Source organism: Rhipicephalus sanguineus, chromosome 4 (genome assembly GCF_013339695.2).
Source record: "Rhipicephalus sanguineus isolate Rsan-2018 chromosome 4, BIME_Rsan_1.4, whole genome shotgun sequence".
NCBI lineage: Eukaryota > Metazoa > Arthropoda > Arachnida > Ixodida > Ixodidae > Rhipicephalus > Rhipicephalus sanguineus.
The window spans coordinates 84,544,076-84,616,164 of record NC_051179.1 but is presented as its reverse complement, the minus strand read 5'-3'; the positions used below and the strand labels follow the sequence as shown (position 1 = coordinate 84,616,164).

Below are 72,089 nucleotides of genomic sequence, written 5' to 3'. Positions count from 1 at the left end.
TTTGCTTTTATTGCGATAGCAATTAAATGGACAGTCTCGGCTGGTTTTTGCCGTGGCCGTCGCCGCCGCCGCAGTCTAGCTGCGTATATCTATAAGTATATATATATATATATATATATATATATATATATATATATATATATATATATATAAAGTCCCAAAGAAATATAATTCCGAAAAAACCTTTCGAAGCGCGGAATCGAACCAGCGCCTTCTCAATCCGCAGCGCGTGGCTCTAACCACTATGCCACAGAGCGCAGGTCGTCCAGGTGGCTAACGGCGAGCGTTATATACACACCCTTTACCGCAGTACTCAGAGACGGCAGGCGCTTATAAGCATTTCTCCATTACGAGCGAGATGGCGCTAGGAGCGCAACGGGCGCACTTAAAGCCGTCCGCCAGCTCGCCCCGCTCCTGCGAACGCCGTTTCTATTCGCCCAACATGGCGTGGTCGCATTCGTGCGCTTATCCGAGGAAAGAAAGGGGCGGGTGGGGGGGGGGGGAGCGGGGGGTTGTCTGTCTTGTGCTTTCCCCGTGATGTCCGCGCTGAAGTCACAGAGCGTACGAAGGTCACTTCGCTCGCTGCAGCGCCGCGTTTGCGAATGGAGCCCGCTGTTCAAACAGAGATAAGGAACAACTGTGACAGTTCGCGCTCTTCCTGTGCGTACCTGTTCGTTCGTTTCGTGCGTCCTGCTTTATGTGTGAGCAGTGCACTTCAAGTGTCGAGCTGTGACACATGATAGTTCGCACTCGTCCTGTGTGTGTTCTTTTCGTGCGTCCTTTGCGCTTCAGCGACGCGCTGGGAATTTCGAGCTGTTTTCCGTTCTTCGCGTTACACTCCAATTTGTTGCTATCGCATTCATTGCTTCGCCGTTGCGACGAAACTGTGACTTTTTTTTTGTCTTCATAAGACGATCGCCTTACATGACAAACGAACGGGCACATCATGGAGCACATCGTTTTCCTTTCTTACTAGTAAAGAAATGCCACGGCCGCTTGAGAAATCATTCGGAGTACCATAGCTGCACTATGGGAGAGCTCTACGCAGACGTCCCTCAAATGGCACTTAGCAGGAGTTAAGGACTGCGCCAGTGGAGCCGAGGCTTCATCGGAATAACGCGCAATCGTGATGTTGCAAAGCGACCATCGGAGCTCTGGTTCGCCACTCATAAATTTCTCCATATTCATACAGTGATGTTGCTGTAATGAACGACGATCAGCCATGGAGAGTTCAAGCTCCTACACCACGTACTTTTTATTTTATATGAAGTGTGGCACATCTCAAGCAGTTTTCGGAGCACTTTTTGGAGCAGCAATAATAATATTTCAGAGCAGGAAACTGCGTTTTAAAGCAGCTAGTAAACGAAATTCATGCGAAATCTCATTTGGGAGTTGTCTAAGTGATGCTAAACGTTGTTTTACTGGTCGAATGGGCAGGAAGCAAGAAGCCATGACAGCGTGTGCCATAGCCTGGAGCATTTTATCTGTTTTCCTGTGAACGCCTTAGCCGCCATTTCCTGTTCTGACGAGCATGTCGGCGGTCGGAAAGACTGCCGCTCCGATGGGAGGCGTAATGGCGTAAGCGCCTCCAGCTTGCCCCGGCCATGCCCCGGCCAGACCAACGTTACTAGACCAGGTTCAGTTTACAAACGGCGCCGCGTCGCGCGGAACCGCCACCGATTCCGCTTCGACTGGCGCTGCAGTCGCATCGGGATCCCGCGCTAGGGTGGCCCGCGCTGCCTGCGCTGCGCAGTTAGCTGCAGTTAGCTCGAGTAAAGTGGTATGATGTTCTCTGGTAGTACTCCTTGTAGTCTCCGTTGGAACTGCTTGCGGCGGTTAACCTCCCGCATTCTTTCTTCTGTTGCCGTGTATTCGGAACTTTGCCAGTGCTACGTAGCGGATGTGTTTACATGAGTGCTAATTGGATGAAGTGTTGTGTGTGCATCTAAGCCAAGGAGGTTACTCCTTGATCTAAGCCGACCAAGTAATGCCGACGTGTTGTGTGCCCGGTTGTACGAGCGGGTACCGGATCGACACAAGCCGGTTGGTCCGCCACTTCTTTTCCGCTCCTAGCTCTCTGCACGTATTTTAAAGTTTTATTGACTAACTCGCATGCATTTCTATGCAAAGTTTCTACGACAACACAAAGACACGAGTGTGCAAGTTAAAGTTACCAGAAAGCGTGCAAAGCGCTTGTAAGTACCGCCCGAAGCAATGATATCTGGGGTTTTACGAGCTAACACCACGGTATCATTATGAGGCACGCTGCAGTGGAGGGCTCGGAAATTTCGACCATTTGGTGTCCTTTAACGTGCATTGACATCGCCAGTACACGGGCCTCTAGGATTTCGCCTCCGTCAAAATGCGTCCGCCGCGGCCGGGATCGAACTCGCGGCCTTGAGGTTAGCAGCCGAGCTCCGAAACCGCTATACCACTGCGGTGGACATATGTACCGGCCAGTACTTGAGATTTATGCACAGTGAACTTGAGTTTACTTAAAAGTGGGAGGACAACCAGTGCATTTATCCTTTATTTCGTCGTAGTATGAGTAGACAGAAGTGATATACACCTAAGTAAACTGATGAATGAAAGCCCTGTTGCTTTGTTACTTTCTAATCTATGCTGAATTGCTAGTGAGTACAGTGGCCACAATTTGCCCGCCGATTTAGCATGAAGCAGCATTTACGTTGAAAGGGGGGTGCTCACGAGCACGGAAGCCACGGCCGTTAGTTGCGACGCGCGTGGGTTTCTGTGCGAATTGTTTGTATATAAATAGAAATGCAAAATGTTTTGTTCGAATGACGCGCGTTATAACCTTAGACTGATTGCAAAAAAGCAGGGCATGCGGGAAAGTAGCGAATAAGGTTACTAAATGGTAGCGAAACCACGCATGTAACTCGAAACGCCTGATGTTCCGGGAGCTTTGGACTCGAGACTAAAGCATGCCGCGCTCACATGTTTTGAAGCAAGCACAGAAAACACCAGTGGCTAAGATATGTTATAAGGTCGAAGTCTGGGTCAGTTGGTACATGACGCTGGGGCAAAAACTAGTCAAGAAGACGCCGGACAAGCGATAAAAGTGACACACACAACGACTGGATATGTTAAGATAAGCTAAGATATGTTGCTGCGGTGTATTTGAGGTTTTCCACACAGTTAAATGTAGATAAACGTGCACATTGGGCGCCTGAGCACAGCCTTGCGAGCCGCGAGGATGGATCTCGATGGAACGCTCGCGCCACCTGTCGGCCAAACAGAAAACGGAGACACAAGCGAAGCACGGCACCGGCGGAGAGTTTGTAAACTGAACCTAGGTCTAGTAACGTTGGGCCAGACCGCGGCCTGAAGGGCCGTAACTGAAGGCGCCCTCGGCGTAACGTCGACAGCCCGTCGTAATTAAAGCAGCCAATGGCAGCCGTGCGGATCGCTGCCCCCTTCGCGCCAGCAGCCGTGATCCTCCTCCCATCGGCCCCCGTCGAAGACGCCGGCCTTGATATAAAATTTCGTGATGTACCGTTACATGGAAGCGAGCGCTGAGGAGCGTGTGCCGTTTTAAATGCGAATGCATTTCTTAGTCGGGGGTTGTCCTGCGTCCCTGGCCGGCGTGCGTACAGGTGTTATCTCTCCGCGCGCGTTCCTTCTCGCCCCTAGCAACAGCTGCGCCGCGCCTAGCAACCGGAGCAGGTGGTGAGCGGAGGAGGGTAAGGGAGAGGAGGAGCGCGCGGGCGTGTGATGGCGCTCGCATCGCGGAGCAGCGGAGGGTAAGGGAGAGGAGGAGTGTACCCGGTGAGGGCGCTCGCATCGCGGAGCTCGCTCGGCGGAGAGAGAGCTCGGGCGCTCCTCCTCTCCGCGCTCGGACCTATATATATCATGCAGGGAGCGCGCGCTTTGGTGTCTTGATAGCGATGGAAATCCATGAAGTCGAATCTCTCGCGGCAGCGATACCACTAGGACGAAGTGTAACACAGTGCAACTCGAGCATTACGCCTCTACGTGCACACTCTCGTCTCTATTCATTAATTAATCGCACACTCATCGGGTGCACCCAAATGCATTCGCATTTCCTCACGATCCCCTTCGGGGAGGTGCGGCTTTTTTTTTCCTTCGTACTTCTTCCATCGTCGCTCGAGGCAAAACCCCCACACCACGCAGCGCTCGTGGGGCACATGTTAAAGTCCTCCCATGCAGTAGCGTCGCAGTGACGCGTCCCGTTGATAGCGCCCATAGCGCCACGAAAGGAGAGGCGGCATCTCAAAACAACGCGCCTTTTTGTGAGCCAGCGTGACAGCTTACATAGGGGGCGATCGGAGATCTGTTCGTTCCGCTTGTTCGTTTCCTGGGGAAGAACAAGCGCGCTGATTGGCTGAAGCGGGAGATGCCACTCAAGGCCGGGGGGTGTCGCCATTTCTTTTTTTTTTTGCTTGATCTTTTCTTTTTTGGTGACGTCATATCGCGGCATAACGAGTGGGGTGATCGGAGATCTCGGTTCTGCGCCGTTCGTTCTGTACCCATTCTGGCGGCGTACGCGATTGGCCGAAGCCGGAAAAAACCACGTCTCTGAGGGGCGTAGCCATTTTTCTTTTTGCTTGATCTTTTATTTTTTGGTGACGTCATACCACGTCATAACGAGCATGTCGTCTGCTACAAACGAACGGAGCGCGATACCGTTCGCACGCGTTCTCTCGAGCGAACAAACGGCTTCGCACGGCATGATGCGGCGATTGAGGCTGCCGCAACAGCTGATTTTGAGAAAATGGCGCTTGCGACGTGTGCTTCTCTTGCGGATGGAGGTGCGAGATGCGTTTGAAGACATGAGCGAGTGCGGCGTCGCTTTCTGTTCTCGAAACGAACAGTGCGAACAAAATGAACGGGCCTGCCACTGGGCTGTGGTCTTACGCGCAGGGACTTCTTAGTTCAAAAGCGCTACCAGCTACTGCCACGTGTCGTCCCGGTCCTCACTCGTGAACGACGGCCCCAGTGGGCACGACGGCGTAGCTATCTGTGGGTGCTCCTTTATAAAAGCCAGCAGAAGCTCCTTTTGACGATTCGACACCCTGGAGCCAAGCCAGACATTCCGGTGGGACGACATCTTGAAAAACTGCACCAAACGCTACTTTTCTCTTTTTTTTTTCGCGTGCGCGACTTCACATAGCCAGCACGTTAGAAAAACTAACACCAATAAATATCAGCACTCAAACCTATTGCTGTTTCAGAAACTGTTTGAGCTTGAAAAGAGAGAGAGAGAGAATTTATTTACATAAAGGCAGAGAGGTCGGCCTGAGCTATAGTTTGCTCTGGCCTGCTACTCTACACTGGGGAGGCGGGACAGGGGAGCGAAAGAGTGATGAATGACGATGGTAAGGTAGGGAGATGAGAATATAGTTCGTGACGCTGGGGCAAATCTAAAGACGTGCATCCAGTCCAGTGGCTTGTAAGAAGCCTACGACTGCATCGATGACCACACTTGTGCTGCTGACGTCAGGCCAAGGACCTAACACAACCTCATCGGTTAAAGGCCTACTATGATACTGCCCAATCGATGAGATTGGGCAGTATCATAAAGAAAAACAATATCTTTTCGTATAGCAACTGTATTAGAAGGCGAGAAACACTTCGTTTTGAAATATACGGTCCCCTTGCCGAGGACAAACGATGCGCGTCTACTTCCGGAAAGCTCGCCGCTCACCGCTTGACGATTGGCTGTCCTCTTCCTCTCGGCGGAAGAGAGCTGCGGACCGCCCACTTTTGTGACGTAACACCGCCAGAACGAACGCGGAACGAACAGAGATCTCCGATCCCCCCCCATAGTAATCCTGAGAGATGCAAGACGCCGCTCCACGGATAAAAACACAACTGAACAAAAAATTAACTCCTTTGACTTCCTTTGTGAGGCGCCACCTAAAGGGTACTCTCCCCCAAGAACGCAAAGCAGGCGCGAACGCTAACTGACGGAGGCGAGTAGGAAAGGACCAGAGGAGAAGGTGGTGCGGTGAACAGTCGGATCGGGCGCATATGGCTAGCATTGAAAAAAAATAGAGGAGGCGCTGATTACGCGCCACAACTAGACGAACGGCTAAGTTTAGGTGGCCAGCCGATACAGAGCCACACTAAGAACTTCTAGAAGAGATACTTCTTGATCTGCTTCTACACCATGTTGGTCAGCAACTAGAATGCTTAGCAGGGCAAAAACCTCCGCTTAAATCACCCTCGTGTCCCCTCATTCTCTTAATGGGGGGAAGAGAGACCTCTACTTGGGTCCAGTCATGCGTGTTTCATTGGTACCGACTCCGCCCTAAATATACATTGGCCATACCCCTTTTTAATTAAGAGAGGGTTATCAACTGAGCGAGAGTGACAACCTGTTGCGGTTCTCTCATACGGCTTGTCCACCAGCAGTTTTGCCCGTGAGAATGGGCAGTTTTTTTGGCTCTCGGCAGGTGCGTCTTGCAGTCTACAGCTTGTTCGGGGTATATCGTGGCGTCCCATGACCCTGCCGACACCGCCGTAGGTACAAAGGATAAAACGTGGGTGACGAACGGTCGAAGAAAAACACCCCATTCACTACTCCCCGGCTCTAAAGGCCAGTCTTTTCATGAGCAAGCGCTTCCGCCGGTCAGCGGGGTAGTGCGGCGTCCGTTAGTTGGTCGTGACACCGGGTCGCAAAAATGGCAGTCTGTGACGCCTACTAAAGGCTATAGAAACAACCTAGAGGCAATCTAGAACCTGCATACCCTTACAAAAAAACTTACAGCCCATCTGCAGAAATTCTACAGACCACGAGTCACCCCTGGTTCGGAATGCGGAAAGAAAAGTGAAAGACTTTCTGTCACCCCTTGTCACCTCCCAGTAGGCAATTGGAACACCCTTTCTGCAGAAAGTCCGCAGAGCATTTGTAGCCGCCAGGATGCAGCATGCCGGCAGAATGTCACCAGAGCGTCTGCAGAATTTCTGCAGCATTTCTGCAGAATCTGTGCGGAGCTTTGTCGTGGATGAAACAGCATATCCACGGAGTGAATGATGATGAGTGGGCGAAGCTGCGTAGGTTCATCGGTAAACCGTGAATCTTCCGTGAATTCTGCCCAGTACATCATCACCGACGTGAGATCGGGCGCGTTTATACTAAAGGTTCGATGAGTTATGACGACTTGCAGCTCACTTTAATTTTAGATGTATGCTGTGAATTTTCATTGTTTAGAAAACCATTGCTTTAGAAAACATGTGGCGTCTTTCGTTAAGCAGCTGGCGTCTTTTCGCTTTGCTTTAGAAACATCTGGCGTTCTTTCGTTTTGCTTTTACAAAACATCTGGCGTCTTTCGTTGGTTTATTTCATCAATCAACGGCGTTTTGAACAAAATTTTTATTGTTTAATCACGCACAGGAGAAATCTCACCAGGCACTACCTTGGAGGTAAACAACGGCTGCTAATGGGAATGAGAGACAGAAGAAGTCGGCTTTTAGCTAACACTTACACTTCTACTTCTACTAACGTTTCCTACTGGAACATGCCAATGGCTGCTAATGGGGAATGAGAGACAGAAGAATTCGGCTTTTAGTGAACGCGCACGCTGCGAATTTTTTATTGTTCAACAACGCACAGGAAAAATCTCCCACCGGCACCACCTTGGAGGTCAAAGCGTAAGACTTGTTACGCACTACTACTACGACTACGACTACGAGGGACGAACGGGTGCCGCCTTAAGGAGCTTCGCCCCTAAAAAATAAATAAGAGCTACCCTTTGCGTTAGCACCAGGAGTCAAGTAACATGCAGCATCCAGGGTTATAATACCGTACATACACCCACCAACACACCACCACAGCGTACACGCAACAACAGCAAAGTAAACACCGCACACTCGCGCTTCACAAACTAACACCGACCACCCGGTATATATAGCCATGGTATCTTGACCTGCCATTCAGTGCCGGTGGGAAAATTCCTACGCTTCAAATTTTTAAATTTACACGTTCACAGAATGCATGTAAATTTATGCTGAATGTTAGGTAGCCATAAAACACACAGATCTGTTAATCTACACCCGCCAAATGTGCAACGCTATTTTAATTAGGGCATTCCAATTACCAGCTGGCAGGCTGTCGCATGGTGCTGCAGAAAAGCTGCAGCCTTTCTGCAGAAATTCTACAGACCATGGACAACCCAGGTGCAGAGCACGTGAATACAAGTGACAGACTTTCTGTCACCCCCTATCAGTGTGTGACTGAAAGGTGAAATCCATTTAATCATTATTATCAAATGTATCATGGTCCAGAATATATAGATACATACGTATATATTATATACATCCACACGCACGCACTCTGGGCGCTCATTACCAGAAAAGGCTGCTTGCCGTCTGCTAGGGGTCTGCAGAAAATCTGCAGACTAGGTCTATATGGGGGGTGACTGCATGGTGGGTGACTGAAAAGTGAAATCCATTTAATTATTTTTATCAAATGTGTCATGGTCCAGAATATGTAGATACATACACATATATTATATACATCCGCACGCACGCACTCTGGGCGCTCATTATCAGAAAAGTCTGCTCGGGGTCTGCAGAAAATCTGCAGACTAGGTCTATATGGGGATGACTGGTGGGTGACTGGTGGGTGACTGAAAGGTGAAATTCATTTAATTATTATTATGAAGTGTGTCATGGTCCAGAATGTATAGATACATACATATATATTATATACATGCACGCGCACACACTCTGGGCGCACATTATCAGATTATCAGAAAAATCTGCTTGGGGTCTGCAGAAAATCTGCAGACCAGGTCTGCAGAAAGGTCAAGTCGACAGGGAGGTGACTGGGTGACTGGGTGGTGACTTATAGGTGACAGACAGGTGAAACCAATTTTTTGTAAGGGTAACCTAGCTAAGGGCTAGAAACAACCTAGAAGCAACCAGATTAGTCTTCAGAATCGTACACTTTCTCTGTTTCAAGCCTTGCGCGGCTCGGTGCAAGCGTCGCCATTTTTTTTTAAATATGGCTGAATAGTGAAGAGCACAATGTTACAGTAACATAGTTGTTCCAAGAAGCAGCGAAAATAAAACACTTGAACACTTTGAGCGTTTCTATCTATCTATCTATCTATCTATCTATCTATCTATCTATCTATCTATCTATCTATCTATCTATCTATCTATCTATCTATCTATCTATCTATCTATCTATCTATCTATCTATCTATCTATCTATCGCTTAATTTTATTGTTTTCCTGGTTTCTGGAGTAGTCTTATATGAACAAGCGGTCGTACCATACGCATCAAGGGAAGCTTCGGTGAACTGTCAAATGGATCATTCATACAAAAATTTATAGGGTAAGGCAAGGCGTACAGCCGCCGTCCTATCACTTAGACGCTGACATTCAATTAGCCCACAACAGTGGCGGTGACGGCAAGGCATGCCACTGCGTTTCTTGAACACCCTGCAAGCTTTCGTCTGCTGGGCGATTTCCGTAAATTAGAAGGCTGGGGTGACAGATATACCGACTCATTTAGTGCCCAGCAGCGAGATATAATGTAAACTACTACCGATAATACTTCAGCACATTTAGGAGTGGAGCTGTTTAAGCCAAGGAGGTTGGTTTGAGCTTTTCCTCCCGCCGTTTCGCCTGGAAACTAAGCTGCGCCTACTGCGCAGATGTAGATGTAGATGTAGATGTAGATCCTGTACTGCTGGCTCACACCCGCTCAGGGACCTACTGCGTACAAAGCAGTAACTCGGCCGGAGCGCGCTCTCTTCGTCCTCATCATCTCAGGATTGACTATAAATACAATTTCCTCTTGGTGACGTGCACTCGAGAAATGAGTATAGTTATAGTGCATTTCTCTGTACCGCCTAGTAATTTCGCGGGTAATAAGGCCTGCGGCCAGCACATCCATTGAGGTTGACGCGATGGATGTGCGATATAGGCAATTCTTTGATGCGAGTGCCTTGTGAAGAAAACAACAGAGAAGCACACAACATATAAATGGGTTAGAAAGCAGAGAGAGGAGAACAGAGTGTGAGAACACCTTGCTAATTAGAATTATGCTAATTATGGTATTGCTAATTAGAACCTTCATAATTAGGACTGTTCTTATGAACACCATGTAATTAGGCCAATGTGAATTGAGAGCTTTCTAATAATCCAGGTCGGCCGCAAGCTCCGCTGTTAGTTCAGCCTTCAAACACTAGTGCAAGCTGACCATACTTTTTTAAATGGGGAGCATTTTTTAGCGAACCTAAGGCACTTTGAGCGTTTCTATCTATCTATCTATCTATCTATCTATCTATCTATCTATCTATCTATCTATCTATCTATCTATCTATCTATCTATCTATCTATCTATCTATCTATCTATCTATCTATCTATCTATCTATCTATCTATCTATCTATCTATCTATCTATCTATCTATCTATCTATCTATCTATCTATCTATCTATCTATCCGCCTACGTCTGGGTACTCTCGTGATAGCCTCCTTACCTTTGTGTAGACCATTAAGAGGGTTTGACGAATATTATATGACTGTCTGGCCATGGCACGAATAACGCGAAAATCCTGTTGCGTACGTCGTCAAACCTTTCCCTCCAGACACGTGTGGCAGGGGCGTAGCCTAGGGGGGGTTGGGGGGGGGGTGTTCAACATTCCCCCACCACCGAAAAAAAATTTCTGGCTACGCCCCTGACGTGTTACACATACCATTTTACCAGGGGCCGCGGTATACGGGTATGGGCCACAGGTGATTGACAATTTATATCTAGCCAGGGACGGCGAGAATAGATATTGGCATTTTAAATGCGAGAGCGTCAAGAAAAACCGGCATCGGGAGCATTGACCCGACGAATGCAAAGAATAAAAATTATGATTCCAGCAGGAATCGGACCCAAGCATACTGCGTAGCAGTCAGTTATTCTACCACAGAGCCATGCCAGGTCTAGAAACGGCTTTGGAATAAGCCCTGTGCGGGCGCAATGTCGGTGCAACGTCGTGATTGAAGTGTTGGCTATTTAATTTTATAACAAAGCAATAAACACTATATCTGCAGTACAGGCGTCATGTCAGGTTAACTTCAATTATGGTTCCAATGTTGGCTCCGATTTTAGAGAAGGATAATAAAGATTGCGTTTGCATTCATATGATTCAGCAAGCTATATTCAAGCGTTGCTCGACCTCGGAGGAATACGTTAACGAAAGTTACATATGATATTTACATCATCGCACCGTAAAGTGCACTTTGTTTCGATAATACTAACGTATGTGCTCTAACGCGACTGCTGACGTTACGTCAGACCATAAGTTACCCTTTAAACGCCAGTGTTGTCGATGTGTCTGGTAAGCTCACGACATGCACACAACTACTACAGTTACAAAAACGCGTCGATCCACCTTGTAACGCTTGGCTCAAAGCCAAAAATGCAACGTAGAACGACTCGCTGACTCCTCGCATGAAAGCGCTTCCCACTAGGCGTGGGATCTGATATTTTTTTTTAATAAACAGTCTACACGTATGTTCCATGCGTGTCATTACCGCATAACCGCCATTGGAAGCGTGAATAGACAGGTACAATGTGCAGGTATTTAAATGCAACGTTCTCTCGCATTGCTCTTGGGCGACCCAGCAGGCCCGCGAGGCGGCGGAGAGGCAAGACCTCGACGTCCCCACGTGGGAGGCCTAGGCCCAGCCAAACAAATTGCTGGTTTTCAATAAAAGTTTATTCCTCCTCGCATTGCTCACGATACCAGCTTGTGTTATTGCGAGAGCTATTCTAGCGCCTACTCGCAGGCGAGAAAGTCGAAAGTTGTGTATCCATAACCTAAGGAAGTTGCGGCAGAGGTTTATTTGGTCAGCTCGGGAAACTGATACGCACCCTGGAGCTTGGTTCAAACTGGGAAATCTGCCGTCTACAGCGAACGGAATTCTCCTGTCTCCGAAATTCTGCATCGCTCACGCTGCCTCTCAACCACGGCGCCGAAACGCGACACAGCGTCATCTGCCGTATAAAGCGCTAACCCAGATATCCCGGATGTTTCCGCGGCTGCGTTGGCTACAGCAGCTGCAGTGTACCACGGCGCCCCGCTCACGTAGAGTTCGCGTGTGCTCCTGCAAGAGCAGAGGCATCGTACGTCTAGGCCTACTGGCAAGAGGCTTTCTCGCGATGCATGACGAGTAGAAAGAAGCATTCACCGAAGAAGGAACGACGCCGGCGGCGGCTGTGGGTTCGTCCTGCTCTGCAAGAACACCAGAAGCTTGGTCAGAGCCAGAAACTGCTAAGCCTTCTCCGAGGTCACGACGCGGACTATAACAGAGAGTAAGTCAGTTGAGATAAAGTGATAGTCGTGACAACAATTTTTTGCTTCACGTGGCACCTTTCGAAAAGAGCCAGTTGCTTACGAACAAGTCCGATGTCGCGACGGACTTCGACGACAGCAATATTACAAGCGCGTCACAATTGTCCGTCATTTTTCGAAGTACTGGCACGCGCTCAGATTGTTCTACGGCGAGGGAATCCGGCAGCAGCTGCAGCAAAAATAGGTCCTGCACCGACTGGCGCGCAAAGGGCTGTTTCGGCGTATCTCGTCGCCGCCGAGCTGGTTTCCGCGCCGCTCTAGCCGCCGAATGTCTCATTGTGAAGACCGCTTGAAAACGGTAGTTTGTATTTCAGAGTTCTGGCAATTACTTCAGAAAAAAGAACGCGTGACTTTCAGTATATGCTGAGATCAGTATATGCTCTGTATATATGGTCTCTCTTTTTTTCAATTTTTGTATTTTTTCAACTGTATTTAAGTTATTTATTTATTTATTTATTTATTCAATACTGCGGACTCGTGGTCCATGCAGGGTGGTTATTACAAATACAAATACAAAAGAAGTAGCAATGACACAACAATAATAAAGGGTGAAGAACGTTATTTTGCAGTTGGATCACATGTATCAGTAAGGCAGTTCCATTCACTAATGGTTCTCGGAAAATATGAAAACTTAAATAGGTCAGTGCGAGCAAAATGGGGCTAGGGCGTTTGGGTGTTGGTGTTGAGTGGGCCTGCTAGTTAAGGGCGTCAAATACGGGGATGGATCTAGAGCTAGTTTTTTGTTCCAAAGTTGATAAAGAAATTCTAATCTAGCGTTTTGTCTTCGTGCCTCTAACAAGGGAATGTCATTGGTTTGCATTAAATCTGAGGGTGAGTCCAACGGGGAAAATTTGTTAAATATAAATCTAACAGCCTTTCTTTGAATACGTTCGAGAGAGTTAATATTACGCTTAGTGTAAGGGTCCCATACTATGCACGCGTACTCTAGTTTTGGTCGCACAAGGGCAGTGTAGCAGAGCAGTTTAACATTTGTGGGAGCAGCAGTTTTAAGTTTATGTTTAAGGAGACATAGTTTGCGAAAGGCAGATGAACAAATATCATCAATATGGAGATTCCACGATAAGTTAGAAGTAAGTGTCACGCCGAGGTACTTGTAGAAGCTTACTTGTTGAAGTGGTGAAGACCCCAATATATAAGTATGGGTGATTCCACATAAGATCGAACAAACGATGGCTGGTCGACCTCTCACATTTATTTCAAAATTTTATATATTATTACCTGATGAGTGGAAAGAAGAGATCCGCAATTTGTTTTGCCGCCAAAAATTTTTTCGAACCACAGGAAATCAATAATGACGAAGAGGTGGAGTGCAGCGCTCATCCGCTCTGCTGTTTTGGCCAACTTTCGTTATGAATTGCACAAAATATATTAAAGTTAGGTAGCTGAAATTTATTTACCTAAATATATGCATGTTTTTGCTTCTGCTCAGGTATTTTTAGTTTTTATATGTAGTGTAGATGTTTTTATAAAAAACCTCAAAAATCGCCCAATCGGCAAAATTTTCTTTACTTTGAAGGTCTTTATCTCAAAAAAGCCTTGTAGCAGAGCGAGAAAAATTCTGCATTAAGTTCTTCGCATGCTTATCTACCAAACTGCCAAATCTTGTATTTATATAGCTTTTCAGTAAAGAGATATGATCGGGCTAAGTTCAAGAAAACACCGAACAATGGAAACTTCTGACGACAATTAAAAAAAAAACCCATTTTTTAAATTTCTTAAACTTTGTCCACTTATTCTCCTCCATATCAGCTTTCACAGTCATTAAAGACATGTTGCATAATGTCGTTGCACTAATAGTTACGGCCTCTCCAATGATACCCTTAGGCAAGGATGGGCAATTCCGACTTCTTGCCCAGCAAGTGTATAAAATGCAGGCAGGATTGAATTTCTTTTTATTAAAAGGCCAGCAGGTACATAAAAAGGTGTCGCCTGTACTGAAGACATTAATTTTGAAAATATGTGGTCACTGCAGCGGCCACGAGCGCGGGGCTACCGATCAGGCGCGCGTGCACCCGAGATGCTCGTTGTAAGAGACGGCGCAGTGAGAGCTCGTTCGTCCTCAGACCGATTGAGTTCGAAACAGCAACACCTCTCGGGTGACTTGAACGCACGTGCACCGGTAGTCGCAGTGATCTGGTTAATTGCGTCGATTTCTTTTTCAGGGGGCATAAGAATGTCATCGTTAAACTGTGCGTTCCGTGAAGATCTTTCATTGCAGTGGTAGCAAAAGCACGCGTAGCACAAGTAGTCCGTCTCACTGACAGTCACTGATCTTTCGGGCGTTAAACGTTCCTTCAAAGCATTTATGTGTAGGTCGGTAACTCTGCGAAATTTTGGCTTCTTTGCAATAATTAAAGGAGTACTGACACGATTTTGAGACATCGCAAAAGGGACATTTCTTGCTTCGTTAGTATGCAGTGTCCACGCTGTCCACACACTGGAGTCGGAGAACACGTATAAAATATTTTAATTTGACTTTGAAGTTTTTGTCGCTGAGCATGTGCAAGCCAGCCACACAGCAAGGACATTATCCCGACAAGTCAAGACAGTTCCTCCGAGTTCGCGAGTTCTGCGTCCTGCATGCAGCCTAAATCGTAGAAATCACTGTCAGGGTCACTGGACGACAATTCACTCATCGTTGTCTATTGCACCACGAGCAGATGACGGATTTCCCGCTAGTACGTCACGAATTTCGGTATCTCCGTGACGTCACACTGCTATGAAACGACACTGAGAAGCCACCCCCTCGATATCGAAACCGAAAGTGTCTTTTTAAGGTGTCGCTAAATAAAATATATAGGATGCATTCCCAGGCACCACAATAGTCGTTTTAGGTTTCTCGACACCAGTATTTTTATTTAGAGCAACAATCCGAAATTTTTTAAAATTCATGTCAGTACTCCTTTAAGCTTCTTGTGCTTCCAAAGGTAGTCTCCACAATAGACTCATTCAGAGCTATACTTTCTCGTCATGAGACGCACAGGAGGAGTAGAGTAAGAGCAAAGCACAAGAACTATCCGCGCCGAATGAAGTGTGAACAGCGCACCGCACGCGCGGCCAGTTCACGCAGTCTGCTGCCGACATCTAATATAGACAAGCGCATCCGGTTACCGATAGTTTTGCTTTTCTTTCCTTTGACAATCCATATTTTGCTTTGCTACTGGAGCACCAAGTTCATGCTTTCCACTGATCGCAACTGGCGCAGCGCAGTTTCTGTGGCAGCAGCGTCCGTGAAGCGAGCGCTCATAGCTCCCTTATAGAGTTTTCATCTTGCTTCCATCTCCGCCGTGTTATCAGCGCCTAGCTGAAATGCGAACAGAGGGCGGATGGAATAGCGAAGCTCCAGTGCACGTGCGTTCAAGTCACCCGAGAGGTGTTGCTGTTTCGAACTCAAACGGTCTGAGGACGCGAGAACGAGCTCTCACTGGGCCGTCTCTTACAACGAGCACCTCGGGTGCGCGCGCGCCTACTCGGTAGCTCCGCGCTCGTGGCCGCTGCAGTGACCAAATAATTTCAAAATTAACGTCTTCAGTGCCGGCGACCCCTTTTTAGGTACCTGCTGACCTTTTAATAAAAAGAAATTAAATCCTGCCTGCATTTTATACACTTGCTGGGCAAGAAGTCGGAATTGCCCATCCTTGCCTAATGGTCTCATTGGAGGGGCCGTAACTATTAGTGCAACGAGATTATGCAACATGTTTTTAATGATTATGAAAGCTGATGTGGAGGAGAATAAGTGGACAAAGTTTAAGAAATTTAAAAAATGGGGTTTTTTTTTTAATTCTCGTGAGAAGTTTTCATTGTTTGGTGTTTTCTTAAACTTAGCGCGATCATATCTCTTTACTGAAAAGTTATATAAATACAAGATTTGGCAGTTTGGTAGATACGCATGCGAAGAACGTAATGCGGAATTTTTGTACCTCTGCTACAAGGCTTTTTTGAGATAAAGACCTTCAAAGTAAAGAAAATTTTGCCGACTGGGTCATTTTTGAGGTTTTTTATAAAAACATCTACACTACACATAAAAACTAAAAATACCTGGGCAGAAGCAAAAACATGCATATATTTAGGTAAATAAATTTCAGCTACCTAACTTTAATATATTTTGTGCAATTCATAACGAAAGTTGGCCAAAACACCAAAGCGGATGAGCGCTCCACTCCACCTTTTCGTCATTATTGATTTCTTGTGGTTCGAAAAAATTTTTGGCGGCAAAACAAATTGCGGATCTCTTCTTTCCACTCATCAGGCAATAATATATAAAATTTTAAAATAAATTTGAGAGGTCGACCAGCCATCGTTTGTTCGATCTTACGTGGAATCACCCGTATATGATATTTGATTTTTTTTACGAGTTACTGGAAGGCATACACATTTGCTCGGGTTAAGACACATTCCCCATTCATTACACCATTCATTTATATTGCACAGGCTACTGTTCAGGTCGTTGTAATCGTCATTGGAAGTGATTTCTTTAAACAAAACACAATCATCTGCAAACAATCTTATTTCTACACTAGGGTGGATAACATCAACAATATCATTGATGTACAATAGAAAAAGCAAAGGGCCTAACACACTGCCCTGTGGTACGCCAGATGTGACGGGAAGACAGTCTGAATGTTGACCCCCCACATCAACGTACTGTTAGCGGTTATTTAGATATGCGGAAATCCATGAAACATATATTTCTGGTATACCTATTGTTCTAAGTTTAAAAATCAGTTTATTATGAGGAACTTTATCGAAAGCTTTACAGAAGTCTAAGAAGAGCATATCTATCCTACCGTGCCTATCGAGGGTAAATGCAAGAGAATGAAACAATGAGACGAGATGAGTTACGGTTGATAGTCCTTTCCGAAAGCCATGTTGATGTTTGGTCAATATTGAGCGCTCTTCGAGGAAGGTAGTTATACTAGTAGCTATGATGTGTTCGATGAGTTTGCAACATTGCGAAGTTAGGGAAATAGGGCGGTAATTTCCTAGTGCTAAGCGGTCTCCCTTTTTAAAGATTGGCACCATTCGGGCTGTCCTCCAGTCACTGGGCAGTTGTGAAGATAACAAAGAAGAGCGAAAAATAATAACCAAAAATTTTGCAACAGATAAAGCATATCGTCGTAGGAATACGTTCGGTATGTTATCAGGACCACACGATGCTTTGGCCTTCAAATTTAGCAACATAGATACGACACCAGGATAAGAAATAAAAAGTGCGTCGGCATAAGGAAATGCTCTCGCGTTACATGCACAATTGAATTCGGAAGTGTTGAACACACTTTGGAAATATTGATTGAAATGCCGGGCAATGTCCCTCTGATCCGTCACGTTGGTTCCCTCGACTGATATTTGCGATACTGGTTTTTTCTTTTCGCTGATAAAATTCCAGAATTTACTGGGGTCGCTTGCAATAAAGTTAGGTAACGAAGTTTTAAAGTAGTATTCTCTCGAGCTGTGCACAGCTTGAGCGAGGCTGTTTTGCGCATCACATACCAAATTAGCCGGTGCGTGTCTTTTTTTCAGTCGCTTAACTTTCCGCTTCATCTGAATAATGCTGCGAGTTATCCAAGGTGTTTGCCTGTTAACTTTTTTACTCTTAGATGGCACAAACTTATCTAAGCAAAAACAACACATTTCTTTGAATCGAGTCCAGAGAACGCTGACATCTGAATCGTCAAAATCGGTAAGGCATGTTTCCGTATGTTGAATTATGTCTGCATCGTTAGCCCTGGAAAAGTCTTTAAAGTAGCGAAGTGACGGATGTTTACGGCTTGTTACTGGAACTAATGAAAATGAAACGCACACAAAGCTATGATCAGAGAGACCTTGCCCTACCTCTACAGCATATTCAGAGAAATTGCGGTTTAGAAACACAAGATCTAATATTGAGGCGGAATCGCCCTGTACGCGGGTAGGTACGTGAACAACTTGCAACAGGTCATGCATAAGCATAATATCAAATACAATGTTAATATGCTTTGAAGCGTTAATACCGGCATCAAGGCGCTCCCAGTCTACTCCAGGTAGGTTCAGGTCGCCAATCAATAAGACCTTTTTGCTCTCAAATTTAGCCATGTAATTTTTCACTGTGCTAAGGTATTCTGGAGTGACATCCGGCGGTCTGTAAAGCCCAATTACAACAAAACTATGACCCCAGCATGCAGCCCTAATACATAGGCATTCTATGTCATCAAGCTCGTCTAATAAAACAGCATCGATACAATTTTTTACCAATATAGCTACCCCTCCTCCCCTTGTGCGTCTGTCTTTACGAAAAACAGTGTACGATGGGGGAAAAACGTCATCATCGGGCAAATACTCATGCAGCCATGTCTCGGTAACAACCGTGATGTGTGGATCGTGTTGTAACAGAAGTACTTGAAACGCTTCAGTTTTGTTCACAATACTTCGGGTATTAATATTTAGAAGCCTTAACTGCTTGCTACATGACTGTGGGGTAGGTTATGTGTGTGTATTGGAAGAATGACGGTCTTCTGCCTTCACTCTCCTGTCTTGTAGTTCATCCCAATGAAATGTTTCTTTATCAACTTAAGCCTGTCATGAACTAAGAATACTTTTTTTCCTTGCTGCTTTTCGCTCTTAGCACTATCCCACAGTAACTTCCGCTTCTTGAGCGTCGACTGTGAATAATCGTTCTGAATAGACACTTTTGATCCCTTAAGCTTTTTGGCATTTTCTAATAGTACTTTCTTTTCATTGAAATTTTGAACGTGCAGGATGATGGGCCTTTTACCGGTTTGTTTGCCTAGTCGGTGAATGCGTCCGATGGAATCACATTTCACACCAAGCTTTTCTGTAAATATTTCCTTCACAACTTTTTCCTTCAGGGTTGCATCGGTTTCATTAGGGCATTCGGGAATCCCGTGAATAATCAAGTTTGACCGTCTACCACGGTCTTCATGTCGGTGAGCTTTCTATTTTGGAAGTTTACAATGCGTTCCAGTGACTTCCACCTTTTCCACCTTTTCCACCTTTTCACTGTTTACAGGAATACTCCGTTCCTGGGAATCCTTTTGTGCTGAAATGAAATCTTGTACCATATTTCTTAATTCAATAAACTGTTTCTTCAATTCTAGCACCTCATCATGAATTTTAGTTTGGCCGTTTATCACTTCTTCATAAAGTTCTTTCTGTGTGGGGCCAGGGTTTGTATCCACATCACCGCATAAGATCAAACGACAAGCAAGAAAACACTCATATGCTATATTCCGACAACGCCGGGGGCACGGCAGAACCACGATACAACTACAATCACTGCGAAACGAGCTCACGCTGTAACTAACCTGCACAAGGCAGTTCAACCCACTCCTGCATGGGCACTAGAAGGGCCTGCAGTATTGTGAAATAAAATAAATAAATAAAGATTATTGCAGTACGCATTGTCAAATGACATTACAAGATCGGTCATGTGCCACATTTTTTTATTATTGTGCTAGCGTTGTCTTTCCGTTCAATTAACACTGCCGTTGTCGTAACCAAAAAAAAAATTACATTGACCGTAAAGCGCAGATTGATAACACAGGGATACCTCTGAAATATTGTTTAGATGGAACAATTGCTTCAATAGCAATCGACTGCCAGCCACAGTTCGAGAAGCCGCAAGACTATTTACGCCAACTGTACTTTCACATGAATCACGAAAAGTTGTTGGGATGCTTCGCTTTCATGAACGCATTAGAAAAAAATTACACCATTTTCCGCTAAAGGGGACAATGAGGCGATGCGAAGCCGGAGCACTTGCACGATCGCGTTCCGTTCCCGTTCTTTGGGCATGCTACCGACCTCGCGTCGTGGAACGCGAAGAGGAACGCTACGCGCGTCTTGTCTTCCCTCTAGCCTGGCCGTTAATTCTCACAGGGCGAGCGGGGAACGCGGGCGGCAGGCGTGCGAGAGGGGGGCAGCGTAGGGGAGGAGAGAGAGGGGGAGGGAACGCGCACGCGCTGGTGCTCATCGCGGCCTTGCGCAGGAGAGAATTTCGGCATGTATAGCCCGCGTTTCAGAGGAAGAGTGGAGAGGGAAAGTGGAGAGGGGGAAATGGGAGAGGAGGAGGGGTGAGGGGGAAGGAATGTGGAGAGGGTAGAGGAGAGGGTATGCGCATGCGCAGTAAGGGTGGTCACGCTGCACACCACCACCACCACCGGATTGAACTCTGCCATAAGATACTTCGCATCTAAAAAAAAAAAGAGTTGACTTTGACTAGCTTGCACTCTGCTTTGACGTAACCGCCAACAATGCTGTCGGCACGTCTGTAGAGCCAGAATGTATAGGCGTTATGTATGAATCGTATGGTTTTCACAAGCAAAAACTGTAGTCGTACGACTGAAAAAAGGAACCCCTTCGCAATTGTTCAAAAGAACCACCCCAATCGCTCTCGCATATATTAAATCATTCTTTCGAACATTTATTATTTATTGCGGTGGCTTTACACCTTAGTCATCGCTTGTCGAGGATTTCAACAGAAGCGCACATGGTTTATACGAACCTTTAAAAACGCGAGTTTAGTATGAAAAAAAAAAGAGAGGATGTTATAAGAATGCCACGAAATCAACTGTCACTCGAAAATTGAAAAATTTATGAGACGCACTACCGTTTGTGACTGAACGCATACTCCTCTCAAATAACGTAATTGCTCTCAACACCACTGTTGCCAGAGTTTCAGCAATAATTTTTCTCGTGTGACAACAGGAACACAAACTGTCACAATAAGCTGTTTTAGAATAGCGTACGCAATGATGGCGTTTGTTGCGTACGCCCGCTATTTCCGTCACTTAACGGGGAACCGCAAGAGAATAGCGTGCGGCGCATGCTATCTTGGCGTACGCTATTCTAAAACTACCTATTAGCTGATACATGGTTCCGGTCAAGCGAATCTTGCTGCTTGTTTTTTTTTTTTTCACATAACTATGTAGACGAGAATAGTGTGCAAAGCCTGATGCCGCCAACGATGCATTGAAAATTTGTCAAATAGCTTTAAATACAGCAGAGTAAATATGTACAACAAGAATGGCGCGACGTCTTCCTGCCCCACACGACGAAAGCACGCGCCCCGTACAAACTAACTTGGTGCTACGCCGGCAGAACAGGATTTCCAGACACGCCGTGTAAGTCTATGCCGGAGCTATAGCGCTGAAATCCCAAGCGCTCGTTGCACGTGGCACGACAAAGGTGGGATTATTACATGCGCAAGTTCACACCTCTAATATATGATTGTTCTCAATGTCTGCCTCAAGCTTACTTTCATGTGATCTAAGATCGCGTAATACTGTCGGTGATTGAACTGAAATGCTAAAAACACGAAAGTCCTGTCAACGATGAGCCGATTACACCGATCCTTCGATGTTCAGTAATGAGGCGCCTGATGGCGCGATGCCGGACCGGTGCTGTTGAGGGCCTTGACCGTTGGCGACAGGTAGAAGATGTACTGGCCAGTCGTGTTCATCGAGATGATCAGCGTGGAGAGCAGAGCCGTCTTCATGATCAAGCCTGCCAACACCTGCGCATCAAGGTTTCGCCGTCAAAATCTGGCCTTTTGTGAGGTTGCAATGCGAAGCAGTACAAGGGACAGGGAAACAACGAGGGCGAGCGCTTGCGTGTCCCTTGTCCTGCGAAGCAGGACAAGGGACACGCAACAGTACTAAACAGTACTAAATAACCAACTTAACAGTATACAGTACTAAACTAACATAACAGCACTAAAAACCAACTAGCCCAAACCACCTGTTTGAGACGAGTTTAATAGAAAAAGCGATCTGTCAATGTGGTGGCCTAAAAAAATTATGAAGCCCTTTCCCTTATCTGGAAAATCCGGGCAAGCGAAGCTTCGCGTGTGCGTGCTGTCATGACCTACTATTTTGCTTTCTCTATTTATTTATTTCTTCCGTTCTTTGTCTTTTTTTCTCCTTCTTTCTTTCTTTCTATCCCCAGCGGAAGCAAAACTGCTCCGATTGGTCGCCGGCGTGGCGTGAGGGCGCGCCTACGCATTTGGCATCGTGCCTAATGACTCACGTTCTGGCGCCAGCGCCAGAACGTGAGCACTCGCGTTCATATCCAGGCAACAGTGAAGTGCGGCAACGCGAAATGACAGGTGACGTCGATAAAAGATCAGATTGCCATATCAAAAACGGCTGATAGTGGATAAGCCTACGATCCAGAAAGCGTCACTTATCGGAAAACGGTGCATACCAATACGGATGTAACCGGCGCACCTTCAAGGGCCGCATTTCTCAATGCGTTCCGGCGCCGTGTTTTTCGCGCGCGACAACTTCGCCAGCGAAATCTGTAACTGATAACAAGCTTCGCTTGAATAAGTTACACAGAGAGAGCCTTAAGTGAAGCGTATCTTTAAATAATTGAATTTATTGAAGTCTACATTATTCATAAGTGGTGAAGAAAGGAGGCCTCGGCGCACAGCCGATGCGTCGTCGACATGACTTATCCTCGAAGCCGCGAGGCCGCGAGGCCTTGTTCCAGCGAGAAAACCTGTAGCTGGGTCCCTAGGGCCCAGCTACAGCGCCGATAAAAATGTATAGGGGTCGAAATGATGTCGAAACGCCGCGGTGTCGCTGGATCATCAGCTATTAATCAGTACATTGGCAAAAAATCACAGCATATCCACGGAGTGAATGATGATGAGAGGGCGAATCTGCGGAGGTTCATCGGTAAACCGTGAATCTTCCGTGAATTCTGCCCAGTACATAATCACCGACGTGAGATCGGGCGCGTTTATACTAAAGGTTCGATGAGAGTTATGACGACTTGCAGCTCACTTTAATTTTACATGTACGCTGTGAATTTTCATTGTTTAGAAAACCATTGCTTTAGAAACATCTGGCGTCTTTCGTTAAGCAGCTGGCGTCTTTTCGTTTTGCTTTAGAAACATCTGGCGTCTTTTCGTTTTGCTTTTAGAAAACATCTGGCGTCTTTCGTTGGTTTATTTCATCAATCAACGGCGTTTTGAACAAAATTTTTATTGTTTAATCACGCACAGGAGAAATCTCACCAGGCACTACCTTGGAGGTAAACAATGGCTGCTAATGGGAATGAGAGACAGAAGTCGGCTTTTAGCTAACACTTACACTTCTACTTCTACTAACGTTTCCTACTGGAACATGCCAATGGCTACTAATGGGGAATGAGAGACAGAAGAATTCGGCTTTTAGTTAACGCGCACGCTGCGAATGTTTTATTGTTCAACAACGCACAGGAGAAATCTCCCACCGGCACCACCTTCGAGGTCAAGATCTTGTACTAGCGTTACGACTGGTTACGCACTACGAGGGACGAACGGGTGCCGCTTTAAGGAGCTTCGCCCCTAAAAAAGATTACACCATTTCCCGCTAAAGGGGACCATGAGGCGATGCGAAGCCGGAGCACTTGCACGATAGCGTTCCGTTCGCGTTCTTTGGGCATGCTACCGACCTCGCGTCGTGGAACGCGAAGAGAAACGCTACGCGCGTCTTGTCTTCCCTTCTAGCCTGGCCGTTAATTCTCACAGGGCGAGCGGGGAACGCAGTCGGCAGGCATGCGAGAGGGGGGGAGCGTAGGAGAGGAGAGAGAAGGGGAGGGGACGCTCATGCGCTGGTGCTCATCGCGGCGTTGCGCAGAAGAGAATTTCGGCATGTCTAGCCCGCGTTTCAGAGGAAGAGTGGAAAGGGGCAGAGGAGAGGGAAAGAGGAGAGGGGAAGGGGAGAGGGTATGCGCATGCGCAGTAAGGGTGGTCACGCCAAACACCACCACCACCACCGCCACCGGATTGAACTCCGCCATAAGATACTTCGCATCTAAAACGCACAGGCTCCCTTATGCCACGGAAGACGACTCGAAGGCGAAAGCTATCTTCTTTTTCTTCTCACTCGATGTATTGATCACCCCAGGATCGGAGGCATTGCAAGCTTTCTGCGCCTCACCTTGTTTTGCACTGCCTCCGTGATCAACCCACCTTTGACCAAGCGATGATGTCATGTGACGACATATGACGTCATCATGTGACGTCATGTTATGTGACGTCATTATGTCTCAATTTCTGGCCATCTGTCCCGTCATGATATCGTCATCAAGTGATGATATTTTGTATCACTCGTGTTGACACCGCCTACGCCGACAGTCGATTTTCGAGTTTGATGACGCATGTGAGGCGTTGGCCTTAATATTTCGCTTCGCTTTTAAATGCGAAGCATTTCTTAGCGAACCTCTGGCACTTTGAGCGTTTCTATCTACGTATCTATCTATCTATCTATCTATCTATCTATCTAGCCGCCTACGTCTGGGTGCTCTCATGATCGCCTACTTAACTTGGTGAAGACCAAAATTTGCATGGGAGGGTAAGAGGATTTGACGATTATGATTGCCGGGTCATGACATGAATAACGTTACAATCATGTCGCGTACGTCGTCAAACCCTTTCCGCTAGACACGTGTGGCACATACCCGTTTACCACGGGCCGCGGTGTACGGGTATGCGCCACAGGTGATTGACAGTTTATATCTACCCAGGAACGGCGAGAACGGACATTGGTAACTTAAATTCTAGAACGTTAAGGAAAACCAACAATGGCAGCGTTGACTCAACGAATGGAATGAATGAAAATTAGGATCCCTGCAGGAATCGAACCCAAGCATTCTGCGTGGCAATCAGGTATTGTACCACTGAGCCATGCCAGGTCTATAAACTAGTTTGGAAAAACAGCCTACGCAGGCGTAATATCGGCGCAACGTCAATTGTGGTTGTGGTGCTTGCTATCGAATTTTACAAGAAAGCAATAAACACTACCTGATACTCCTACGATGTGTACTCCCACGATACATGCATCATATCAGATTAACGTCTGTAGTTCCAGTCTTGGCTCCGCTTTTATAGCAGTCTAAAAAACATTATCTTTGTATTCATATGATTCAGCAAGCTATATTGAAGCATTGCTCGACCCCGGAGGAATACATTAACGAAAGTTACATATGATATCCACATCACCGCACCGTAAATTGCACTTAGTCCGCAAGAACGACGCAGTGTCCACTTCATTTCTTACGAGGCTGGGCGATGACCTCATGATGACCGAGGATGATGCCAGATTGAGTGACAGCCGCTTTGTAGACTAGGCTATGTAGGCCACATACGCCCAGGTAGTCTACGTATACGACAAACACCATCCACTGATGTTGGTCCACGTAGCACTATCCAGGCCTACCAGCCTCGACGGCCTATACCTCACCAACGCCAAGGGTGGCTTCAGGTTCCTATTTGTCGCCGGATCTGTCGACAGCCGATTTGTCGACGAAATGACCGAGGCATGAGGATGTAGATGCGGTCACTGACCAAGTCAATGTAAAAAACACAGAGACGTTTCGGGATCCATACGGGTTCCTTGTTCACACTAAGCAGGCAAGAGCCGTGTGTCGCTTTTTTATGCTAAAATGTGACGTAATGAACGGGTGTAGGTGTAGGAACCGAGGCATCCTAGAATTCCAACAGCTCTACTATACCACATACTTCACTACACAGGGACCCCTCGTCCCCACGATCACGACCGGATCCTGTAACAAGTCATGACCAGCTACTGGTGCTCACTGATCACGGTGATGATGTCCATGTTTAAGAACTGTCAAGAACGTCTTGCACACATGCACACGGGTTCGTGAAACGTGCGTGCGTTCTCGAGACATATATGCGGCTCTTCAACATATATATGTGTGCGTATAAAATTTAAACATATCTTTAGCGTCATTTTGTAACGTGTCGCTTAGTAAAAAAACTACGCCACAGTCACCTACCAGCCGCATGCTTCGCATAACATCGACTCCCACGGTACGTGGGATCTGCCGATTTTTTCAATTTCAGATCCTCTCGCTCACACGTCTTGTGAGAATGCACAAAATGACTGACCAAATTCTCATCTCTTCGTTCGAAGTGATAAAGCGCCAAAAATCCAGGCCCATAATCGCCTAACACGCCTAACAGGTATTGCATGTTAAAGAGGCAATGGGTTGCGTACTTCTCTTGCATCAGGCAAAAAATTGACTTCTTTGGTTACTTGCTTCGTATTTATAAATCTATCCTCGCGAAGGTAATAATGCGGTGCGCAGCGGTGGCCGAAACACAAGCAGTGCACCCTAATCGCTCCCACCTACAACTGTACTCCCTTTCCTGTAGTTCTTCATACATGCTGCCCAGTCCCATCCAATCGGGTGTTTAGGAGCAGAGCAAATAGTCCCTCAAATATCTTAGCAATCTAGGAATATGTTTAAAATACAAGCAAAAAAAATTTAAAGATAGTTAAGACTGATGTCCTATTTTTTAACTATGAGAGCGTTGCAATCCGTCGTGAGATTATTAGACAATTCCTTCATGGAAACACACCTCTGCGGGAGGCCTGCTGCGAGGTGGTGATGCTCCGCCTTTCGGCAACATGGCGTCACCCGAGTGGATTATGTCGCCTGTGTACCGTCCATCGAATGTGCGCGATTTCTCTGAGTCGGAGAATCAGTTAGCTGGAACGTTCCTGAAGAACATCACGTCGAGTATGGAAGCAGTGCAGGTGCGAATTCGCTCATCACGAGGACGGCAATATTCACCCAGGTAAGCAAGCGAACGCTCTACGGGCGGCAAATGCAGGCGGGGAAGGTGGGCAAAGTGCTGCCACCGAAGAAGCGTTCTAAACACCGTGAATGTGCGAAGAAGCTGTACGATTTTCACCTGAAAAGAGCGAAAAAGTGGTGGACAGCTTTTAAAGACGATAGTCTTTCTTGGGGAACTTAAACGCAGAAATTTTGGTCTGTCTTTCTGTTTGTCGGCACGTCACTCGATTCAGCCAACCGGCCAAAGTTGAACCATTTGCTTACCGCCCACCCATCTTGAACTGGTACGGCTGTTCATACTTGTGAACGTTGTCGATCAAAAAGTAAATATTACGCATATGGGAGGCGTAACATCATTAGGTAAATATTAGGTGGTGTGTTCCTTTAATAGAAAACACATAGATACGCAATTTTAAAGACCTTGATGGTATGCGTTTAACGTTGAGGCAGTAACGCGTTTATTAAAAGACTGCCACAGCTGAAGCGATCAGCGGTCCAAGCCGAGCAAGCGCGAGCTCCAACAACAACCGTCTTCGTCTTCTTCTTTCGCAGGCGTTCTTGTCTGCGCCCTACCATGTTACAAATCAATCCCCCGCGGAAAAGGATCCTGGCGACCTAAGGAACATGTACAACTGGTGGGTCATAATGCGGCTTCAGTCGATCGACGTGAACAGTCTCGCGGCCGCGACGACGGCGGTCCGTAGATGATTGAACGGGCTCAATCATATACTTAACTGGGGATGCTTGACGTAGGACGCGGTAGGGGCCTTCGTACTTAGGCAGTAGCTTTGTGGAAAGGCCAGGAGCGGAGGAGGGAACGCGAAGCCACACCAACGTTCCAGGCGAATACGAATGAGGAGGCAGGTTTTCGTCGGGACGGTCCTTCTGGCCCTACTCGCCCTACAATGTTACAACCCTAGTTTCTTAAGGTGCGCTGAAAATGCGACTGCGCTGAAACTTGTCTTCCTCCGTGCCCTCTGCACATGCTCATGTTGTGTTTCGGTTTCGGTTCAGTATTGCATTTTACGAATGACAGGGGGCGCCGCTCTGACATTCCTGTTTTACCCAGGCGACGTGTAATAAGAGAGTTTGTGGAGAGTACTCGTTGAGTGCGGACGTTTCTTCTCCTTCGGCGCATCGCGCCAAACAGCGTGTTCGGGCTGGCCGGCGTACCCACCGGTCGCGTTGGTCACCGCCGGTCTTCGCCTACCGCTGCGCCGGGACTACCAGCCCGCAACGCAGCACTCATGTTTCCCGACGTATTGCCAGATGGCGTCCATATCTCACGCAGCGCCTCTTCTATCGTCTTTAGACGACATTTGCAGCGAAGCACGCAGATACGCGGCCAATTTTTTTTTTCGGACAGGCGCGGCATTTCTAAACAAAACGCAGATTGTGCAGCGTTTCAAAGTGTATGAGATGCTACCGACCTGTCCAGAGTGACAATGCCGATGATTCACAAGGAATTTGGCTTCAAGTAAAAATACACGCATTGTGCAGTACCGCCGGCAGTACCTGCGCTGAATAACGGAGCTGCGACGTCCCGGGTATGTCTGTGTAGGCATATATATATATACTAAACGGCTGGCAACGCCGGCCACGCGCGTAGTCGGATGTGGACTATCAGCACTATCCAGCATGAAACACGTCGATCCGTACTGTCGAGAAAGCGACGTCAAGGGCCTTGTGGGCTCTTGTTTAGCAACGCTTCAGCAAGATGTAATGATGAATGAGAAAGCTGTGATGAGATTACTGGACCACATTGGTCGGCAATATTGTTGACTACGGTGCAACAGCTTTAATCAACCTGGAGAACGCAAAAATGAGCTGTGTTGGTACGAGTTGTTAAAAATATGATGAGATGTGAACCCCTCTAACGGGCTAACGGGATTCATGAGATGTTTGTCTAGAAGTCTGGATCATTCTGTACTATTCCGTGAAAGTAGCCAGAATAGTAGCGCACGACCCGTCCTCTTCCTGTGGTCCCTGTCTTATCAGCGCCATGGCTTCAATGAACGTAACAAACAAACTAGCCCAAAAGTCTGTCCTCTTAGCGATCTAGAAGCCGCGTGATATTACGACGGAAAATATACTGTTTGCTTGATTGATTCAATGATTGGTCGAATGCCTGATTGATTCCGCCTCCATCAATATAGGAATTCCCCGGCCTGTAAATGACGCAGCGTGCTTGGACAATCGCCACACTGAAGTAAATGTTGTTGTTTTTTTGTACACGTGGCAGGAACATTGAAAAAGATACACTGATTGGAACTGGTTGCGATAAAATAGGTAGAGTCCCTTTGGAAAGGACGTCCGTCCTTTCACAAACGAACAAAAGTTTAAAAAGACACCAGTCACCACCCTCTACAATAAAAAAAGAGCTAGACACTATAGTACACGTTTTTGCACACAGATGAAGCCACCTGTCGAATTCACGGCGGCGACATGCACGTAGAAACACAAAATATGTAGTGCGCTCTTTCATCGTTGGCTGAGGGCGCCCGTGCCTTCAACAGTGATGTCAACAGCGTGTGAGGTGGAGTGTAGGCAGTCGCGACAACATCTCTTTTCGAAACCATAGACGACCATTGCTAAATCGAGGGGCGACTAATTGACAACCAAGGATTCTGTCGCTGTACACGATGCATAGACGATGCGCACATTCTAAAGAATTCAGAAACCACAAACTCTAGGAATTACCAAAACATTAAGCCGGTATAGCGCGTAACCGACGTACTGGCGGATAATATGTCTAGCGTTATTTGTCGCATAATGTTTTTGTAGCAAGGCTCGCCAGAATTCTGAAATCCGTTGCCTCGTTTGAGGAGGAATGTGTGCACACATTATCTGTTAGTTATTTTCATTTGTGTTTACACAGTCTCATGCATACTAGCCAATAGTACCGGTCGCCTGTAGATATACGTTCGATGGACGGAAAATAGGGCGAGTTGCTGTAGCTTCATGGCCGCAACAGCGTCAAAAAAAAATGAGGGAATCACACAGGGTTCTGTTATGCTCGTTCAAACCGTTTCGCTATGCTACTGCTGTTTTTTTTACGTTTCTTCGCTGTGCACCAGTTTTTCTTTTCGACATTTCTCGGTTTCTTTAGCCAACTCGCGAGAACGCGACCCTTCTAGAATCTTCAGCTTTGGTGATAGCTATCATTTCTGTTTGCCGAGATTTTAGGGAAATGGCACTGGTCTTCGAAGAAAAGCGTCTTGCTAGGCCGCTTCCACATATATTCTTTCACGTGGTATGGTGATGCCCTACGTCCGATTTCCGTCCGTAATGAACAAGAACAGAAATAAAGTAAGTGATAAAGAAACCATCGAAACATAAAACGTTATCAAATAACGAAATCAAAGCAAAAGTAACAATTAAATTCCAGGATATATAAAAAGTAGAAGTATACAATAAAGTTATGCAAGACAGAAATACGGCGTGGTTGAGTACTTCGACACTAACCTTAAATAATCCCAGTCGTATGGCTGAACTGCCTGCCCACAGATTTTTTTTTAATATAAATTGTCCGTTTTTATGCAATGACCCCTATTTGACAGCATCACGTGTTGCGTCCTCTTTCTTACAGCGAAAGCTGCTATGAGATCAAAACAACAGCCGATACTGACAGCGTAGTTGTCCGCCGCCGCCGCCGCCGGTGTCTGTAACCGGTATCGCGCGAAATGAGAAAAAAAAAAAGATATCCTTGATTGTATGGGATTTGAACTCAGGCCCTCTGCGTGGCAGTCGAACATTCTAACACAGCCACGCCAGCGCTTGAAACTCCTTCCCAAAAAGACCCTATACAGGCGTCACATCGGGCAAGAAATTGCGTTAACGTATGTAATATAGCGTGGAAGAAGAATAAAATAACAACTAGGTGGTCACACAATGCGAAATGCGTAACGAATAGGTCGTCTTAATGCTTCCTACCCATTACAAAGGGATCAGCTATAATTCATCACTAGCCACACCAACAAAATGCACAAAAATGTCTTAAAGATGTGTAGCATGTACCTCGCTTCTCCGCAGGCTAATGAATAAAGGCATAGTGGGTGCTTCCCTACTTCACAGAAATTATGGTGATTTATGGCGTTGTGGGCACCTTGCAAGTGCCTGGCGTATTTATGTGCGTAGTCTTTTTTGTCATCCATTCATGCATCTATGTCGCGTGATCACGCTCACAGCAAAGCTCTCAATACAGGCCATAACAAGGCTAGCCATGCTTGAAACTGGATTAAAATGAAAGATCAAGGTCTAAATTAATATAATTAAAATAAATAACCAAGTAATCGCAATAATTACCTTAAAATCGCTAAAAACATTTCGTAAACATGCAGCTGACACCAGCCCCGCGCAAGAGAGGGCGCCACCGCCTCGCAGAGCGCGCGATTTCTCCTCTCACCGGCTTTCTACGGCGAAACATCTGAAGGAGGAAACAACAACACGGAACTTGCTGCAGACGACACGTATCTCAACTGTTAAGATGTTTAATAGATAGCACTCAACGACAATGAGTAATGGCGACAGTCACGGCAAGGCACGAACTCCCTGTGCGAGCGGCGTTCTTTCTTCAAGCAACCAAAGAGGACGACCCACTAGAAGGCGCTGGAGAGGGTAACCCATTACCATGTCCCAAGGCTTCTCTACAATTACCCCGGGTACGAAAAGGGAGCCGTCCGGCGACCTAACAGCTCGTCACTATGAGTGGGTCATAGTAGGCCTTGAGGCGCTCCACGTTGACAATGTCGCGCCCTCGACGGCGCATGTCCGAAGCTGGTTCGATGGGTTCGATCAAGTAGTTGACCGGGGATGTGCGCTCGACGACCCGGTATGGGCCTTCATATTTCGGCAGCAGTTTTGAAGAAAGGCCACTTGCAGTGGTAGGGACCGAGAGCCATACGAGCGCTCCAGGAAGGAACGTGGGTTCAGAAGTTGTGGTGCCATCGCGAATGCTCTTCTGCAGCTCCTGTTCCTGCGTCGTAAATGTCTTGGCAAGCTCGCGACACTCTTCAGCGAGCCTGGCTGTGTCAGAAATAGCCGCACACTCAGATGAATCCGGCTTGTATGGAAGTATCGTGTCGATGGTGTGCGACGGGTGCCTTCCGTACAGTAAGAAGGACGGTGAAAAACCAGTAGTGCTCTGAGGGGCGGTGTTATAGGCGTAGGTGACGAAGGGCAGAATGGCATCCCAATTGGTGTGATCGGCGGCGACGTACATTGACAGCATGTCGCCGAGCGTGCGGTTAAAGCGTTCGGTTAGGCCATTCGTCTGCGGGTGGTAAGCAGTAGTTTTGCGGTGAACAGCATGGCACTCTTTCAGAATGGCTTCCACGACTTCCGATAAAAAGACACGGCCTCGATCACTGAGAAGCTCTTGGGGTGGACCGTGACGCAGTATGAATCGGTGTAGTAGGAAGGAGGCAACATCGCGCGCTGTAGCCGCTGGGAGGGCGGCGGTTTCGGCGTATCGCGTTAGATGGTCAACAGCGACGGTGGCCCAGCGGTTACCAGCCGAAGTCAGAGGAAGTGGTCCATACAAATCGATGCCCACGCGCCCGAACGGACGGTTAGGGCAAGGTAATGGTTGTAGACCTGCTGGCGACACGTGCGTTGCAGGTTTTCGGCGTTGGCAATCGAGGCAGGAGCGAACGAACTTCTGCACGTAGCGGTACATCCCACGCCAGAAGTATCGTTGTCGAATGCGGTGGTAAGTTTTGGATACCCCAGAGTGCGCGCATTTGTGGGTCGGAGTGGAAGGCCTCGCATATATCAGAACGCAGACTGCGGGGTATCACTAGTAGCCACTGGCGGCCGTCGGCGTTGTAATTGCGTCGGTGCAGGAGGTCGTCACGAACGGCGAAATGGTGGGCTTGACGACGTAACGCGCGAGTGGATGGTGTTGCCGTCGGATCAGTGAGCAAGTCGATCAGCGAGGTGATCCATTTATCCTTGCGCTGTTCGGTAGCGATGGTGTGAACGCTGATGGAAGCAACAGCTATGTGAGATACTGAGCAGGGGGCATTGTCGTCAGGCAAGGGAGAGCGCGAGAGGGCGTCGGCGTCAGCATGCTGGCGTCCGTTGCGGTACAGCACGCGGATGTCGTAGTCCTGCAGGCGAAGTGCCCAGCGGGCGAGACGGCCTGAGGGATCCTTCAATGACGACAGCCAGCATAGTGCATGATGGTCGGTGACGACATCAAATGGGCGAGCATACAAATAAGGTCGAAACTTTGTAAGGGCCCATATGATCGCCAGGCACTCTTTTTCCGTGACTGAGTAATTGGTCTCGGCTCTGGTAAGCGTACGGCTTGCGTATGCCACGACATATTCGGGGAACCCTGGTTTGCGTTGCGCAAGGACAGCGCCGAGGCCTACACCGCTGGCGTCCGTGTGTACCTCCGTAGGGGCCGTAGGGTCGTAGTGACGTAGTATGGGAGGAGACGTCAACAAACGACGGAGCTTTGCGAACGCGTCGTCACACTCGGACGACCACGAATTTAGGGGTCCGTTACTTCCAAGGAGCTTCGTCAGCGGCGATATGGTGGTGGCAAAGTTTCGTATGAAGCGTCGAAAGTATGAACACAGTCCGACGAAACTGCACAGTTCTTTGACGGACGTAGGTTTGGGAAATTCGGCCACGGCCCGAAGCTTGGCCGGATCGGGAAGGATTCCGTCTTTGGACACGACGTAGCCGAGGATTGTCAGCTGCCGTGCCGCAATACGGCACTTCTTCAGATTCAGTTGGAGGCCGGCGTTGCTCAAACGTGTCAAAACATGCCGCAGACGTTGGAGATGCGTGGAGAAGTCCGGAGCGAAGACGACGACGTCGTCCAGGTAACACAGGCACGTGTGCCATTTCAAGTTACGCAGAACGGTGTCTATCATGCGCTCGAAGGTCGCGGGCGCATTACACAGACCGAACGGCATGACGTTGAACTCGTACAAGCCGTCGGGCGTGACAAAGGCTGTCTTTGGTCGAGCGTCATCAGCCATGGGTACTTGCCAGTACCCCGAGCGCAAATCGAGAGATGAAAAGAATTCTGCTCCTTGGAGGCTGTCAATCGCGTCGTCGATTCGCGGCAGTGGATAAACATCCTTGCGGGTGACCTTGTTGAGCCGTCGGTAGTCCACGCAGAACCGCACAGAACCGTCCTTCGTAACGAGAACAACAGGAGACGCCCATGGGCTGTCGGAGGGCCGAATTACATCGCGTCGAAGCATATCGTCCACTTGCTCGTTAATTACCCGGCGTTCTGTTGGAGACACGCGATATGGACGTTGCCGCAGTGGTGGTTGGGCGCCAGTGTCGATGCGATGCGTAACAGCGGACGTGCGGCCGAGGGAAGTTTGCCCGACATCGAAAGAATGAAGAAATTCATCCAACAAGCACAGAAGCTGCGAACGCTGGACCGACGTAAGGTTGTCAGCAATGGAGGGACCAAATACATCAGTAGGTGACGAATCAGACGTGGAAACAGCACTGATGGTGCGGGAACTGGTACAGTGCGAGTCATTGGGTGCGTCCAGAACTTGTGCGTCTTCAACGGGTTCCACTTTGCCGAGACATTCCCCTCGAACCAACGTAACAATGCACGGGGATGGGTTGGTAACAAAAATAGTGGTGCTGCCCTGAGTGACTCGCACGGTCGCAAAAGGTACCAGCAACCCTTTCCTAGTGCAGACGCGGGCAGATGGCGAAAGGAGTGCAGTGGTGTCGGAGAGACCGGCGCAGTAGACCGACACAGCCGTTGACGAGTTTGGAAGCACTTTCGTATCGTCTTGGACGAGGATATTGCTCATTGCCGATGGACTGTCTGTCGGCGTCAAATGTGAGAACGGTGAGAGTTCGATTTCGGCTGGTGCGCAACGAATTACGGCGTCGTGGCGGGAGAGGAAATCCCATCCCAAGATGACGTCGTGAGAGCATGCCGCAATTATGATGAACTCGACGTCGTACAGAACGTCCTGAATGACGACGCGAGCAGTGCATACTGCTGTGGGATGAATACTCTGGGAGCTTGCGGTACGAAGGGACATCCCAGAAAGTGGCGTCATCACTTTTCGAAGTAAGCGGCAAAGTTTTGCGTCCATAACGGATACAGCGGCTCCAGTATCGATAAGGGCCGATGCGCGAACACCGTCCACAAGCACGTCGATTACATTCGATGGACTTCGCTGAGGGCTTTCACTGTTCGATAGCGTCGCAGCCCTTGCCTCCTGGACTGCGACGACTAATTTTCCTGCTCTCGTGCGACCGAACGTGGCCGCATGGGTGACAGTGACCGACGTCGGGGAGACGGAGAGCGGCGAGTAGCTGGAGGTGGGCGTGACGTCGGCGACATAGGTGGAGGTGGGTCGTAGAATGCACGGCTCGACTTGCTGGTGACAGGTGACGCGACTCGAGGCGGCTGCACGCGTTGACAATAACGTGCCACGTGACCGGCGTAACCGCAAGCAAAGCAGATGGCCCGGTTGTCGGGGGTGCGCCATCGGTTCGCCGGGGTAGGTCCCGCCCATGTCGCAGTACGTGATTGACGGGTCGGCTGCTGAAATGACTGCATAGTGGGCTGCAGTCGGGGCCGAGGGATGGCGTCAGCATATGTAGCCGGCACACCCGCCTCAAAGAACGGAGGTCTAGCGGCGGCTTCGGCGTAACTCATTGGGGCAGCCGCAGGAATTACTTGGGGCGTCCTGGCGACAACTTGAGCGTAACTCTGAGGCGCAGGAGCCGGAGGTTGCGGGTGGTACTCAGGCATGACCTCTGCAATTTCCTGCTCAATCGCTCAGCGGAGAGGAGGAAGAAGGGTGGTCGACGACTGTTGAACGTGCGGCGGGTGGGCAAAGGCGAGGAGGGATATCTGGCGCGCAATTTCCTCGCGCACGAATGACTTGACTTCTGCCAGCAACGCGGCCTGGTCAGATATTGCCGCCAAGCCAGCGAGCTCTGCGTCGCGTGATGGGGAGCGACGGGTCATCGAACGCTGCCGGCGGAGCTCCTCGTAGCTCTGGCACAGCGTTATGACCTCGGCCACTGTGCCAGGGTTTTTGGCGAGCAGCATGGTGAAGGCATCGTCGTGAATGCCTTTCATTACGTTCCGGATCTTGTCAGACTCAGACATGGTTCCGTTGGCCTTCTTACACAAGTCGAGGACGTCTTCGATATAACTTGTGAAAGATTCACCGGCCTGCTGAGATCGTTCACGTAAGCACTGTTCGGCTTGCAGCTTACGAACTGCTGGGCGGCCAAAAACGCTGATGATGGCGGTCTTGAAATCGGCCCAAGTCGCAAAATCGGACGCGTGGTTGTTGTACCACAAGCTTGCTACGCCCGCGAGGTAGAATACCAAGTTGCTTAACTTGCCTTCTTCGTCCCATTTGTTGGGGATGCTGACGCGCTCGTAAATTGCGAGCCAGACCTCCACGTCGGTGCTATCGGCGCCAGTGAAGATAGGTGGATCGCGTATACGGGGGACACCGGGACATGTGCTCGTTGCGAGAGGAGGCGTTTGCTGGGCGGCGTCTTGAGGCATGGTAGATGTCAAGGTACGGGATCGGAGCTCCAGGGGCATTGAATGGGAGCAGAGCACTCTCCACCAAATTGTTAAGGTGTTTAATAGACAGCACTCAACGACAATGAGTAATGGCGACAGTCACGGCAAGGCACGAACTCCCTGCGCGAGCGGCGTTCTTTCTTCAAGCAACCAAAGAGGACGACCCACTAGAAGGCGCTGGAGAGGGTAACCCATTACCATGTCCCAAGGCTTCTCTACACAACTGCCAGTACCAGCAGGAAGTCTATAAAGCGCAGCAAAAAGTAGTGCATATGTTGCACACCGAGTTCGCGATGCTCCCTTACAAGATTCTACTCCTGCCGGGGAAACCCTGTAAGCTTACCTCAAACAATGGCGTCATCGACGCTCTGGTAAACAGAGCAGTGGGAACTCTACAAACGGGAATGCCTGAGTGCCTGTGCTGCACACTTCCTCGGATTTAACAGTAGTGGAGCTGCCATATGTTTTTTTGTAGCGTTAGCTACACTGGTCGAGGTGGAACAGTTTTCGCTTGGCAGTCCGAGAGCCGTGCCGCGCATGTGGGAGGAACAGTGACGTCACACAGCGCACAGCTTGCGCACCGGAGCCGCCGCCGCCGCCGCCGCGCGCGCCTCACCGGTCTGCGAATTCCAGAGGAGTGACGTGAGAGCCGCGGCAGATGCACTGGTGCCGGCGTGCGCCCAGCTGTGCGCCTCCGTTGCGCAGTGGCCGTCTGACGCTGCGCCGGAGTCGTTTGACAGCGCCTCTTATTCTGTGCACATGCGCAGACGTATCAGTGGGGGTATACATATAGCGGGGAGGAGGAGGAGGAGGAAAAGAAATACTGAAGGACAGGGAGGTTAGCCAGTTGTGAGACTGGCTGGCTGGCGTTTGCCAGTGTGGTATAGCCATGGAGGAGAGCGCAAATGCTGCTTAGCAGCGCAGAAAAGCGGAGAAGCTTGACAACCAGGAAAGCTAAGAATAATCAGCTGAATCGTATAGCTAAGGCTACGTATATCCGTGCACAGCCGAGCTAAGCCACTGCAAATTTTGCATGAAGACGAAAGACAAGAAGAAACGCAGATTTACAGGACAAAGTGCTTTCTCTCCTGTAAATCTGTGTTTCGTGTTATCTTTTTGGTCGTGTTCTTGCGGCAACGTGTTCTTAGAAAAATCGAAAAATAGCCGGCTAGCCCCATTCACAGCGCTACTGGGAGTATATGTCTGGCTCGCAAACCACTATAGTGTCGCGGCTTTCATTCGCACATAGTCGCGCAGTTGTCGCGTTAATACTCACCAGGTGTCGCAAGGGCACTTCGGCGACCTCGTGAAGGATCACCAGGGGAAGCGTGATGGGCATGATCAGGTTGGACGACGCTGCCACGGCCACAGGTATCGCGTAGTAGATAGGATGCATGCGCGTAGTGACGGCCTGCGCCACGAAGTGCACGCTGTCGCTGATGTGGTCATGGTCCAATAGTCAGTACATGATATACGACATATACTGATGAGGACGCGAGCCTAAGTCTGTAAAGTCTACCCTCAACTTAGCCTTCGTGTTGCTCAGATATAATAGTGAGCATGTATGTCATACTCGGGTGTGGTTCTGAGCGGCTGGCACCAGCCATGTCTAAACACACACATAGGTGCTGTGCAGGCGGTGCGGTGAGGCATTCCTTCTCTGCTAGCGTTCCCTTCCAATTTTCTCGTTTCACATAAACACAGCTGGAAAAAAGGACTGGAATTAAGGACACACAAACACGTAATTAACTTCCAACCATATAGTTGAAGTCAGCGCTGCGATTCAGTCCTAAAAAATCCAACAGTTTTCTCATTTCCGTGGCGCTGAAAAATTAAACACTGCGGTAGCCTATAGCTGGTTGATGTCATTATGGTAGGTGTCTTTTGGCGCGACATAAAGGGCGAGACGAAGCAAGAAGCACAGAGGACAAACGCCGAGCTTAAACTAAACCTTGCTACACAGTCATGTAAGCAACTTTGGCTTCGCAGACGCAAACTCACCGGCTACAATTCGTGAATTACAATATGCCCCACAGTGTAGTTATTCAGACAGTTTTAGTCAATATCCGTAGATTAGTCATAAATTAGCGTCGCTTTAGCATTCAGGGATGTACACCGCACCGTATGGTTTACTCTAGCAGAACTTTTTTTTTCTTGGAAGCCCTGCACCATAATAAAAATCTGAGTAGTCACTATCGGTTACTTTTTGTCATATACGTCACAGGAAAGTTACCTTTAGTAACTGCAGTTAATAACCCTATTGTTCTTAGCAGGTAATAGCTATAAAAGCAGTAACCGTTACTTTCGTCTTTATACTGAGATCCGTCATAACGCCGGAATTTTTCTTTCATCTGCAATAACAATTAATTACTAAGAATGCTCTGGAAATGTCTATTCATCTCACTGAAGCTTCTTTTGTGTTTCAACCGCCAAGCCTGACATTTTGAAGATTGTGAGTCAGCGCCCGTCCTGTCATGTACCTTTCTTCTTGTCCTCGTCTAATGTAGCGCTACAATTTTTAAATAAGAATGTATCACCAACTAGCCCCGCAACGTGTTTTGTTAAGTGAAGCTGAAAGGTTCAGAATATTATTATTGTTAGAGCAGGCGCACTGATCAGTAATAAAAATTTTGGTACATGACTAAATTATCGAGGTGACATTTAATGAAGAAAATCATAACAACGGATAGCCAAGATTAGCCAGCACTCGCTATGTCTAGCCGACCTTAGCCGACATTTAGCCGAGATTAGCTAGTGACAGTAGTATGCGGAGAAACATGGCAGCAACGAAGGCCTCGACTTCAGACATTCGTTGAATTGGGTCATGTATCACTCTCGACGTCACATCTCGTAGCAGTAAGTGCAAGACTACCGGGAAGACATCGCCTTCAAGAATTCTCGCAATATACGTATATCTGTCCTCAGAGCGCCGTGTATTTGCTGTGAGCGCTTCATTGCATACCGCGTGGATGGTGAGCGGCAGCAGCAAGCGGCTGAGTGCTTCGTTGTTCATCGTCTCGGATAGCAGCGCCCCCACCACGGTCAGAACGATTTGCACCGTGAGAGGAGACTGGTGCATCCATGACGACGCGCGCAGGGACGTCGCCACTGTGCTGTTTGCCTGCAGCACGTTAAAACGGTCAGCTTCAAAACCGATGAAGAAGTGGCGAGATGCACAGGCTGACGGCCGAGACCGAAAAATCATTAACATTTCTGAAAAAATGTCACTTGCCATAAAATAATTAGCAGTTTTTTAAACAAACAAGAAAACCCTTTGCATGCAATAGTTCTACTCATCACACGAAAAATTAAAATAATTGTTCCGCTAGATAGAAGGGAAAGTCGTCACCACGAGCACGAGCTGGACGTCCTCCTTCGTTCAGTACAAATGGGCATTCTACCTTCCCATTGCCACCTCTAACAGCCGATTAGGGGCACTCGGGGTGCACAACTCATTTGCAGAGCTTCGGGAAGCCCATCGCGTTAACTAAATCAATCGTGTGTCGCAGAAGCCTTCAAGGCGCCGTCTGCTGCACAGATTCGGCCTCAGTGCGTTATCTCGCCAGGAACATCTGACACCGGTACCGAAACTCTGGCGTCAAAACCATGGGTGGAACCGTTATCCCGCAACATCACCCTTTAACTATATCCGGCCACACACTAGAACGCGCCGTGGCCCTTCAGGCGCGAAACTCGGATCGCCCTTGTTTTTTCTGCGTGGACGTCTCTGGCCCCTCCTCCCAGGGTCACTTCACGGCCGCTGTGTTCACAGAGGGCAACACGTCGACGTCCTCTCCTCTAGAGCCGACACTGTAACGCAAGCTCAAGAGGTTGTCATTGCTTTGGCCCCCTCGCATTGCACCTCAGGCACCATCCTGACGGACTTGCGCGCTCGGCCTGTTCTCGATGCCTTCATGGTTCCACCGCCTCGCTGGCGGTTCCCCTGCTTCGAGCAGCCTCTTAGCGCTTTAACCCTCAACCCATTCGCATGGTATGGACCGCAGACCACTCGTGCCTACCCGGCAACGAGGCGGTGAATACAGCTGCCCGTGCTTCTCTCATCCGGGCCGTTGCCCCTACATGTCCCGAGAGGGTATCTGACAATGCGAATCTGACGCACTTTCGTAAAATTCTGGCGTATTAACGGGCGTCGCGTCGCCTCTACCCGGACCCCGCACGCGGCCTGAAAAATGCAGACGAACGACGACGACGCCGCCTCGAGACGAACACCTAACTCAGTCCGGTGGTCACCAGGCACTTTTTGCCGCAAACCAATAGCACCTGCTCGACCTGTCAGGTCCTCATCGACATCACTTCGTAGCCTCGTGCCCAGCCAACCTACTTCCTTTCTCATCCCCCTTAACCATTACAACTAGAGGCGCTTGGCTCTACCTTGGATACGCAACGCTCCTTGGTGGCGCGCGCTCGGGCAGCGGCCGTTTGAAGATTGTGAGTCAAGCATGCAAGAGTATCATGCAGTAACTCTCTCCTTAATCTTCTGAAATAATCTTTTCTACCACCACCATCTCTTCTGTTTCTCTGAGACAGGAGAGGCAGAAGAATCAGAAACAGCCAGAGATCATTTGTTAGCTCCTTTGCAGTGTCGTCGCAAACTACGCAGCTAGCGCAGCAACCTATGTAACAAGCGGCCTTGACAGGTATTAGCTGATTTCATTATCATGAACAGCGCGGGGTGCCAGCGGATATGATGTGTTGCGCATAAAGCTCTACACCGTAAAGGCCACTGTATGCCGCCGCGTGCAGGCGCCTCGAATGTCCGAATCGGAAACGAATGCGTTCGAAGAAATAAGAGGAAGGGCTCAAGGCCATGACGGGCGGTGAAGAAAGCGCGATTGTGGCGACGAAAAGAGTGAGAAATTAACTCGTCACGCCTGAATCCTTTAGACAATTGTGTTACGTTCGCTCATTCTTCCCGTAAGTGTAGCTCTCGCAAACTTAATCTTTCACCATTTCAAACGAGAACTGACATGTTCAAACACAGTTTGTTTTTTTTTTGTGTGTTTTTTTTATCAGCAACTGAACACTCGAATTCTTTACCAGGAGGTGTTCGTGAATTTCTCTCTGCACTTGATGCGTGATCCCCACTCCTGCAAAAATTACAGCGAGGCTGCCGTATGTAATAAATAAATAAATAAATAAATAAATAAATAAATAAATAAATAGGTAAATTGCACGTTTCGTGCAATAACTTCGTTTATAGTTAACAGATGCATTTTTTTTTTGCTGCAGGAGAGTGCTGAGGCAACCAAGTTCAATAGTAAAGATATTCTAAAATTCTATGGTAAATTAAGCAGGTGTTTCAGGGCCTGTTGAAGCGGCGCTTACATGACTTCGAAATTTCATTGCGCTGATTGGCTACACGCGCCGCATTCTGATGGATGTACAGTAGTAAAACGCTCGCATCTGTGTACTTTAGGTTAGAGCATCGGACTGCGCAACGGGAGGATTCGAGTTCCGTGTCCCGCTGTCGGAATACTTATTATTAGAATGATGATCGAGCCTGAGTAAACCTCTTTTTAGGAGTGTTTCGTTCTTACCTCTCTTTCAAAGGTGTGCAGACTTTATATTGTTTGGCTCTAACTGTTTCTCGGACTCTTCATCCGCAACTCTGGATTCTACACTTCTGCTGCGCCATATTGTATCTGTTAACGTGACTTCTTGCCCTACATGACTGCATAAGGTCTTTTTCCAAAACAGTTTCAAGCGCTGTCATGGTTATTTAGTACAATACTTGACTGCATCACACGTTTTTCGGCTAGTTGGCGCATTGCATTGAGGAAATACGTATCCAGCCAAAAACGAACGAACGTAAAAAAAATAACTTTCCTGTTTTCTTCGCCGTATTCTATGTTCATTCTTTTTTGGCTAGATATACATTTCCGTGCATATTACCTGGATATAATGGGCATACTGGGCAGAATATCTGGGCATATCGCTGGATCTACTGCCACGCATAACACTTGGGTTTGGTTCCAGGTGAAAATCTTATTTTTCTTCGCATGCACGAGGATTCTATCGTCCCGGAGCTGTCGCATCAGGGTAACCGTCTCTTCTTGGGCAGCTTCAGCAAAGACGCCTAAGGTATTCGCCTTAATAATTGTTTGAACGTGTTGTGTTGTATCGTTCACATTACCAGCCATCTCTCTATAACGGCTTTCTGGGCCCTGTTGGTTATGTGAATGTATCAATAATATTAGGCACATATTTGTGTAAAATTCACTTACCTCAATGACTTTGCTGACGACCTGCACGGCTCCGAGCAGCAGAACCATTTGCCACGGAAATCGACTCCAGCAGTCAGTGGCATCTCCCTGCTTTTCCTCCTGGCGCTGCTCGAATGTCACAGCTGCCGTCACGATCACCATGCTGCATAACACGCACAGCTGCGCGTCCCTTCCAGGACAGTCGTTCAGATTAGCGATAGATTGGAAATTCTTCTCTTCTTCGACGAAGCGAAATGGAACCTTGAATTTGCACGTTTAACGAGGCAAGCCGTACAAATGGGCGAGAAGTGTTTTACACCGACAGCCTAAGGAATGACATATTTTTCATGATTTGATTTTTTATGACACGTGTGGGTAGATCAGATTAGCATGTTCAGCTGTTGCATAGGTCAGCGCCGAATCTTTTGGGACTAGCAGCCTCACATGGCCTGCGTTACATAATCAGCTATATGTTTTAAAAGCGGAGCTGTTCTATGGCTGGGCCTGACCACAGGTTCGCGCTGGTGACACTTCGGTTCCCTGATACACCCACAGATGGCGTGACTGCCTAGGTCGCGGACGAAGCGTTAATCAAATAGGAAATACAGGAGAACCGCAGCTCCGCTCTTTCTGCACATTTCACACTTGGTAGAACTTGTGTAAGTTTTTATGACTATCACCTGCTCTTCATATCTCTTACGGAAATAATCGTTTTCGATAAAGACCAATGAATAATTACGTAGGCCCTAGCGGACGTCATCGCGGTGTATGACGTCATGGCGTATTGGTGCAGGAGGCTTAAGGCGGAGTCGCCGCCTGTACTTTCATATTGGGAGCCTTCACGTCACGCTGACCGAACATCTTCCCGCGGCAAGAGTGGTGCTTTCGAAATTCTGAAAGCGTTAGTTTACTACGAAAAAATTCGTGGTAGTCTCTAGCGTCTCTTCGTTGTATTGCGCGGTGAAGTTGCGAAATAATGTGCAGTCTTCGTTGTTGCACTCTAGGGCACTGAATAATGTTTATTCTTGATATCATACATCGAAAGTGATTGATGTGTTGAATTTACGCACTAGAACTGACCCGCAAAAAAAAAACAAGAAAAAACTTGTAGGAGGCTTGCGCTTCACCTTCAATAGCAAAACGCGATAGCGTGATCGGGCCCCGTTCGCATTGCCTTCTCAATCGCTAGCCTAGCTTCCCACCTCGGTGGACATCTCAACCGTATCGTAAGGAAAGGAACGTCTATTCGCGTAACATTTGCCGTTTCAAACTATCCTAGAATGCCTACTGCAAGTACAGTTTCGAAGGGCCCACTCGGCCATAACTGTTTCTTTTGCGAATTGGCGAAGTACCCGCTACGCGTCCGTAAAGCAACACAAGCACCGGCACAGCTTCACACATGGCTGATGCTGTTGCTGATAACCATGATAAATTATGCCCGTGCGCTTTGTAATTGGTGTGCCTTTAAAACAACCGCTCGCTATGCAATTCACATGTTTTGATGTCTGGTGCGATTCAATGCTTCGACCACTCGATATCACATGCGTTAAGTACACTCCTTAGAATAACAGAGAGCTGAGCTAGTTGGTACGTATTCATTCTAAAAAGAGACAGGGCGTGCAAACACGGACACAAGATTTGTGCCGGTACAAGATTTGTACAGGTAAGATTTGTGCCGCTGTGCAGAGGAAGAATGAGCGAGTAAAAGACAAGAAGCGGACCGATAATTGTTTCGTGAAACACACCAACAAATTCACTGATTGCCGTACGAGTGTGGTGTATAAGGTCCCTTTCAGCTGCGGCCGCTTCTACGTAGGACAGACGGGCAGATGCATTAACCAGAGATTGTTGGAACATAAGAGATCGCTAACAGGAGGCTCACCTTCTAATTTATCTTTACATTGTCGAGATTGTAAGTGCACGCCAAAATTCGATGAATGCGCAGTGTTGTACCGGCATAGAAATGAAGAAACGCGCCTGATGATTGAAGCATGGCATATCGAGAATAGTGGTAGCGCATGCGTGAGCCAACCGTCGATTAACTTGCATAAAGATGAAATCAAATGCCTTAACAGTTATCTTCTACGTAGACCGCCACACGTGCCGGATTGATAGGTTCGCCGGTTGCATGGGCATGCGCAGATAAGTTTTCGTGCCTTCTTTCTTTTCAGCCGTTGTGCGTCTCATCAGTTGTTAGTCGGCGTTTGTGGTGTCCTGATCTCTTTCTTGTGTCCGTGTTTGCACGCCCTGTCTCTTTTTAGAATGAAGTACACTCCTCACACTACATGACATACGTATAGGTTATTTTTTATTTCTTTTTGTCAGAACAGCTTCAAGCGCTGGCGCGGCTTTGCAGTAGAACGCCTGCTTGCCACGCAGAAGTCCTGGGTACGACTCCCACTCGAACCGAAGATTTTAATATTTATTTATTGCCATCTATCTCGAATTTTCGCTCGCGGACAGCGCTGACTTTTTGCTCACAACCAACGACGCCGACGCCGACACCGAAATTTCGGCGAAACAAGCTATTTATGACCTTATGGCATTAAAATACAAGATCTCTACTTACTCGTGATCAGTGCCTGCCACGCGAGCCAGAAGGTAAAAACAGCCGTAGCACGTGAGGAAAACCATGTAGAGGAGTTCCTTGAACCTGCAATGCAGCGGCGTCGTCCTTTATTGATTGCGCTGCCGCATGACTACAGTATGCTATACACCGCGTAGTCTAGAAAAGAAATACTGGCACAACTATCTCCCGTAGTTCTAATCATCTCGAGGGTTCCTTCCTCTTCAAGGTTACCTTTCTAACAGGAGATTTGCTTTTGTCTTTCTCCAACAAGGAGTGGCATTTTAAGAAGCACAAGTAAATTTTGTTAGATGATTACAGAGCCTCAGAACTCTTGCCTGCAAAGCAGCATCTTCAATAAGGCTTTATATATTGAGGCCCGTGTACCCAGATTTAGGTGCACGTTAAAGAAACCCACGCGGTCGAAATTTCGGGAGCCCTCCACTACGGTGTCTCTCATAATCATATCGTTGTTTTGGGACGTGAAACCGCAGATATTATATTATATGGCTTTATATAACGTCTGCTAGCAGACTAGTTTGGTGGTGCATAGTTGTATAACAGCACAAGTACGTCGAAAGAAAAAAAGAAAGCCAAGAAGACATGGGACAAAAGGCTGCCCTGTGTCTTCTTCAGAGATGGAAATGTTATTCTTAAGTGTAATGAAATTAGATTAGTGATTACTTTTCTATAAAAGGTAATTAAATTACATGACGAATTGCAGTTGCCCGAAAGCAACGACATTACATGACTATTACTTCGAAATGAAACGAAGTTACTTTGAAATTACTGCTAGAAAAATCTCGTCATTCACGCACAACTCATGTGCACTTAATCTATGCAGCATACACACGCTGAAATCTCCGAGATCTTTGTCCAAGTTCCCACGCTTGAAGTTTGTCACTCAAATTAACTTGTATTTGTTACTTTTCTGTCATTTTTCGGTCAATTTGTTATGCCATAAAGGAAAGCGGACATGCTATATTTTGGTAAAAAGTAATTGAAAAGGTAATGAGTAAATTTCCTAAATATACTCGCTTGAAGTAATAAGTTTACATTACTTATTCAAGAAAAAACTAGTTTGATTACGGCAATTCCACTTCTGTCGAGTCTGTTCTTCAATGGTTGGAGAGCGAAGCCACGGCAATCTGTCCGGTGTCCTCTTGAATTTCCACTTATTGCGCCTCTGCTTTGTTGTACCTATCAACTATGTCTTTATAGTTGTACTTTGGGGTATCCTTTCAGGGCACAAAGGTATGTGTGTGGTAGATTGACGGATGTGCTGCTGCTTATATAGTGGGCCAAACAACGTCATTACAAGCTCTTATGAAGTTGGGTAAAACGATGTATTAAGCTGTGCAGTGCAAAAAAAAGGTACTTCATGACATGAGAAAGAAAAAATGACGGCTCCTCTGTTTCGAAGCTGTAATACATAACCAAATTAACAATTGAAGGCATATTTTCATGCGTTTTCATTTTTGTACGCTGACAAACACTGGAAGATCAATCCCTACAGTGGCGTAGCCAGAAAGTGTTTCAGGGGGGTTTAACCGACCCTTATGTATGTTCGTGCGTGTGTTTATATCTATGCATGTAATATGCATACGCAAAATTGAATAATTTCGGAGTTTGGCTCCGCCCCCTCTTTGCCCCGGCTACGCCAATGAACGTGGAGATTTTCTCATCTCGCGAAAGCTTATATTTTTGTGTGTATATGTGTTTGTGGCGACACGACAACCTTTAATACATACGACGCACGTGCCTGCTCGTACCTGGTGTGTGGTGTTTTCCTGAGGTGCCGGGCCGTGAACCGAAGCATTCGGGGCTGCAGCGCGGGATCCAGCACGTACTCGCTGCGGTGGCGAAAAGTGAAAAGATTATCCCACAACAAATGTTAACTTCCTGTCCGCGTTAACTACACTGGTTTCTTCTAAACCGGCGATCGCGGCACGTGGCGGCGTTTCGGTCATTCTTTGTCAAATATAAGGTGTTTCAATGGCCACCTCAACTTTTCTCGAAAATAAAAATTAGAGAATTTACGAATTTTTTTATTTGGCCCTAGAACCACGGTAGGCTCACGTATAGACATACAATCGGTACGCCTCATCAATTAAGCACCGACTGCAGAGACGCAGCAAAACCAGTGGTCTCGACTTTGCTGTCACGTCTGCCAACTTTATTTTCAAAGACCAGTTGCTTTCATAGCATGACACTCGGTGAAGGCCAATAGCGTTAAAGCAATTCATGCACTCTGAAGAGAAAAAAAGTGTATGTGTATATGATTCTTCTTAAATAAACACTATGTCTCTATATTAGGTCCCGCGACTATGACGAGAGTATGATGACCTCAAAAGAGAGTTCACAAGTCTGTTTAAACAGAGTCATATACTTGAAAAGTCAGGACTAACAAAAAAGAGTCAAAGGACTCTTTTTTTTCTTAGAGAATTCTCGTGAGTGTAAACATAAGTATGACATAGGTATGCAAACGGTAGTGGGTGCCTGTGTCTGGGACGAGGCGTGTGTGTGGGCCTTAGATCGAATTACTTGCAAAATAACATATAATATGTCACTGGTGGCTCGGCAGCGTCGTGTAACGCACTGTATGCATAGCGATTTGCCTCTAGTAAATTTAAGTTGCATGAAGTGTCCCACCGACCTTTTTATGTAACAGCCATAGTCTTAGTGCGCGATGATTAATTCACCGCCTCATGTTGACTGCGAAGGAAGAAACAGTAACGCTTTTTTTTCCTAAAGACAACATTTTTGCGAGTTGATCTCTTACTTTTTTATGAATTTTTTATTTTCTTAGTGCCGTTTTGTGCACAAAAGAGCTAAAATATGGTTCCAAATGCCTTTACAGTAGTTATCACTTTTGATGTACTTGAAATGGCCTCTGTATTTGCAATGAACTCGCGAAATGTATTTAGTTTCAGATATCGAACAATTCGCGTCGCTATTACAGCTTCGTGGGGCGCACTTACTACTGCTTGAACATGAAGACGTAGACGTATATGAGACCTAGCGCTGATGACAGCACGCAGCTTGGAAAGGTGATCAGGGTCCAGTGCCACATCATCGTCGGTGTACTGCGATCATGAACGAGAGTGAAGCAAAACAACAAATCTGTGACCTGCAAGGCAAGTATGCAGCTAACCTGTATCATTAAACAACTGACACGTACCGAAGGCGGCGTCTGAAAACATCATTCATATTTTAACGCAATCACTTGGGTATACTGCGTGTTGAAAGAAGCCGATGCGCAGCTCCCAGCGCATGTAAGATAGCGTAGTGGTTCTTTGAAGCTGCATTTTGTAAATTGTGTCATAGTCATAGAGTTTCCTACAATATCTTGTGTCGGGAACCGTGGCGCTGCGATCGTTCCGCCACCATTGGAGAGATGGGTAGTACATAGATTTGCCTATAGTCTTCGTGCTTGCGGCTTCGAACACACATGCGGCTTTGTTTATTCTTGCATTTTGGCTTTTGTTTCGGATGAAACAACGGCTCGTAATGAACTTTCTGAGCTTACCTGAATTGGTGAACCTAAAAGGGAGGTCAAGGTGGGAAAATGGGACTGCTGAATTTTTGCTAAACTTCGTCTTGCGATATAGCGACTGCAGGCCACACGGAGCCGAAAGAACGAAGCTTAGGCTAATCCATTTACCACCCATCATACCCGTGCTGGCTGAAGCGTCATGCGTCGCAGCGCCCATAGACACTAGCGTCAGAGTCCCCTCCATATTGTGCTATTACGAAACTCTATAGAGTATTGTCGTATTGTATTACCAGAGCCTTTACCACTTCCTGTAGTCAAGAAACTTTGCCGTCACGCTATGGGGCAGCTTCATACGCTGCCCAAAGCTGCCGCAACGCGGCGCCACTGTGCCACAGAGGGCATCGTTCGCGTGCTGAAACGCTTGCGCGGTGCGACACGAGCTGATGGTTGTGGTGCTTTCAGTGCATCTGTAACGTTATCTTTTTTAGACGGCTGAAGTGTGGGTATGGGATGACAATGACGATCATGTTTTGCGTGCCGGCGGGCGGCTCCCTTTGCAAGAGAGCAACCAAAGACACATTTAGTTTATCGAGTAACAAGGAGCAGCGCGAGATATGTAAATAGGCCCTACAGCTGCTATGCAGTGGCGATTCCAACTTTGAATCGATGTGCACGCGTATGTGCACGAAACACATTGATGCCTCAGACATCGTCGCTACCTGCGATTCCGATTTCAATGGCCTAAATCTGGTTCAGAAGTGGCGTCGCGTCGGCGAAAAATGTATAGCTGGCGAAGCACTTCAGTTTCATTTTCTTGGTTATTAGGCGAAGTCATTCTACAGAAGCGGCGTTTGCAGTAAGGATGTATTGATCTCCCTTTAAACTACTTCTCACAGTTTCACAGAAAATTGAACAGCCGTGCTGGGCGAACAATCGGCCCTCTGCGCAATCAATAAATTGCGATTTCGTATGGGTGAATGTGGGTGCAACAGCCCAACAGCCTCTTTTTACAAGTGGCACCGCTGGGGCATTCTTGCGAGTGCGCAGCGTTTAATTTTAGGCAAATACTAAAAAGTGGAACCTGCTAAAGCGTCGAGACTAACGGCGCCTACCAGTACACGGCGGCTGCATTTCGCTCGGGGTGAAAAAAAGAAGCAGAAAAATGACCGTATACTTCAAATTGGTTAAAGGCCTAAGGTGATCAAAAATGGATCTGGAGTCTCCCAGTCCGCCGTTCCTCACAATCCTATATATGCCCGTTCAAATCCAGAATGTTTGTGTCCTTTAGGTTGAAATCACCGCGATCTGCACATATTGAGCGGCTACTCTTTTCACCCGCGTGCTGGTTTGAAGACTTACGAAGCACTGAGGCACTCATTTACGCATGCTGTGTTTTAAAAGTAGCTACGTGAAAGTAAAGCGATCGTCGCGGAAGTTTATAAAGGTTGAACACCGAGGCTGTCCCACACACAACCACAGTGATAGCAGCGTTCGCATGCCCTCTCGTGCACAGCTGCGCCTCTGGCGGCGGCCGCTGGCTCCATATGGATATGAGGCAGCAGTTTCGTAACCATAAGAAGTATTAAAGGACTCTGGTATTATCTTTATTAATAAAAGTGGCAGCACGGCTTTCTTTGAATGTACATTACCGCACCGTAACGAAGATCTGTATTCCAGGCAATAACTCTTCTTGCATTATCTGGTCATTTTTATTGCCTCCGGTATTCGTCCCAGAAATCCGCATTTGCGTCGCGCTTTGTCTACACAGAATATAAAATTACACACAAGTAGTGCCCAGAGTAGATATTAAATGACGATTCACGAAGCCGTTTCTGCCTCACAGCCGCTTCGGTCTTTTCCGTTTAGGATTATAGGTCTTAGCCGGCAGGCAACTCATGCATATCGGAATAAGGCTGTCTTGTAACAACGCTCGCCTTTATGTAGTTGTACAATGATACTAACATGCTGAGGTGACTGCTGAGAACCGTCCATGCCGGATACTGGAAGCAGCTGGTGGAGGTGGCCGAGATAATTACCAGCGTGGGACCCATAAGAAACGTGCGCCGCAGACCTTCGTAGACCCTGGACATATAGCACGCGTAAACAGGCAACCTATAAACACTGGTTCTTGGTGTGCTAATCATTTTGTGTATATAGGCATGCATTGCTATACAACCGTTTCCACCCTCATACTGAAAAAGAGGACTTCGTTCATAAATTACCTTTACTTCTAGCTCCCTCTAAATAAACTGATACGGGCTAATTTGGGCTGTTCTTTCTTAAGGTAGTAGGCCACCTTCCAAAAGTCAATTTTTTTTTTCGCGAGGTCGATTTTTAGTTTTTTTGTTTTGTGCACGCCCAAACATTCAAAAATATGTTGCAGCAAAAATTATCTTCCTATCATCATCAGTTTGCAACTTGTAGCAAGTTTTGTATACCCCATGCTCGTATGGCGAAACCGAAACCACATTGTGTTTTTTTTTTCGAAGTTAAGCGTTGTTTCGTCTATAATAATGATATTCAAAATACTTTATAAATTTTATTTTGACTGTAACATAAAGGATGTCATTAAATATAACTCTGTGTTTCTGATTGTTTTTAAATCTCTAAAAACGGCCACAAGGGGAACGCACACCTCTCGCAATGCTCTGCAATCCTTGTTTGCGTTTTTCTCAAAAATTTTCTCCAAATCGTGTGACGCAAACTCATAACTTTTTTCTCAGTGTGTACATTTGAACTGAAATTTTGTATAATTTACAACATATATATCTGTGCAGTGAACTAGAATATTTTGTTAATTCCAAGCTGATTTCGCTAACAGGTTCAATATAAATTGTTTTTTTTTTCCGTCTTTCTTTTCTTCCCGCATCAGTTTGTGGCCGACTGCACGTAACTAGTGAAATTATATGAATCGAGGATGTTACTTACAACAACAGGTAAATTTGCCTGGAGTTATTAATGTACGTACAATTAGTATTGTTGCTTCAGAGTTTTCTTTTTTTCTTGGTGACACTCCATTGTGGTCTACTGGTTAAGGTGCTCGACTGCTGACCCGCAGGTCGCGGGATCGAATCCCGGCCGCGGCCATTCAGAGCCTGAATGTCAAACGAGACGGAATGTTCAATTGAGAAGAACTTGCCCTAGTTCGAAATCTGTCACTAAACTGATTCACTGCGTTAAGACAGCCTAACGGAAGATCGCACTTTCTTTGTCTTGTGGAAATGTTCACTGTGGCGTTGGGCATCGTATTTTGGTTGCCTTATTAATTTACTTTACTACATTTATCATAATTTCAACTTTTGTTTGTTTTATTTTTTTTTTCTGTTCTTAGTTTTCATATGTATATTTCATAAGTTCTATTTTGTTTGATTACATACTTTGTGTGATGTCATAAATCCGACATCACACCCCGTTAAAGAAGTACGAAATAGAGCACTCCCTCGTCCACTTCGTGGGGTATTTATGTGTGTTTAGTCTCGGGGAGTGTCCGCCAGCGCCACTCGTAGCCAATGCGAAAATGCAAGAGGCGAAAATGCTAGAGGCCGCTGTACTTAGAACCCCAGATGGTGAAAATTTCCAGAGCCCTCCACTACGGCGTCCCTCACACCGCGTTTTAGGACGTTAAACCCCAACAATTATTTTTTCTATGAGTAGGTTTGTTCAACGAAAATTTAGACTCCCAAATCAAAGTTTCGGAAGTGTTTCGGCACCGAATGTTCTCTGCACCGAGTAATTGAATATATTCTTCCTATCAGTACACAAGTCACCAAGCGAAAGGATTTCACAAAAGAATTTCAAAGCACGTTGCTTTCACAATTTTCCCAACATATGACTGTTAATGCAGTGTCGCGAGGCTTACGTACCGCTCTTGGACCTCTTTGTCCAGGACCATGCTGCACTCCTCTTCATCTGCACGAGACAAGCTCACTTATTTGTATTTTTCCTCAAGACCAGCATTCTGAGGATGAGGGAGAGCATTGTTTCAATAGTCTAGAGAAGTAAAGGTACTTCTGTTGCTTCAAGAAAGTACGTTATGATTATAAAACACAACGTGCGATACAATCTCATCTTATATATTTAATAGCTCGCGTGATCTTATGTTCATGCGAAAATAAACATGGGTTATCGGGACTCAAACAACTAGCTTAAATGATCACTCCCGCTTACATGTTTCAGGATTAAAAAATCGCGATGAAAATAAAGTAATCTCAATGAAATTCTCAAGTACACATTCGTCAGTATAATAATACGGGGATTAGGAGTGGACGGCTTTCACTTGCGGTGGTTAACACGAGATGGTTCCACTCCCGGTTGATATTTAGAAGAACTTATTGAAAATATGTAGCCGTATATTCGGTAAGGTACAGTGGCCTTACAGGTATTATCTAAACCCAGCAGGGAACTGTATGACATACTGCCGCTAGTAAAAAAACATACACAGAAGAGAGACACGAACAGGACGACATATGGGCGGCAAGTATGTCTCTCTTCTGTGTATGTTTTTTTTACTAGCGGCGGTATGTCATACAGTAAGCAATACCAACAACACCAAGAAGAAGTTCTCCCCAACAGAAAAGTATGATTAAGAGCGATCGAATCAGTTTTCATCAAATCAGGACTCAGCTTCTTTAGAGAATTTCGAAACCTATTACATGTCTCCGATGCACTGGCACCGAGTTTCGGAGCGAGATTTTAAACAGAAAAAAAAACAAGCATTTGTCGGTTTTGATATTTTCTAGTAATCCTCCCGCTCCCCAGAAAAACAATAACAAAGTAAACAGAGTAGAAAGATTATATCATCAGTCTAACATATTATATTTACCCACGCATTTAATTCAGGCTATGTTCTGACGAATCATTGCTTAGCATTTTGATAAGTAATAATGATGCTAACCAACCCGATATTCAAATCAATTTTATTTTCGAAATTAAAGTACAATGATGTGGACGGCACTGGAGAAAAAGCCTCTAAATGAGCCTTGAAAGCGTCCACCGACCATCACATTTGACAGCGCAGTGCAACAGTTATGATACAAAAATTCGCATTGTACAGTAGAACACCGCGAAAGATTAAACAAAATTAGCGTTTCACAGAAGAATATATATCAAAACGACCAAAGAAATAGGCTAATAGCTACTCCCAAGCTGGCGTGTCGTACGAATACAACATTGTGAGAACACTACCGCCAGAGTTCATTGTCCTCCTCACCAACAAGAGAGTCCACCGATTGGGCGCTTGCACGACGACGTAAGTTGACGTCGCCCGGCGGCACAGAGGCCGCGGTCGGAGTTCGCGCCAACAGGAGAGGCATGCGCGAAGCGGAGGGGTTCGATTCTCCGCCAACCTTGGCAAGCGCTGCCCAGTCAATACCAACCTGTCAGCGGAAGTAAGCGCACGGCTTGCATTAACCTTAGCCCCTACGTGGTATAGGTTCGGGCCGTGGTTTCACGGCATTGCAAATTAAACTTGATAATTAAGATATCGGTAGTTAATAATTGGAATATCATATGTATTCGGGTTGTTTTTGTGCCACTGGTATTTGTGTAACTACTTGTAATCTTTTCGGATTTCTGTATGAATTATTGTGAATTTTATTAAACCTTGCCCCAACTGAGAAATTTATTGTGACCTGTCCCTGAGGCACTTGCGGTTATGTGTATTTTTTCCCACTACCCTCTGTAATGCCATTGGCCCTGAGGGTATTCCAGATAAATAAATAAATAAAACACTAATTTGTCTTAGCTCATAGCACTGTGCTTTAGATATGTGTAGTACAATTTTAAATAAAGCCTGGCAGTCCTGCATCTCAGCGATTGTATAACTTGCATGCATTGCGTCCGGCCACTCAAAATTACAATACAGGTCAGTGATCATCTCATTATGGGGGGCCGCATACGACCAGACACCGCATGATCCAAGATGCGTTTTTTTGCGATCCGACACCGTGGTCAGACGTCAGCGCATGCGCGACTCGCGGTAGCGCATCGCAGGTCACGGTATGCTGTAACTGATACGGGCGCCGACAAATTCAAGTAAACGTGATTGCCCCTTCCCCAACAGAAACGTTACTTTAATGGTAGAAAGTTGAAGTTGCACCGTTGCATCTGCGATGAGAAAATCGATAGTGTTTTTCTTTTTAAAGAAATCAGTGACTGGGCAATTATTCTGTCCACTTAAGACCCAGTGAAATATTTGAAGCGAAAGCCATCAGAATTTGTTTGGCTCATTTTTGAGAACGTCTCTCTCAACTATTCACCACGTGCACTTGCCAGAAAATTACAAGAAAAAGAACGCGAATTCTTTTTTGTTCACTTCAATTATTGGATTTTACTAATAAGGGTTAAAATATTATCCATGTTAACCACGGCATAAATCAACCGCTATTTAAGTAGCCGCATAGATGGTATATACTGTTCAATGTGTACTCACAACTTGTGGCTCGGTGCATTGTTATGTAGAAGTAAGCCGCCCAATTATGGCGCACACAACACACTTAATTTGTCAGGATGCCTCAGAAGTGGTAGCTGGGATACCTAGTTCATTCGCGCTCCTTTCCGGACCGCGAACATGTACACAGTAGTCCACAGTTAAAGGGAACACCGGAGCGCGTGGCGGACGCTCGACGCCACCGCCGGCTAGCGGCTGAAGCGAGCTTTGCGCAGGCGCACTGAGAACTATTAGTGGTGTTCTTGCGTCGTCCGCTACCGTCTGCTGCCGCACTTCGAATCGTCGCGAAGCGAACTGCTCGCGCGACGAAAGAGCACCTGGCATGGTGCTCACTGCGCCTGCGTGAAACACGTTGCGGCCGGCCGTGGCGCCGAGCTGCCGCCACGCGCTTTGATGTTCCCTTTCACAATGGACCACTCTGTACATATGTTGTGTACGGTTATAGCTAAGGTCGAGAGTGATCGGACCAGGAAACTTCCGTACCTCAGGAAACCGGGACGGGTCCTTGAGAATGGAGGGTCTCCGCGGTTTTGGCTCCGACGGTTGCAGATCCGAAGTGGAGCTCGGCTGAAAATAAAGCGCGTTGTATTAACATTAATGGTAGTAATTAGTAGTATAGTATTATTATTCTTATTATTAATATTACTACTAAATTGCGTTAGAACTAATTTTAACTGCGTAATAAACAGCTTGCTAGTGAATTCATTTACTCCAGCCTGCTCTTTAAACTAGCAGCACTAGGTTTTCCGGTAATTTTAATGTCCTGCTACCTAAATGTAACATTAACTACGGAAAACTAACATCACCGTTTCCGGCGATTTAACTTTCATATGACTTATCCCATTCATTTAAATCCTCATCTTCATTGCATGCAATGAAACATGAATTAAAACATTTTATTTTGCATAAATGCTCAGGTAAATCATTAAGTGTTTTATCTATGCTTTCCAAGTACCGTACTAAATTACATTACATAATTATTTTACATGTATAACATTTTATGCACTTTCCATTACATACGTATTTTTTACCGTGCAACATCGTATAAGTTCGTTTTTTTACTGATGCGTTTATTATTTTTTCTCCTGTTTTAGCCTGCCCATATGTATTAATCTAGCTCTGTTCCATTTGCTGTTGTTGGAACAGTCAACTCGATGGCCATAAAGGCAAGAAAACACTAAATACAAGATACGCGTTGCTCTGAGAGACATCAGACTTTTCTCACCATGGCATCATGATTTGCCCTCACTGAAGAGATGTATTTAGGTTAAATATAATGTTGTTGCTAGCGCTCCAATTACAATTTAATTCAGGTTCCTATATGGTACAGTGCAATGAAAGAGGCTCCTGACGTCGTCAATATATACTTCTACAAACGTTGAAAACGGGGGCTCTTCATCATTCGAAAACAAATTTTAAAAAGCATGGTTGATACCGTTGTCATAAGGATCGGTATAACACGAAAGTGGAGCGTGTCTTCGCAAAAGTAGTTGATTGTTTGTTGTGCACTGACATATAAGAGCTTGCACAATGACTATTGTTCTTTGGCAGTTATAACAATGTTTAACGTCCATCTAGCACTGACGTTGACGCCCGGCGGCGCATTTACATCTCGACGACTAACGTCCATGATCATGATTAAACCTTTATTGTTGAAGTAGTTAAAGTACATCTGTATGCAGCATATGGTGAATCCCGTGCAAAGATGGCTTCAACAAGCAGATAACAAACACTGGTACTCGTGTGCACTCATTCAAAGCGTCGTCATTTGAGGAGAGAAACTCCCCAGTAAGCGTCCCAGTAATAGGGCAACCTATGCTTCTGCTCATGGATCACTACCAAGCAGCGCTTCGGGAACGCGAGAGGCAGAGTTCGTCGTCACTTGAGCCGCGAACGCGTGAAAGCGTTCCACTTCTCGCTGGCGTCTCTCTCGATGAGAAGGTGTGAGATATATAAGACGCGTTTGCTAAGCCTCACGTTTGTGTGTCGGTAGCGCATTGGGTAGACCATAGAGTTTCCTCAAATTAACTAGAGGGGACTCTGGCGCTGCGATCGTTCAGCTACCATGGGAATGATGGGTAGCACACAAATTTGCCTAGTCTTCGTGCTTGCGGCTTCAAACGTACTTGTGGCTTTGTTTATTGTGTGTTTTGGCTTTTGTTTTGGATAAAAGAATGGGTCGTTGTGAACTTCGTGACCAGAATTGAATCGCTGAGTCTAAAGAAGTTAAAGTGGCGAAGTGAAACTGCTGACTTTTGCGGAACTTCGTTTTGCGACAAAGCGGATGCAGCCGACGCGGAGCCAAACGGAGCCGAAAGTACGAAGTTTAGACAAATTTGTGTACTACCCATCATTCCCATGCTGGCTGAAGCGTCATGCGTTGCAGCTCCCATAGACACTAGCGCCAGAGTTCCCTCTAGTAAGTATTGTAGGAAACTCTATGGGGTAGACCCAGAGCCGTATATTAAAGGGGTCATGAAGCACCCCTTGGGCTGATTGAAAAAACACATGCTGCGGAAAGCTGACACGGCTATGAACTGCTCTGCGAAATATTACAGTCGTGCGCGCCGCGTAATGGCCACAAGCGGAGCGCGAAGTTGCCGTTTCCCCAGGCCCCCTCTTTTCAAACAGAGGCCGGTTCTCACTCTCGTCGGTGGGCGGGGCGGCTGTCCGCTGTACGTCGCAAGAGACATAGCATGCTTATTGGCCGATAGCCGACGTAAATCGAGAGCGGCGTTCGGATCAGATGCGCTTCTTGCCGCGGGGTGCCGCCACATGCCGGCGCCGCACTCCTCAGTACACGGTAGCCGCACTCGCGCAAGCGAATCACAGCGGGAGAGCGATCGCGTTTCATGACGCGCGCTGGCGTAACTTCTTTCCCCCATGCCATCCCTCCCTGTCTAGCTTCCAGTGCGCTCGTCGGCACGAGAAAAGAGAGAAAGCGCTGGGAGCGTGCGCCAAACCCCCGTAACTCCGCTGATTCTTGACGGATTCGAGAAATTTTTGCGGCAATCGATTCGGGAGGCAGTACACTCCGATACTGAGGCCATTAGATAATTACTTGGAAAAGTGGTTCATGACCCCTTTAAGTGCGAATGCACTTTATAAGCGACCCTGAATCCGGTGTCATCCGCGCTCCTCCTCCTCTCCCCTAGCAACGGCGCGAGGAGCGGAGAGGAGCGTCTGTAGCAACGGCGCAGCGACGTCACGCCCCACGTGACTGCGCGCGCTCCGCCTTCCGCACTGTGGCTGCGCGCGCCTGTGGTACCTGTGGTGATGAACGCCGGCAGCGAGACGCTGAACGAAAGCGTGCGAAGCGAGCCGAGCACCCCGAAGCCGATCTGGCGCGGGGACGCGCGATGCGTGAGCGAGCGCGGGCCCTCGAATTCGATCGGCCGGACGCGCGCTTCAAGCGAGTCTTCCTGGACCGCAGCTTCGGATATAGCTGCGCGGTGTGCGATCGACTGTGGTTCGACAACAACCTGAGCCCCATCTCGGGCGTGCGCAACGCCGCCAACAAGTTGAACGCGTTGCGGGTTCTTTGGAACGAGTTCGGAAGACAGATCACCATCATCAGTAAAAGTGCTTTGCACTTAAAAACGGCCAGACCTCCGTGGGTCGGCTGGCGCGTGCTCTCTCGCTGCCGTCTCCTTCGCTCGGCTGTGCAGTTTAGTCGCGCGCGCCCCCTCATAGCATCACCCCGTGCTTCGCACTTCCTCATACTCCCCTTCGGGGAAATGCGGGTTTTTTTTTCCCTTTGGGAGAGTTCGGCGCTCTTTTGATCTCGCCGCCAGTCTGGGAACTGCTGCACTACAGTCTGGCAACAGCGCGCTTCCGCGCCGCCGACGCCATTTCGTGCCGAGGTTTCTCGTGATGCTGTACCCGTGACGTCGCTGTCGGCATTTATGCTTCCTCTGTGACCGACCTGGTGTGTCTTTGCTGCTGTTCGTGCACGTGTCGGCTGCGTGGAACATCGTGGACCTGCACGGACGTCGCAATGGGGGCTTGCAGCGCAGTAGGCTGCTCTAAAGGCTCTGTTATACTCAGACTTCCAACGCGAGCGCGCGTGAGGACGTTGCGTTTCGTCACGCCGAGCCGGCGACGCTACGCCAGACGCAAATCGGTCACCGCTATAGTCGAGCCGGCTCCAACGCGCCGGTGCGATCGCATCTCGAGGAGCGATTGCGCAGTTAAGCGAAGAACGCGCCGCGCCATCTGTCGGGAACCGATGAAACAGCCCGCGAAGCAGGTTCCTGTACATGCGAGTCCGGCGCGTCTGGCGCGAAATGCATCAGGATCTATTCGGAGCCGAGCGACGCCCGAGCGCGCCAGCAGCCGTCGACAGCGTCGGCGGTCAGCCGACGCCGGACTATAGACGGCTCTTTTTTGCTGACGTAACGTCGCTGTGACGCCCGCACGCGCGCGTTGACGTTACGCTGGAATATATCACAGCTTTAACTCGTTGAAGAAAGGGTTCGCCAGAGACGGAGCGTTGCGGGCGCGCGCCAGCGCGAGCTTACAGTGCGCGGCACAAAATGGCGGACAGCGCCGCCGCTAAATATGGATGGTTGTTGGCTCCGCCCCTCCGCCGAACTCTCCAAAGGAATATACGGCTCTGGGTAGACCTAGTGCCGCGCACCGATAGGTCATGGGTTTAACTCCCATTTCTTCCACGTCAAGGAAACTACTTCTAGGTTTTCTTTGTAATCAGTTAGTGTGCAGTTTAACATCATTTCCGTGACGGAACTGACGTCAGTGAAGTCTTGCTGAAACACGGCATAAAACGCTTTCGGGTTAAAAGCTATTCGATGTTCTACTTCATTCTAGAAATACTACTTCCTATGTGGTATGGTGTCAAATATATTGCTTGGCGTAGCTTCATAACATTTTGACCTTAACTTGATATGAAAGCGGGTAGAGATATGGCCCCATATACCTTTGCCGGCTGATATTTCGGATCGCTTGGGCTTGCCTGCGACTCCAGAGCGGTCATAAATACCACCGAGGGACGTCTCTTCCTCGTCTGCTTGTCGTCTTTCGTCGAAACGTCGGAGTTACGCCGCTGCATCTGTGCGTAAAACAGGAAATTTATGCCGAGCTTTATACCGGGGACCCATAGAAGTAGGTAAAGTCTTTGCACAGACCCTTAATAACTGTTTTTAACACTTTGCTCTTTCCGCCGTTAAAAAAAGCGCGGGAAGAGCTGTTGCATGTTCAACACTTCGGGTATATGAGATAATCGCAGGCATCCAAACAATTTGATATCGCATATGCAAATAAAGACCACCGTTACTAATTCAATGACTGAGCTCTTGTAGAGCAAGCAACGAACATAGAAACGACACCAACGACAATGACGGCCGCTTGCGTTCTCAGTTTTGTGTTACTTCGTGTTCGCCAACGTTTCAAGAATTGCGCGGTTATTGAAATGATAATGCGCAATAAACTAGAGAATCAATGCCTCCTTATCGAGCTAAAACAATCCTTACATAGAACATTTTCACGACAGTGGAAGACAAAAAAAAATAATAAAACATAGGCAACACAATACGTTAAGTTCAACGGTCTTATCAAGGCGAAAGCCTTGAGTGGCTATGTTGGCGCTCCAGACCGCGAGACTTGCCCGGACTCTGCGAGACCGTTTGGGCTCGCAAATGTCTCGATGGTTCCGTCTAAAAACCGACGTGAGCTTCTCCGAGCGATGACGTCGCGTATGACGCCATCGTGTGACGTCATGGTGACGTCACACGTTACAACTTTCGTGACTTCACGGTGACGCCGTATGATGGCGTCATCCCACGGCATCGGCGCTCGGTCAAAGGTTGGCGGATCCCGGAGGCAGAGCAAAACCATGTGCAAAGCCTTCGAGGGGCTAGGGCAACAACCAGTAAAATAGACACAGAAGGAGAAGACGAATCGCTTTCGCGTTCGAGTCGTCTTAGGCGAACGCATAACGGACCATGTCACTTGTTTTTAGTTCAAGTTAGCGCATTGTGTGGTAAACGTGTCCTCGCCCACTGGTTCTGAAAAAAAAAAATGTTATCAGAGCTAGCGCACTAACACAACCAGCACAATGCAATGCTACAACAATCCGTACGTAGCTTGTTCTTTAACTTGAGATTCGTGACCACTAGATTGCTGTAGCTTCAATTGACTGCGAAATAAGATGGTCCGAAAAGAGAACAGATGTTTTGCTTTTTTCTTGTAAGAATGGTCATCTGCAAAATCCACACACCTCGCTATCGTTTGGCAATGAGACGATGGAATCACGTTTTTGTTGGTCCGCACTCAGGCTGATGCTGACCCTGCGGAGAAAGAAAAAAAAATGCGCACGAAAAAAAAATTATTTCACTGACGTTGTCCCGATCCTATGCGCGAACGAGATGCAAGAGCGTGAAAATAAAACGAATTTTTCGTTTGTTTTCTTCGTAAGAACAGAAAATCCGCACCCGGGGACATTAGCGTAAGCCGGATGGTCTGCCTATGTACAAGGATGCTGAATCTTCTCTTTCGAAACAGCCTAGAGGCATCGTGCAATGGTGTTTCAGTGTTTCACTTTGCGTACGTACTGATACTTTACTTTGTATTGAAATAGTCAACTGGAAAGTTAATCGAAGAGTATTCGATATATAGGAATTAATGGAATTAGCGAGTAAGTTTACCAGGGCGAGAAAAGACGCATATGGCGGCAGTTTGCTGGACACATCGAGAGAGCGTACATCAGCTGGCATAACCAATTGTGGGCATAGTTGCGACGAGATTTTCGAAATGTGCTGCAAGCATTTCTCAAAACAGTTGTAAAACGGTGGAAATTCAGTTCATGTCAGCTGTTACAAAGCCACTCCGCGAAAGTCACCCGTTGTGCGCTGTAGCGGAGTAGATACAGCGCTGCGCTGTTGAGCTTTAGGTCGCGTGTTCAAGCCCGGCTACCACGATTAATTTCAATGGTACAGAAATGCAGAGGCAAAAGTATACTTCTAGCGGCATCTCAAAAGACGCTAGGCGATAGTGGTTATTCTGTTAACGGTTAAAAACTAATCTCAGTGTCTAGGGTGTTAATTTATTATAGCATGAGTTCGCAGGTTCAGTTCCTGTAGTCGCGGTGGCTACATATCAATAGGAGCTAACGGTAAAAACGTTCGTGTACTTTTATGTGCACTTCACACTAGAGGCGTGCGCACGGTTCCCCTTCAGGGGAGGCGAAGGCGGGCGAAGGTTCATCGCACTGCTCCCCCCCCCCTTCCTATTAACTCAATGTATGCGGCAGACATTGCGGCCCCCCCTCCTCTTAGGTGACTAGGGGGAGGAGGCACCCCCTTGCCCGCTCCGCCCCCTCGCCGCCCTGCGCGCGCCTATGCCTGACACTGCCTGAAGTGGTGTATGATTCCGTTCCAAAATGGGTTTGGCAACCTAGTCCGGCATACTACGCCAGTGACATCCATTTATTACGGGTTACTCAGCTCATCTTACGCGGGTAACCGTTTTCCTTGGCTTCCGCTTTAGCCAGCATTATTTTCGGTTCGATGAACAGCCGGCTCTCATGGCATGATAAAAATTAGTTTTATCCATGACTTTTACTACCAGATAAACTTCTGAATTAATAATAATATCTAGGGTTTTACGTGCCAAAGCCACGATATCATTATGAGGCACGCCCTAGTGGAGAGCTCTGGAAATTTCGACCATGTGGTGTTCTTTAACGTGCATTGACATCGCGCAGTACACGGGCCTCTAGCGTTCCGCCTCCATCGAAATGCGACCTACGCGGCCGAGATCGACCCCACGACCTTCGGGTCAGGAGCCGACCACCGTAACCGCTACACCACCGCGGCGGCAGAAACTTCGGAATTACCTCACTTATGAGTGAGATGTTAGTACTTCATTGTGGTCCATGGGATTCTGAAAACTGTGCTCCTGCACCTTTGCTTTAAAAAAAGCCTGCTTTTCTTCGTTCATATTTTCCCAAGGTGCCCGGATCGCCGCCATATACATCACGACAGAGAAAACTCAAGGCGTTGAATAGCCGTCCTTAAATTGTATTGCTAACATCTTACTTCATATTTCATAATTTTCGAGAGCGCACCCACTGCGCTTTCTTGTAGCACTATTATTCGCCGAATTCCTTTCGTTCTTAGCTCCTATCTTTTGCTATTCGATATTCTAGAAAAAAATAAGTTCTACAAACAATATGACGTCGCTGCTTACCTCAATAATTTGCTGCCGTTACTTTAAATTGCTACGCATCTTTCTATCGCGTCACGAAACATGCCTGCGGCGTATTTGTCCGGCTACGGTGGAATCGGGCGGCCCTTCAGCGGCTGTTGTGGCAGCCCCCTTCTGGACAGCAACGACGAGTGCCTCCATTGCTTCCGGCCGCGCTTCAGAGCCGGTTTGGTACCTGGAGCTTTCGCTTGTGGTCTGCTGGTCCATCGGTTGTTGCTCGCTCGCGCTCAAAGAACCACTGCATCAAAAATACCGTCGGCCACATTTTGGAGAGGGCTGGCTGCTTATTAACAAGAAATGCGGCGTTCTAAATTTTTACTCGGCGCATTTACTCGCGTAAAACATACAGTTCATTTAGTTAGACACATTCAAATGAATCCAACAGACAATTAGGTCAAGGAAAGCATGGAGCGCATCAACTGTTGTCTAACTGTAGTGTAGCAATTAAAACGTCAAATTGATATTAATTAAAGTGGACGAAGAATCACGCCTTTCCATCGGTGGGATCCGACCCCACAACCTTCGAATTACGCCTCCGCTGCTCTAGCAATTGAGATGACAGAAGGCGCTTCCCGATCCACTTCGTTTGTCATTTCTGGACTGTTAATCCCTGGGAGTGTTTGCCAGCGCCACTCGCAGCCAATACGGCGAGTGGCTCTCGCTGCCAGAGGGCATCACGTGGCACGCGCCTTTACACAAGGTGGCAGCTGACCAATAAACTCTCGTATGTCAGCCTACAGCGTTGAGTCTTCTGGGGCGCGGCCCTTACTATGAAATAATTAATTGATTCAGTTAGTTAGTTAGTTAGTTAGTTAGTTAGTTAGTTAGTTAGTTAGTTAGTTAGTTAGTTAGTTAGTTAGTTAGTTAGTTAGTTAGTTAGTTAGTTAGTTAGTTAGTTAGTTAGTTAGTTAGTTAGTTAGTTAGTTAGTTAGTTAGTTAGTTAGTTAGTTAGTTAGTTAGTTAGACCTTCCCCGCCGGTATCTACATAACATTCCTCCGATCACCGCACCCACTCGACTCATTATTGACGAGCACGGTAACTATTATTGGCATTGCTCTTTGAAGAGAATGACGGCAAGTCGCCACCGACAGCGAAGTACTACAGGAAACCACGCAGGGGTTCGCTGTAGTGCTCGTCGCTGTAGCGCTCGTCGTCGCTGTAGTTCGCTGTAGTGCTCGTCGATGGATCAGTGGATTCACAGGAGACAGACCGTATATGAAGCGAAAATTATGCTTCATAAACGGTCTGTCTCCTGTGAATCCACTGATCCATCACTGTTACTGCCGCCAGGTTCATCGAAAAACTGCGATTCCCCTCGTCGATCGCGACATCAAAAATGTCCATCTTTCAAGCTTGCACAAGTGCGTCTACTGAGAATGTTAAATTTGAGCCGAAATTTCATTTGCGCTGGCATTCTTAAATGACGGACAGAATTCGCAAATCCTCAGCTACAAAAAATCCACGTAGAACGCAAATCAGTTCTAATGCTGGACACAGAATTAGTGAAGACTGCGGGCAAACGTCAAATAACCATTACAAATTACGAGCATTGCGGATTCAGCGCAGGCTGATACGGACGCGAGCTGTCTCTGGGCGGCTCACGTCTACAGGTAACCATACCAGTGTCTCAATGCCTCAATGTCTGCACCACTAAAGACTGGTGGTCGAGAAGGGAAAAGAGTGCGGCGGGAGCGCTTGTCTCGGTATAGAGTGGTGACGCTGCTCTAGCATGACATAGAGCACTGCGAGAAACCGGAGATGGCGAGACGGCACTGCGCGCTCACGCCGGAAGAAGAAGTTAACATGATGCGACTACAACAGAAACGCGAATACAAACGCGAACGCAACTTCGCTGAAAATTCCTCCCCATATGAATGTAGCGCACTAAAAATTCTTTTCCTGCACTTCTCGTGCCATGCCACCTTCTTTTTTTATGTATAAGCATTGTAGGCTTCTTCCCGCCCCCCCCCCCAAAAAAAAACACCGTGCGTCTACAAGGTAACCCGCTGCCGCCCATATTGGTGCGTGGGTCCTTACGTTGCCTTATATATAACAACAGAGTGTTTGAGAATTCGGGCCCCAAGGTGCTTGGGGGCCCAAGAAGCTTGCGAGCCGCCAGGGCGCATGCGCAGAACCCTCGGGCTCTTGCGCTCGCGTTGACCCGAGACGCAAAAATCGAAAACTGGCGTGGGGCCCCAAGGCGTCTTGGGTCACCAGCGAGAAGACGCAGACGCAGCCGGGTCACGGCGCAGTATGGCCAGCGTCTCGCATCATTTTAAATTTCGTCACGCGTGGCGCTCTGTGCGTTTGACCTAACGCAGCCTGCGTTGGCCCAATTCTCAAACACTGCTGATCATTCGAACGCAAGAGCAGGCTGCCCAACGCAGCTTGGGGGCCCTGCGTCTTGGGTCCCCAATTCTCAAACTCTCTAATAGAGACACGTGTATCTAGTAGATACACGACGCGCGTTGCGTTTCCCTCTAGACCGGCCGTGGTGTCCTGTTTACTCTTTAACATGCCGCGGGATGGTGATCTTCGCCAACGCTCTTCTGGCTGTCAGGGCGGAGTTGTGCCACCAAGCGTCAACTTGGGTGCATCCACGTTAAACGGTGCTATACAGCTACCAAGCACCAATAGGCACTGAGCAAGCTCTCTTATATCAACGTAAACGTTGAACTACTTCTGTAAGGACACGTTTTACTCTCGTGTTATACCGATTCCTATAGGCTTCCCAAGCAACGCTTGGGAAGCAGGCAGCGCCATCTCTGACAGAAAAACAGAAACTGGGGTGTTCGCAGCGCGCGTTTTCCCTTCTCTCCACCGCGTTGCTGCTCGCTTCTGTGCACGTGCAGAGCTCTCGCGGTGCACTTTCGGCGCCTCGCAATGTACCGCTTGCAGTGCGGCTTCAAAAGGATTTTCAAGCTTGAGTGGCACTTCCGAAAAGCGAACTTGATAAAATGAGAAAGGCTCGTCAATCACGTTAACGGTGAAGAGCAGACGATCGACGACAACCACGCCCGACTCAAAGCGAAATGCATTTCCCAAGTCGCGATTACACCGTGTAGGACGTATACCTCGAGGTAAGTCTCATTCTGTCATGTTAAAGATGAATGATGGTCCACATGCACTCCGAAATGAAGCCGTGCACGCTATCGATGTTCTGCGGCGTGGACTACGAATCATATGATTGTTGTTTTGATATGGCATGCTTACAGTAGCAGCCGTGTACTTTCGTGAACAAACGTTTGCGGCGTGCGAAAAAAAGATTATACGGCCATGGCACTGCTTCCTGAGAAGGTTAGAGTCAAGTCCTCCGTGCCGCTGGAGAATCACCCGCCGATTAAGACGCGAGGCAGCTAGCTGAGCTTCAACCACTGTGAAGCAAGATGAACTGCTCGCCTCGTTTTTTCGGCTCTCGCGTCATGCTTGCAGTCTCTTTTTATGATATCGACTTCACAGGCGTATAAAACCTGTTGCGTGAACGCGGCTAGAAAATCGCACAAAGTCAGAAGGTGGTTACTTCAAGGTTGCAATTTCAAAGCATGTATTAAGTGCCAGTTATATTTAGCGGCTTAAATATATATCACCCCAATAAAGTGACAAAAACAAAGCAAACCTGCAGAACGATGTCAAAGCTTGCTGAAAATGCACAGACGTCCGTTCCGGCGTGATAAAGCAGCCTTCCCGACGCGTGAAATGCAGGCGCCGTACTTCTGACAATGTGCGGAGTTCAGTTGAATTCAACCAACCGCGCAACGCTAACGGTATAACGCGAATGTGAACGTTCAACAACGACGGGTAGGTCTCACGAGCACGGGGAATCAAAACACAAAGTTGCTTCACCTACAACCGTAACTGGACTTTAACAATGCGAGAAGACAGCGAGTAATCATTACTGTAGTCGCTGCGTGCATGCGCCCCGTTACTTACCGATTCAGGTAGTCGGAACGAACGATAGCGATGAACTCAGACAGCCAAAATAGAAGGCGAGACAGCGCTGTCAGCCATCCACGCTTGCCGCCTTTATTTATCGTGCGACACGCCCGGGAACCGATACAGTTTAACACGTGAATCGTGTGTCTTGTCTGCACTGTTGTGGCTGGCCACTAAACCGCAATACTTCGGACCACGCTTGCGCTTCCGCGGGGTCGCTTCTGCCATTGTGGAAATGCGCAGCTTCGCACAGCAAGCCTCTCGGTTCAACGTACCCAGCTGACGGCCTCCCAGTTACCCGCACCGAGAGAAGAACGCGTGCGCACGTGCGCTACCGCTACCGTGAAAGGGGCTGAGTCGGCCGCGCGAAGGTTCAGAGCTTTCCGACAGAGCCGCAGCGCGGCTGGCGCGGCGCTGTCGTCGCGCCGCAAACCTGAGCTTGGGTTCCCTATGATGGAGAGATCAATCTTGCTTTTTAATTCATTCATTCATTCATTGCTATGGCTATCAGTGCTTCAGAACCTGCCCCTTCCCTGGTAAGGAATTCTTGGCAGACATTTTACCGGCACCCTTCAAGGCATTTTCCTTACTTGCAGTCGTTTGATTAGAGAATGAAATTGAAACTTAATGTCTTTATTTGCGGTACTTTCTATTCTTTTAGTTATACTTAAAGCTGTTTGGATAGACAGTAGAACCCTGAAAAATAACCAGATCAAGCACGGAGGCTTTTCATGTAGACTTGAGCTATGTGCGCCGTTTCGTATGGCTCCATGGACAGTGGCGGACAGCGAAGCTTTGCGAGAGGCGGGTGATCTCGTAAGCCTCCCATAGTAGTCTATAATGCCACGCAACCACTGTACACTCAAGGATGATGATAAAAATCACAGCATATCCAGGAAGTGAACGATGATGAAGGAGCTTGCTCCAGAGGTTAAATCCGGTAAACCGTGAATCCTCTGTACATCTGCTCAATGATCATCATATAAAGAAGTGACACGAGAGTTGTTGCGGCGTGATTGTATATACACAATGTTGGTAATTTACATATCGATGCACTATATACATAAATTTACATATTGATGCAATATATACATTTTGTTCAAGAGCTTATTTACGGATCACATAAGCTGTGGGGAACGTTTTCCTTTTAGTATAATGGCTCGCGGGCTCTCCGCTCAGGGTCCGCTTGTCTTTGCGCCCGCTTCGCTGCGGCCTCGCGGGCTTCGGCATCCGCTCGCATGCCGTTTAGTTTCGGCATCGCGAGCCCTCGCTGCTGCCGTTGCCTCGGTGCTGGTAATGGCTCGTGCTTGCTGTCGGCGCTGGCATCTCTCTTCGGCCTAGCGAGCTGTCACCGCAAGTTCTTGGCGGCGAGCCCACGCTGCTGCCTTGGCTTCTTCGGGTCTTCTTTTCGGCGTGCTCCGCCGAGAGCGGAGCACGCACCCTTGAATCTTACACTTGAGAATCAACGGCGTACACGGCAGGAGGGACAAGAGACAACCTCCCAGCAAAAGGAGCAAGCTCCTAAAAGGAAGTCGTTAATCCTAATTGAGTACATCCAATCGTCTCGATTGTGCGAGAGCATTACTTAGCTCATTGTGGGATCCAGTTGCCGCCAGAAAGCCACGGCAGAAAAGCGGAACATAAGTCACATCACCTTCGTGGCGATGAACGTAGTTGTTCGGAAACCCAGCGTTAAAATACCGAACGTTGCCATGCGAGTAACTATAGATGGCGCCGAAGTCTCCGACAACGTCGAAGGCAGGGCGAACCCGGCGACCTGCAGCGAGGCAGCGTTCTGGCCTACGGATGGCGGTTTAGCTGTATTAATTGGTTTACGATTAACCGTTTACCAGCTTAGCCATTAATCATGTATGCTGCTTTTTTTTGTGCCGATTAATCTGAACTTTACACAGGCGTTCTTACAAAGGATGAAAACAGATTATACCTCTGCCACGGCGCTAACAAGCCATGCTCTCGTGTAGGTTATAAAAAAAAGAGATGACGTAATCTTCGTCAATAAAGAAGAGACCATTTGCGCGCGCAAACAACCAGACAATCAATATATTTAAACCACAGAAAGAAAGATAAGGGACAGGAAAACTCACAGGGTTCTTGCATTCGCACAAGATGACTCGAAGGTGAAAGCAGTCTTCTCATACTTTTTCTTCAGTCGATATATTGACACTCCCCCGCCCCCCTCCGAGAGATTTCTGCACGTAACGTGGTTTTGCACTGGTTCCAGGATCAGAGGAATTGCAAGCTTTCTGCACCTTACCTGGTTTCGAACTGCCTCCGTGTTCGGGCCCACCAGTCACGGAGGCATGCAAAGGGACTATGTCGTGTGATGACGTATTGATGCGACGTCACGTTAGGGGACGACATGATGACGTCATAGTGACGGCACGATGACGTAACATATGCTGGCGATCTGTGATGTCATGCTGACGTCACATGGTGACGTCATCAAACGGAGCTGCGTAACTCCGATCAAATAAAACGACCGCGGTACAATTTGAATGAAATAAATGACCGAAGCGCAATCGATGCAAATGGGCTGCTGCTTTTCGAGCGTCAGTGTAATCTCAATACATGTCCTCAAACAATGAAGCTCTTGTATTATTTCTAGAAGTAACACAAAAACTGGTCCCTACTTGCTTTATGAAAAATGACATGGTAACTAAGCTTCGACCAATCTTCTGACACATTCTTAATTCAAATTTTTGGCCGCGTTGAGCGCCCCTAACACGAAAAATGCGAACTAACTTATCCGACCCCAAAAAGAGGATTGAGTAGAACTCGCCGCGGTTGATTTTTCGGCCCTCTGCGGTGATCACTGGAACTTGAGACTTTCCGGGGCCTGATACAGTAGTGTTGCGAGGCTTTATAACGAGAGTTAATATATAAACTGCCTCTTGGTGAATTCTGTGCACGACTGGCATTAGCGGCAATGGTCTCAAACCTTAGCAGAGCACCTATCTCAAGTCTTCCTGAAAAGCCTCCGTGCTCGATCTGGTTATATTTCAGAGTTCTACTGTCTATCCAAGTAGCCTTAAACATAACTAAAGGAATAGAAAGTACCGCAAATAAAGATATCAAGTTTCAATCTCATCCTTTATCGAAACGACTGCAAGTAATGAAAATTCCCGGAATGGTGCCGGTAAAATATCTGCCACGAATTCCTCACCAAGGGAGGGGCAGGTGTTACTAAAGGAAGCACTGATAGCCATAGCAAAGAATGAATGAATGAATGAAAAAACAAAGTTGATGCCTCGATCATACGAATCGGTAAAATAAGAACGTAAAACGTGTCCTTACAGAAGTAGTTCAATGTTTACTGTGCAGTGATATAAGAGAGCTTGCTTAGTGCCTATTGATGCCTGGCAGCTATAACACCGCTTAACGTGGATGCACCCAAGTTGACGCTTGGTGGCACAGCTCCACCTTGACGACTAACGTCCATAATCAATGATTAAATAAAGGCTCGTTCACAAGGGCGACTAGCAGCGGTGGCGCGACAAGTTAGTCGCAAAGCGACTGGTCGCAAATGCTCGCAAATGGCCGTTTTGGTCGCAAAGCGACTGCTGTGGCTCAGTCGCTCGCTGCTCGATTTTTCAGTCGCGCGACTGTAGTCGCAAACCTCTGAGCCAATCACATGCGCAGGAACAGGACGTCACCTTCTTTTACGGGGCAATGGCAATACGAGCTAGGATGCGAGCAGACGACGTGAACTCTGTATGGCGACGGTTATAAGTCGCACACAGATGTCAACATCGGTCGCTTTTAGTCGCTTTTTGACTTCCAGTCGCAAATGGTCGCGCGACCGTTGCTAGTCACCGGTGTGAACGAGCCTTAAACCTTTGTGGTAGCTGTTGTAGTTACCGGGGAGAGTGTAATCAGAGAAAGCGGTGTGACAGCAAGAAGAGCGTAGGCTATGGTAGCCATCCCGCGCCTGTTAAAGAGTAAACAGGATACCACGGCCGGTCTACAGAGAAATGCAACGCGCTTCGTATATTCTCTCTAGCCCTGGCGCGATTTTTCTCGGGGCGAGCGTAAGCGGGAAACGCGGTCGGGCACGCGTCGCAGAGTTATTTTTAATACGGATGGATGGTATGAGCGAGGCCGAAGCTAGGGTTAAGGTCGCCACTACGCGGTGTGTCAAAGCATTGACAAAATTGCACTTCTATTGGAAACGCGCCGAATGGGACGGACGCGTGGCAACGACGTAATCCAGGAGCTAATCGCGATGGCCACGGTCATGATCCATTGCTTCACTTTACCGCGCCCAGACGGCGACGCCAGCCCGACGACCAAGAGCACTGCGAGAGGAAAGTGTGAGATATAAAAGGCGCGTTTGTAAAGCCTCCAGAGCGTGTGACGGTGGCGCAGTAGCTATCATGCCATGCATTAGTTGTCGCGGACGGAAAGTTCATGGGCTCGACTACCACTGATGGAGGTTTAGATGCGAAGCACCTTTTGCTCGGGGCTGTGTCTGTCCTTCCCTCACGCGTCTGCTCGCCACTGCGCATGCGCCAACTCTCTCCCCTCTCCTCGCGCTCACGCGAGGAGGTGGCGTGAGCGCAGCCTCCGCTTCGTTTCTCCTCTCCCGTTTCTCTCTCTCCGCCACAACTGTGCGCTCGTATAAAATGTGGCGTGCGTTCGCTCCCGTTGCACTCTTCTTCGCAACGGCGCTAT

At 47.6% G+C, this 72,089-nt stretch overlaps 1 protein-coding gene and 1 long non-coding RNA gene across 2 annotated transcripts; both read right to left on the bottom strand.

Annotated features, from left to right (window-relative positions):
- Positions 1-21,722: 21,722 nt before the first annotated feature.
- On the bottom strand, positions 21,723-42,892 carry LOC119391358 (uncharacterized transporter B0285.6). Its single transcript, XM_049415257.1, has 4 exons — positions 42,752-42,892; positions 39,469-39,627; positions 37,783-37,917; positions 21,723-21,875 (listed from the first exon to the last, which is right to left on the bottom strand). The coding sequence occupies exons 1-4, from the start codon at positions 42,890-42,892 to the stop codon at positions 21,723-21,725; spliced, it is 588 nt and encodes a 195-aa protein (XP_049271214.1).
- Positions 42,893-45,298: 2,406 nt separating this feature from the next.
- LOC125758072 (uncharacterized) lies at positions 45,299-48,582 on the bottom strand. The gene is made up of 3 exons (XR_007415810.1): positions 48,278-48,582; positions 47,069-47,149; positions 45,299-45,383 (listed from the first exon to the last, which is right to left on the bottom strand). It is a non-coding gene; the product is annotated as an uncharacterized LOC125758072 (long non-coding RNA).
- Positions 48,583-72,089: the final 23,507 nt, after the last annotated feature.

What these genes read in the sequence shown, in the direction of transcription:
- LOC119391358 (XM_049415257.1), bottom strand. Translation starts at nt 42,892, where the DNA reads ATGGTGATCGTGACGGCAGCTGTGACATTCGAGCAGCGCCAGGAGGAA. An exon ending in TGCCGCTCACCATCCACGCG is followed by an intron (nt 37,918 to 39,468) that starts GTATGCAATGAA and finishes TTCGTGGCGCAG; the next exon opens with GCCGTCACTACGCGCATGCA. An exon ending in AAGTGCCCTTGCGACACCTG is followed by an intron (nt 21,876 to 37,782) that starts GTGAGTATTAAC and finishes CTTGATGCGCAG; the next exon opens with GTGTTGGCAGGCTTGATCAT.